Consider the following 72,089-nt stretch of genomic DNA (forward strand, 5'->3'; position numbering starts at 1 on the left):
GCTTATACCCAAAATGCCAAGCAAATTAACGACTGGATAAAAATGTTTTCTTTCTGCCCTTTGCAAGAGCAACAGCAACAGCAACACAGACAAATTTAACACCCAGCTCTAGTGACCAAAACCCCCAGACCGAGCTTGGCACAAGCTCCTGGCAAGTCTGGCAAGAAGCCGATTGCGCATGCTCAGCACTCACCCTCACTCCTCTCTTCTTTCGGTACAAAAGTTCCCACTTTCTCTTCCTACCCACCATCATTATCCCCCCAGTCGTCCGAGCCGAGTTCCTCTGCGGCTGTGTCTCATTACACTCACTGTATCACACCCCTTTCCCAAGGCCTAGAGCCCTAGCGCCGCCGCAGCGTTAGTACATAGAGGACGTGACAGCAAGAAGCGATTTAATATCAGTCAGACACAGTTGTTATTAAAAGCCAGTGACATCACATTAAGAATCCCCCACATTAACCCCCATTTATGCTCCCCTTTTCCTGTCATAGTGATTCCCTGTAGCAGAATGTTCTGTATCCATTTCTCTACCCCCCATCGCCATGGATCATTAGTTAGAGAATGTTAGCCAATAAGGGAACACTTACCAGTGCTGCCTCTCTCTCTCTCTCTCTCTCTCTCTCTGTATCTCTCCCTCTCTCTCTTTCTCTCTCTCTCTCTTCCTCTCTCTCCCCCTCTCTCTGTCTGATCCGGGGATGCTGCTTGGTGCTTCAAGAAAACATTATACAAAATAAATAAATAAATTGAAAAAAAAAAAAAATCAAGGTGGGGACAAAAAGGCAAAGCGATGATCTGCTGCTACAGCTCGGAACTCTGGGGAAAGAAAATAATAATAAGGGAAAAAGGTATTTCTGAGCCGGCGCTCCTTTATTCTGTGCCTTCTCCAAACGGAACGCAGAGCCTTTGCCCCCAGGGGTGGAACAGGGGGAGGCGGCCAGAGAGGTGCAGTCAATTCATTATTTCCAAAATGCCTTGAGCAGCCCAGAGTTCCACAAGGCGAGGGAAAAGAAAAATAGCTAGAATTTCAGATATATCGATATGTGCATAAACACAGGTAGGACCGAGCCCCTCACACTGGCACCGGGCGGACTGTTATAGGAAGGAGCACCGCGAAATAGTCATAAGAGAGAAAGCACAATAAAAAGTTCATGTTCACGGAGAGTCCACATGACTTCCTGTGGCCAATCCAACTTGTGATTCAGTCGTAAACTTTTATTGCCCAGCTGTAAATTTTCTGCAAACAACCAAGAATGCGCTGCATTTGTGTGGCGTGTGCAAATGGCTTTCCCTGACGCCATATTTATCCATTTTTTTATTATTGGCTTTTTTTTTACATACATTTTTTATTTATATGTATCTCCTTCCCCTTTATTATACGCCGCACAAATGAATCCTCTGAGTGCTCTGTGGCTGAGAATAAAGACAAAGGAGGAACAGCCTTTATCTTTATATGTTTAGGAATGAAGCTAATTTCAGTCAGATGAAGGCCTCCCTTACATGCCGAATCTTCCCCAGCCTGCCTGCCATGTATCACAACCTAAACTGGGATCGGGGCAATCAAATCGGCAAATAACATGTATCCAAGGTCACAGAAGCTGCAGCTCAAGGGGAAGAATAAAGTGTAATACTGGAATAATACAATGTGAAAAAAAATATATATATACACTACTGTGTATCACTTCCTGTGCTGCCACACACAAATACAAGCAAACACACAAATACTATATATATATATATATATATATATATATATATATATATATATATATATATATATATATATATATATATATATAGTATTTGAGTGAGTTTTCCTATTACTAAAACATGCAGGGATTTTTCTTTGTAGGATTCTCTTTTTGGTTAAGTTATATAAGTGAATTGCGAAAAAATAGACTATTCTATCTTAAATCAGAGCACATCCCTTTATATTTTATACACATAATTTTTACATATAAGTGTAAAATTATTACTAACAGAAAATAGAGGTAGAGGGCACACACAAATAGACCTAAAAAGGCGAAAATACACACACTCACGGACATACACACACTCACTCGCTCATACTCACTCACACACACTCACTCACAAACACATACACCCAAACTCATAAACCTGCACACATATACTAAGGCACAGAAACATATGACAATATTAGCAAGTAAATGAAAATAAAATACATCTTAAATACTTAACTGAAACTATATATAGAATTATAAATATAGTATTTTAACAGTATTGCCTAACAATCACTTTTTCCTAAGGGCATATAGGTTTACACCTCGCTGTTTTACAGTAACTATAAAGGCATTTTAAAAAAAATCAAAAATAGGTTCATATCTTCTTTTATGGGTCTTTGTTTTCCTTTAGGCCCTATCACTTCTTATATAAAAAAAAAAAAGCAACTGTCGCTATTGTGGTAATGCCTATTAATTGAAAGTACCTGTTACTATGCAATTTGTCAATAGTGTTTTTATTAACTATAACTAAAAAGAGATTCAGATTTTTTTAATGTAAAGTTTATTTTTAAATATAATCTAAGATGATAGCAAAGAAAAGTAAAAAGGAAAAAGCTATAAAAAGTAAAACTAAATAATACGATAGTGAATAGTGAATACGATAGTCAATTCTTTCCAATATTATAATTTGTTTTTAATTCTTGCTTCCACAAACATGTCAAACTTAAAAAACTATATATATACTATATTATATTATATATTCCTCCTTCATAATCAATTTAAATAGCGCCAACAAGATACACAGCGCTTTACATTAATGTATTCATTTATAACAAACAGTGGTCTTATAAACATTTATCAAACAAGGGTTAGAGATAAAAAAAAATAGTATGAGAGGGCCCTACTCGCAAGAGCTTACATACACAAGGGAGTTGGATATATATAAGATAATTTTCCCAATTGTCGTGACAATTGGTGACTTCTGGTACCCCAAGATTTCATACTATAATTATTTTGGCTTTTCCGTTTCAATAAAACAAGTAATTGAATACTGCTCGTATATCATCCATATATATAATTTATTATTCCGTTAGATTTCGCTTGTTAATTTTTTAGTCAAGTAGTGTAATACAAAAAATGCTTATACTTCCTACGAAAAAGATACAAAATTAATATTAAGAAACACCGATTTGTTTGCTTCTCTTTTTTGCATACAACTTTATTTGAGAAAAAAGAAAAACAGTCCCCGAAAGGGCACTCGTTCCACAATATAGTTGTTCTGTTATTCCATTTAATAACCGTCAAGTAATACAATAGCGAAAAGTGCGTTATTACCCAGTAAAATAAAAGTTTTCCCCGCTTATCTGACACACTACAATGGCAATGCTGTATTACAACCGGATGGAAGGAAGTTACTTTTATCTTCTACACAAACCACCAATAAAATTTATAACAGGTAGTTAAAAGTAACGAGGAGGGGAAGGCTACTTAAAAGGACAGCTTTCATGTTGGGAAGCATGCTTCTCTTCTCTGGCAGGCACAATAACAAAGACTCCCAAATTTCTAAACCAGCGGTATTTTTACCCACATCAACACCAGGGAACTTACTAACAAATTTTAGGCAGAATACGGACTTTTCTGCGGATGATATTGATTTATAGATACGAATATGGACGTTAGTTATTTCGTTAATATACGGTGTGAGACAGTGTAACCATAATGTAGAAAGGAAAGGGCCAAACACACTGGCAGAAATCATGCTTGCCAGGTTGCCCCTTGGTTTATTTTCATTTGGAAGAAATCGATTTCGTGATTGGAGGGTTCTCCATACAGTTCTGCCTGTCACTTTCCAATCTATAGAGATTTTTCTTTATGTACAAATAAGCATTTATTTTGAAACACTCTCTGGGGCACAGGCAAATGACAAACGTGTGCATAGAAAAGCAATAGATTACTGAGTGTGCACCACAGAGGTTACCTCATATCCAATCCTTTCTTCATAGAATTTCTGCTATTGTGGGGAGTGTATTTCTGCGGCTTCTCTTGGCTCTTATTTGCTCCAATAATCCTTCCAGCTTCTCTGTTTCTCCGCAGTGTTTCTCACGTGTCTTTTGTAATCTCATTTTGCTCTATTTTTAATGGGTACATTATCGTGTTGCTGTTGTCTTGATTAGAATACCACATTCAATTAAAATAAGCAATATGTTCTTGTTCAGCTTTCCGATGAATTATAGTCCCCCTTTTCTTAAATGAGTCTTGAAAGAAATTTTGATTGGCTAATAAAATAAAGTGTTGATAGAAACGGTATAGTTTCCTTCAGGCGTGTCAATGGGTCCATTCCAAGTCACATACAGACAGCGATGATCATTTGCAAAGGCCTCTCCGAGAAGCAAAATCGTCCCCAAATTACTTTTTTTCTTACCCTGTAAGAGCAATTTCTCCCCATAACACATTCGAGATGATATAATGATTTAATCACATAAAAACGGAATCTTGTATTCATCTGAAGATGGAAGTTTGGGGCTGTTGACTTCAGCATAAACACGAAGTGGAATCAGCAATAAAGTTCTCATCTTTTATTATATCAAAAAACGATCTGGCACTGTGCCACAATGTAACAGAGGAGATATGGTTTCATTCATCTGGATTCGGGTTCAGAATAGTCTGCATCCAACAACTACACATCAGCACAAACAAGCGATTCGGATACATACAGAAATAGATTATATACCATTTAAGATAATGTTTGTGTGTAGTGCGTCTACTAACATCTTAGTGTTCATAGTGTGTGTCACTGAGTATAAGGACAACTCCTCACACACAGGCCTGGGTGTATGTTCCACATGGGTGTGTAAAACTACAAACAGAAACAAACTACAAACAATAATCAATAATCACCAGTTACAGGACTTTCTTGAGAAATTAAATAATATATCGAATTAAATGTAATACCAACCTTTGAGTCTGATCAATCGCCTTTCATAAAAAGAGTTGTAGTATTATCTATTTATCTACCCACCTATTATCTATCTATCTATCTATCTATCTATCTATCTATCATCTATCTATCTATCTATCTATCTATCTATCTATCTATCTATCTATCTATCTATCTATCGCTGCTTATGAAAGTCTTTATACATATACAGAGAAACCTTACTAAAACTGTCTCGGTGGTGCGTTAAAACGCCATATAACTAAGGCGCACCCCTAGAGTTAACTAAAAGAAAGTTTTGGGGTCCCATACAGTCACCCCCATCCTATCTAGTGTGCAACTAACGGAACAACTTGTGGCCCCTCATTCACGTAGATGTTGCAGTCTGTCCCTGCGCTTCTGTGTGTAGCCTGAGAGAGGGGGAAGCTGTGGGGGCAATACATGGGACCCTCTATAGATTTTCTCACAAATGTGCGCCTTTGGATGCGAAGTCACCGGAATTAGTATTTTGAAAGTAACTCTGGTAGCGAAAATGTGTTCATTTTACACTCATTTGGAGGTGTAAATCGTGTGTCACCTAAAGGCAAAGTGAGGAAACAAGTGTTTGGGAAAGTCGCAGAGCAATGCAGGCTGCACCGCCTTTCATGTGTCCCTGTGCCCTGCAGAGGCCAGGAAATGACTCCAGCTTCCCTTCACATTTGCTGCAAATTTCAGGAGCTATTTTTATGGTTTTATTATGGTTTTTATGGTTTTATTTTCTGGCTATTATTGCTTTACCACATGGGGCTTGTGTGGGACAGATTCCTGGAGGAAGGAAGGAGTGTCCATCTGCCCAAGGATCCTGCACAATGTTTCACTACAAAAATACAATAAAAATAAAAGGAGAAAGTGCAAAGCCAGTTACCCCACCCCAGGCAGCGGCAGCTGTGGGCAGTTTAGCTGATATTCTGATAGTGGTGCCACTGCCAAAATAGTCTTTATTTCCCAGTAAAACCTGAGCTTTGCCAGAGCTGGAGAATTTCTGCATTTGAGCAATTTAGAGCAGATGGGCAAGTCCAGAATAGGGCCAAATTGGCTAAAATTCCAGACTTGCCAGAAGTCGCTAAAATTGCTCCTTTTAGCAGGAAGGGATAGAAGTCTAACAGAAAGCTCAGAAAGCAGGTATCGGGCAGATTGACTGCAGGTCCCACTTCCACATGTCGGGAAAATGCACAAACAACGAGCAACCAAAGGAAAGGGGGCGATTTCCAGCCTCCAATATTTCCAGAGCTTCCTTTAAATCTTAGTGCTAATAGCCTATAATAACTGTAATGATTATTGCAAGCAATTAGCACTAGGGTTTAAAATAAGGGGTGTCTGCAATGCATTGTGGGGAGATAATGTTATAAGGAGAAAAATTAGTTTTATAAATAGGGCTGATGAGACTCTTACCATTGACAAATGTACTTATCTCTCTCTCTTCATATTTATATATATATACATACAGGCACAGGCAGTGATAGCTCCCTCTTTGTTTATTAAAGCTCATTTTCCATGTATAATGCTGATTTCCCCTTACCTTTTATTGTTAATGAATATCCTCTTTTATTAGACCTCATTTTAACATTTCTTCAAAATTCACCAATTCAGTAAAGTAAAATATCCCAATTGACAGTATTTTCTCCCCAAGTGTGAAAAACACCAGCAAATATTCATATGGTTCATACCAGGTGTAATCCTCCCAGATATCTCATTCAGCCAGACTCCCTAAAGGTCAGTATTTCCTAATTGTCATGTTGAAATGTTTAGCATTTATTAAAGAGTGGGAAATTGTAGCCTGCGATGCTGTGTGAGAGAAACAGCGCAATGTGGAGACCAAAATGCCAAAAACCCAAGGTAAAACCACTAACAGCAGTGCCATCCCAGTGCTCAGAGGCACATAAGTTCAGCTCTATATATTACTGGCATGTAAGCCTAATGAATAAGATGATCCAAGGGACATTAACACCATGTTTTGTGCATTGAGAATTGTTATCCTAGATATAAATAAGCAGTGCTTTTACCCACTTTGTCCTGAATCTTTGCAATTAAGGCAATTCTATTAGGAAGTTTTATCGCTGCTTAGTATATGTGGGCCTTGGAATTATGAATTATAACAACAACCATTTTGGTGATACCAACAAAGTAAAGCAAGGCCTGACCTGGCTTTATACACTATGGTGACTTTTATTAGCATTTTCATGTTCTGTACCCATAATGCAGTGCAGCTCCCAACCTACCTTCTAAATTGATACAACTCTATTTACTAAACATGTACAACTGGTGTAAGATCAGACATGGCCTTATACTGCTTATACTCATATACTCACACACATATATATATATCTATATATATATACCTACACTGTATGCACCTCTGCTAAAAGCTGGGCAGCTGTTTTTAGCCCTTTGTTAAATGATACAAGTTTGTATCCACATTGTGTGCTCCTTCCCTGCATTGCCATCCTCCTAAATTGATCTCTTGCCATATTATTTTTTTGTTTTTGTTTCTTCATCCCACAAACAGGATCTGTGCCTATTGGCCCCAACTGATACTGCCTTTGTGTATGTACATATGTATATTTGTGTGTTTGTGTTTATCTCTCATGATTTCTCTCTTCCCATCATAGGCTTTACCTTGCTCTCTCAGTCACATGATTCACTTCTATCTAATAAACGTTTGGTATTTTTTCCACCTTTATTAGATGATCTCTCATTTCTGTTTCTCAGTTTTTCACCCGCTCTTGATCTCTCTCTTTCTCCAATTACATTTTCTTTGCTTTGTGATTTCTTTCCTTTCCTCGTCTCCATCACAGGCTTTCTTCTTTCCCCATAATACCATACCCTTTGTCTTTACTCTTTTCATTGCATTCTGTATCTTCTTCTATCTCCATCACATGCTCTATCTCACATTTATATCCCATTCTTAACTCTGTATTTTATGACATAATAATCACCTATTGCCCTTTCCTCCATCCCATTCTCTATCTCTCTCCCTCATCTGCTTTCTCTTTTTTTATTTATCACATTCCTAGTCTTTTTAGTATTCTCTCTCTTCATCTCTGAATTGGTTTTGGTTACACACCTTTATTTTTCTTTCTCCATGTTCTTGTTTCTCTCTATCATATACTTTACCATATTGCAATACTGCCAGTGGAGCTTTAGGGCACAGGTGAGCTCAGAGGAACAGATACTATTGGTGGGCCCAGCAGCTACACCATTCACCTCAACAAATATTGGGGCAGTCTGCATAACCTGACTAGACACACACACATAGGCATATTGGGGCAGTCTGCATAACCTGACTTTACACACACACATAGGCATATTGGGGCAGTCTGCATAACCTGACTAGACACACACACATAGGCATATTGGGGCAGTCTGCATAACCTGACTTTACACACACACATAGGCATATTGGGGCAGTCTGCATAACCTGACTTTACACACACACATTGGCATATTGGGGCAGTCTGCATAACCTGACTTTACACATACACATATTGGGGCAGTCTGCATAACCTGACTTTACACATACACATATTGGGGCAGTCTGCATAACCTGACTTTACACACACACATAGGCATATTGGGGCAGTCTGCATAACCTGACTTTACACATACACATATTGGGGCAGTCTGCATAACCTGACTTTACACATACACATATTGGGGCAGTCTGCATAACCTGACTTTACACATACACATATTGGGGCAGTCTGCATAACCTGACTTTACACACACACATAGGCATATTGGGGCAGTCTGCATAACCTGACTTTACACATACACATATTGGGCCAGTCTGCATAACCTGACTTTACACACACACATAGGCATATTGGGGCAGTCTGCATAACCTGACTTTACACACACACATATTGGGGCAGTCTGCATAACCTGACTTTACACATACACATATTGGGGCAGTCTGCATAACCTGACTTTACACATACACATATTGGGGCAGTCTGCATAACCTGACTTTACACACACACATATTGGGGCAGTCTGCATAACCTGACTTTACACACACACATATTGGGGCAGTCTGCATAACCTGACTTTACACACACATAGGCATATTGGGGCAGTCTGCATAACCTGACTTTACACATACACATATTGTGGGAGTCTGAATAACCTGACTTCACACACACACATAGGCATATTGTGGGAGTCTGCATAACCTGACTAATGGAACCTCCACAGTTGCTGTGTTTAGTATATTTGTTATTGTTATTTGCTAATGGGCCCCAGCCACAGTGCAAGTACATGTTTGGTGGAGAGAAGAGCAAATGCTTAATAAAGTAAAGTCAAAGGAAATCACATTGCAGTGGATCCTTCCATTCTGTGCCTTCCCTGTGCATTTTGTAGTGCTAAGAATGTAATAACCTGCTCAAGGTGAAGAGGACTTCATTTCAATTTTCTTAAAGAAGGAGAAGACAAGAAAGGTCACACAAAAGGTTAATGCAGTAGCCAAGGGTTTTCTTGCCCAATTAAAGGTCTGCTGTTTCTGTGGAAGCTTTATTTAAAAGTTATTGCAGATGATATGGTTGATAATGGGCCCCATGTACTGGCGGATTCTGGACAAATCTCCCCTTTGCCAATTTATTAAAGCTTATAGCATATGGTATGCTGCATATTGTATCTCTCTCCATCTCCAAACCTTGTCATATACTCTCTCTCTCTTTGTCCTTTTTCCACTCTTATTCCCATAATCTCTTTTTGAATTAAGTGCTTCCCAATCCAGCAATGCATGTTAACCCTTTCTTTCTCTTCTCTGAATGCTTTGTCTCTTTCTCTCACTCCATCACATGCTTTTCTGTCTCCATCACTTTCTTTTTCTCTGTATCACTTATTTCTCTCTCTCTGCCAACTGGATGGGTATTTCTCTCTGTCTATGTTCAAGCCATGTGCTGTCTCATTTCTCTGTCTCACACTTTGTGTCTATCCCTATATTTCCCTTCTCTCCCCATCACATTGTTCCTTGTTTCACCATCTTTGTTTCCTTTTCTGTCTTTTTCATAGTCCGACCCCGTTTATTTTCTCTCCATCAGTGCATTCCCTGTATATTGTAGGCTCTGTCTCTCCCTATTTCTGGTTCCTCACCTCATGTTTCTCTCTGCCTCCATCACCTGCTTTACCTTTTCCAGTTATTGTGTTGTGCTTCTCCATCACATTACTCTCTTTATACTTCTATATCTCTCTGTCACATGCAAAATATCTCTTTCTATTATATTTTCCCGCTTGTATTCTCTATCACACCTGTTAGCTGTCTCTCCATGCCTTACCCTGTCTCCCCCATAACCTTAACTCTCTCTCTGGGTGCACTGCTCATGTTTATTCTCCCTGTCTCTCTCCCTGTGATATCCCTCTCATTCAATCCAAATATTTCCTGTTTTATCTCTATCATCCTCTTTATTACATGTTTAAGTCTCCATCACATGCATTATGCCCCTATTACGTTTTTACACCCCCCCCACGCACACACTTTTTCTGTTTTGTAGCAGGTTTTTGCCTTTTCATTTTTTTGCCTATTCTCTCTCTCGCACGATTTTAGTTTATTTTCACTCTCTCACCATCTTATGCCTTATTATACCTTTCAATTACATTTATTTCTATCTCTCTCTCCGAATCATATGGTCTCTCTATCACATGGTCTTTCTCTCCATCACATGCTTTACTGTCTCTCACCATAGCACACTTTCATTCTATTTTGTTCCTATAATGTTCCTCTCTATAACTTATTCTAGCTATCTTCTGCATTTATCATATTTGTTGGGTTTTTTTTGTCTTCACTTTTTTCATATATACAGTAGAACCCCCATTTTACGTTTTTCAGAAGACCAGAAAAAAATCGTTCAAAATCCGAGAAAATGTAAAATCAGGAAAGTTTATTATGTGTTTTATATTAGTAAAACAATGATGTAAAATGCAGGAAAACTGAAAATCAGGGAATGTAAAATGGAGGTTTCACTGTATATATTTTATATGTGTTTACGCCCATTATTTTCCTTATACAATCCCCCCCCACACACACACACCATTTAAGACAAATTTTAGACGTATGCGCAAGATACGTGCACAAGTTACAGCCAGTGCAAAGTGTTTATTTTATATAAATATATATTAGTTCATTATTTATAAAGTAACCAGGACAGTGTTGATATCAGCATATATGTAGTAACGACTTTGCACTAGAATTATTCCAGCTACACCTCTGTGCATTTCACCCATAGTTAGTCTGTAAGGGAAAATATTTAATAAGGGAGACATGAATGGTTGAAAATATTATTTGTTTTTCTTCGTTATTTTCAAACTTTTTAAAACTTTGGAATACATATATCTAAATACATGTTACCGAGCAGAACACCTATTATAACAAGTAATACCCTATAATAGTAGTTGCCTGCCACTAGATATAACCTAACAGACCTACGTGTCTAGGGGTTCCCCAGGTGATCACCATTACGTCCTTAGTTTAAGAGGTTCCATAACAGTCACACAATTTAAATAACTGACATTGCAAGTTTTGCTTTAAAATCATTTATTAATATTATTAATAATATTATCATAATTATTTAATTGGTTCACTTATACAATACAAATGTTATTGTATCCAGAAAGGAATCTCTGGAAACAGCTGCTACATTCGTAGTTTGGACACGTTTAACTTTGTTGATATGAAGGGAAAAAAACAAAAACCAAAAACAAAGACCATTTTTTCTTTTTTTTTTCTTTTTTTTTTTACTTTTTTTAATATCTCAAGCTCTTGCATTAACAGATAAGATCAAGACAATAGATAACTTTACATTCAGTGCAATTTAGTTCTAAGCTACCTTATAAGCACAATAAAAGTGACACAAAAATGTGCGTCCAACTAGGCAGTTTTAGTTGTTGGGCAAAAAAGCAGCGACAGACAACGAAAAACGCGTTACAAATACTTCCCAAAAGCATATCTCCTTCTATAGGTAGTGATAAGGTAGATTATAAGCCTCGGTTCGTATGTACAGCTACTCGGTAGCTTACACATGGCTAAAGCATGGACACCGAAAAAAGCCTGACCGAGTAGTAGTAGGATCTATAAATCCTGTAGTTGTTATTAGTAAAATGATTATTGCCTGATCCCTTTAGGTAGTAGGTGGAGGATTTAAGTGCTCACACAACATTATGAAACTCGTAAGTAACTGGGCGCAGGGACATAAAATGCCATTGACACCTGGGATGATTGGGCCTGTCACAAAGATTGTGGAAATGTTAATTATTTTACCTAAGTTAACTGCCCCATGTTCAGAGAAGTGCACGAAATGCTCCCTGCTGATAAGTTCAACTCGACAGTTTCAAATGTACAGTGAGCCGTATAACAACGATACTTAATGAGGACATAAAGAAAATAAAACAAAATGAAAATAACTCTGGTAAATACTGGCCCCTCCCCCCGCATACATGAATACACACGTCTAAATAAAACACATACTACAATTCTGAGGCCACAAAATCGTGTCCCTCCAAAAGTGAATAGGTAGTTTAAATTTCACATAAAAGGAATTAATACTATTCTGGCTGTAGAGAAATGACAGTCTGTCGGAAACCATACTAAAGTCACAGTATGATCTCTTTGTGTTTAAGTTACTAGCCTAAGTCTCAGGACCTGGAGGACATAAATAAGGAGTTAATGCAAATGTCCCTTTATCACACAACAAAATGCAAAGTGGAGTCCTGACCAGAGAGAAAGGCTGGAGTTTGTGACAGGTAGTTACTGTTGTGTTTCCCCGTTCTATACTCTATAAAAGCAAATGAGAGTCATAAACGTCTTGGTTTTACATCTACCATAAAACGAGATTTCCGGGAGGAAAGTGACATTCACTCAAACACACACAATGCCCTCACACTCAGCTTATTCCTTGCTCTCCTTGCTCTCCTCTTCTTCTTTCTCCTCTTCCTCGTTGCCTTCCTCCTCTGTTTTCTCTTCATCCCGGGCCCCCGGTAGCTTATCCTTGTTATTCTCTTTTTTCCATTTCATCCTCCTGTTTTGAAACCAAATCTTCACCTGCCTCTCAGTCAGTCCCAGGGCATGGGAGACCTCGATCCGGCGCTTCCGAGTCAAGTAAGGATTGAAGAGAAATTCCTTCTCCAGCTCCAGGGTTTGGTACCGGCTGTACGTCTGCCTGCCGCTTCTCCTTCCGGGGGCTGTAGGGCAAACACAGCAGTACGTTATCCCATGCCTACTGGCAATGCCACCCATCACACATACGGGCAGCCTTGCCCACTCACCAGTGGCATCAGTGGCATCAGTGGCAGGCTTCCCCATTAAACTAAACTCATTGGAATTGCATTTCTAATGGACACTTCTGTTCTGTTGCCTTTAGGAGTGTTTTGATCTCCAGGCCGGCCTGGCTCATGAGATTTTATTGCCTGAACCCCATGCAGCTGTACCATAGCTCAAAGCTGTATCTGTGCATCTATCTATCTATCTATCTATCTATCTATCTATCTATCTAGCTATCATCTATCTATCTATCTATCTATCTATCATCTATCTATCTATCTATCTATCTATCTATCTATCTATCTATCTATCTATCTATATCGACTATTTCAATTTAAACAGAGAGAGAGGCATAGTAGAAAACACCTAAGACACACGGAGCTACTAGTAGCAGCTACTCACCCTGGCTACTAAAATAGACAATGCTGATCTTTTTACTGATAATTGTCTCTACGTGTGTTTTAGCAGTATTCTCAGCATTGAGCAGGGTATTTTTATGGAGCTTAGTAGCTGTAAAAAAAAAAAAAGTAGCAGTTCCTAGGGTGTCTTCACACTAAATAAAATCCATAATCTAAATAGTTATGGGGAAAGTGATTCTGCACTCAGCGGGTCTTTAAAAAAATACACAGAGGTGCCACCTACTCCAGGGACTGTATATATAGTCTATATATATTGAATTATGTATATCAAAAATGTAAGTAGTAAAAAAAAGCAAAGCAAGACAGACAATAGGGGGTGATTGCCCTGCGCCTGCTGCTGTAGGCTCTATAAATCAAAGAGCTAAGGGCGGTAACTTTAAAACACTTTTACGATCCTATTTTAGGAGCAGTGGATGAAATTTTGTGCTGCTTCATATTTTTGCTGCTAAAATGCCTTCCCAGTATTGGGTATACAGGCAGTTGTGCCTAGCTGCCCCAAACAAACATGTGTGAGTTTACTTTGAAATCAGATCAAGTTATTAAAACTGCTCCAGTCGGTAAAGTTAGCAGCCAGCACTTTATACTTGGTTTCATGTTCGTGTTTTATACAGGGATCTACAGAACCGAAGTTCAGGGAACTTATAGGGTTTCTGTGCAAAGAGCAGGCTTTGTTAAATACAGTTGTATTTTCCTTTTAACTCCTCAGTCATTAAGATAAACTATATGGCGTTAGGATGGGCTCTGTGCTGGCAGCCAGCAAATAACCTAGTGGGAGCTGCTCTCCTCAAGGCAAGCCATAAAAATAACTTAGTTCATTGTGAGTTCAAAAGATCTGCACTTTAAAAACACCTTGATCCTTTCTATTTTCTAAAACTCGCTGCTGATTTGTGGAATTACAGGAAAATCCGTCTCCTTCGCCAAATAAGTGGAATTGCAGCTCTCCCCTCACTAAATTTACACTGTGGCTGTGCCATTGTTTTATTCTGTAAAGGAGAGGGAGAGAGGGGCATAATAGGAAACAAAACATTAAAAGCACAACATTGAGAATAAAAAGAAAATATCCTAACCGTGAGGTCTCATCCATGGGAACATGAGGCTGGGAGACGAATTTTGATTTAAATGGCCTTGTCCTTCGCTAGTGTTAGTGTTGGAGGACGATTTACAGTCGGGGTACTGCACCACGCTTGCCTCTTGCTGGGCACCATAAAGGGACTGCCTGGGCAGCGCTTCGTACCCATAGAATTTGGAGGCGTCTCCGTGGCAGGTCAGGGCGCAGGGGTTCTGCTGGAATCCGGAATTGGAGAGGCTGGAGCTGCCATGGTGGAAGAACTCCTGCACATGGTGAGAGGGGTGCTGGAAGCCTGGAGCCGTGGCACTCGGACCGTACACCAATGCGTGGCTCCGGCTGACACTTTGTGGGAAGCGACAGTCGTAGTAAGTTGGTTCCAAGGACTCGCCGCCTTTGTACTTGGAGAAGAGAGGGTTTACAAAATAGGAGCTCATGGTTCTTGCATGTAAGGCAGAAAGCGACACCCCCTCCTTACTAATGCGGAATAGATGAGAGCAGAAAGGCAAAAGCGGGCAAAATCGCGCAGATCGGGGGAACCGAGTCCCCTGGGTTTGGGTTTGTTTGGGGGATTTTGTGGGATCAGATCGGGGAGGGGGGGCTGTTTGGTGGCTCTCACAGACGTGTCATGGTGCCTGAGTGTGAGGCTGCTCAAGTCTCTGGGCTGCTTGCTTTCCGATCAGTCGGTAGGTAGAGCTCTATCGCAATTTCTCTCTCCTTTACTGCTCCTTCCCTTAACACCACAGGCAAATTCCTTAAAATCCCGCTGGTGAAGCTTTCACACGCGATTTGTATCCATCAATCCTCTCCGGCAGGACAGGCTAGAGAGAAATGACAAGGATTTGGGGGGATCGGATGAGGGGGACGTGGAAAACCAGCCTTCAGAAAAAAAATATCAAATGAATGAGGGAGGGTTATGAAAGGTGCGCATTAATATCTTTAGGTGCTCCTTGTTTCCAAGCCAGCCTCTTCACTGATGTGGGAAAATACATGCGCCGTGGGGTCACCCTAGGTAACCTCAACAGGTGAAGTGTTTGGGGTGCTGCTGCCCAGGGTGGCCACTACCATGACCACATAAGGAGAGGGGCTTTATGGCTTGTTGGAAAAGGGAATATTTGGCGTTATTACGGGCGATACAGACAACTAGCCCAGTGTTACGTCACTTGCCTCCAAGCTCCCCCTTGGAAATGTCTCATACGCTTCTATAAGCACTTGGCGTCCTATTGGAATTAAGAAAACACTTTAATCCCCTCAGAACCCACGTTTAGATAAACCCAAAATGCTGAAAGGGAAGGAGAGGCGGAACGTAGCGCCCAAGGAGAGCGCAATGGAAGTGCCATATCCAACTAGAAGATTATATGTGAACTTGGCAGCATACAGGCATCTTGCAGCAATCAGCCGGGATCTCTACAACTATATCTGATAGAGAAGCAAAATGCCTGCCTAATTCTCTCCTTGTACTGCTCTTCTACACAACCTGACATCATGACAAAGAGAATGTACAATTAAAGGGCTTTAATTGAAATCTCATTGCATCTGGTGGGTTGGGGGAAGCAGCTCACATGCCATTAAAAGCAAAGTTATACCAGAAAGTATCTTCCTCCCATCTGCTGGGGTAACGCTTTTCTACTAAAAGCTCCATTTTAGGACAGGGTTTTACAGTTTAAGGGCTACACGTTTCCAACCATAGAGAATCTGCTATAGAAAAGTCTGGTTTTATAGCAGCACTAAAACTACACAGGGAGATCCAACAACAAAAGCCTGACATCCGCTCCTTGCAAACTCACACTCCCAAACTGGGATCTCTGGGGATTATAGTCACTTACTATTGCTTATTCTAGTCTATATGGGCACATTCACTAACACTGCCACGTATATAGGTAGGTAGATCCTATGTGCCAAGAGGTGTAAATAAATAAATACAAGTTTTTGTCAATGTGCAAATAAAAGGACCATAATATATGGTTGCTCAGTTTGTTAACAGATAACTTGATCCCTGATGAATAATAAAGATTTTCTCATTCCGAGCTACATTTCGAAATTGAATCAGAAAATTCAGCTTAAACATACAGATATTATTTAGGTTTGAAGTGTAACCTAGAACTGTAATTCCAGCTGCACCCTTATATACATGTGAAATTAATATAAATAAATCAGTATATAAATATGTGTGTATATATATATTTAAACCATATGAGGACATTGTGACATTCAAGTGTTGTCAGCTTAAAGGTCACTGTGTAACTAAGTCCTTACTTGTTTCACTCTATAGTTGCACCTCCAGTTACAATGCGAATTATTATAAATTACAGCGAGTATAATAAACTAAATTTGATCATCAAAGTGCCCAACACTGACAAACAGAGCTAAAATACGGCGGTTAATACCTTTCTAATTGGGTGTGATTACAATTTCGTGGTTGCTGTCTCACAGTGCTTTGTATCAATGGCAGTTTTAACCTGGAATCCCAGTTATCATCACAGTGACCTGCTTGTAATTTGTGGGCGATCCTATACACATTACATGCTAATTCACCATTCCTGGTTGAAGGATGTTGTGCATATTTGTTTTGATTTGTTTTCTAACAACCTTTTAGGGGCCCAAAGGTGTAATGGGATGCAATGCAACTTTAATTGGTAGAAACTCTCTAAACTTTGAGCAATGGTGCCACCATGTGTCGAATATTTGCAAAACACCCGAACACACCCTAGCCATATATTCCATATACCTGGAATAAAACAATTGTAATATTATTGCCCCAGTCTATAACCCTATGTTACTTCCACTACTGACTAAGGAAGAAACAATCCCCTATCCCTAAGTAAATAAACTAGGACAGAAAAATGCCTATGTACCTCCACTAAAGCTGTGTATTTTTAATGAAGGTGTACATTCAGTGTACATATAAATGCATTGACTTTACATGTTTAGCATTGTGTGTGTGTTTGTGTGTGTGTTTGTGTGTGTGTGTGTGTTTGTGTGTGTTTGTGTGTGTTTGTTTGTGTGTGTGTGTGTGTGTGTTTTGATGCCACTGCATGTAATAAATTACTTTCAATATAAAAGATAAACTCATTTGTTATTTTATTGATGACTATGTTCATTGTTGGCTTTATTCCTCACCCAGTGTACTATTTACTACTGTTGTTGTCATTGGTCGCAGTAATAATAATAATAATAATAATAATGGCCACACCATTAGTAGTAATGCAGTGTAGTATGGCACATAAAAGAATAAAAATGTACGCATAAAAATATGCATACTAAGATATGTGTATATATATATGTCAGATATGCGAGTGTGGGGGGTGTGATTGTGTATATATATATATATATATATATATAGCAAGAACAAACGGAGCACACCCTATTGAAATTCAAATGCCCAGGGTGCTGGCTAAAAAATATAAAGCAAGAAAAAAGAGCTGCACTCACCAGGACTTGGCAAAAATATAGTAAGTTTATTTAAGCAAAGAGATCCAACGTTTCGAGCACCAACTGTGCTCTTCCTCAGGGAAAAAACCCTGAGGAAGAGCACAGTTGGTGCTCGAAACGTTGGATCTCTTTGCTTAAATAAACTTACTATATTTTTGCCAAGTCCTGGTGAGTGCAGCTCTTTTTTCTTGCTTTATATATATATATATATAGGGTCTTGAAAAAGGTCCCAGGGAGGACCGAAACGTCACATTGGCTGTATATGAACATTTATATATACTTTTTTGATATGCAGAGAAATACCAGTGTTGTTGGTCTTTTTGGATGGTGTGTGTTTATGTGTGTATATATATATATATATATATATATATATATATATATACATTTTATATTTTATGTATTGATATAACTTCTGGAGTAACATTCCTTTTAGAAGATTTAGAAGACCCCCAACCCCTGTGTTATTTGGGGGGAATTTTTTTTTTACGGTTTATTGCACAAGTTATTTACATATAAAAGTGGAGATAACCAATTACTGGGAAATTGGAGAGATTTCTGTGCCTGTTCGTTTGTATGTAAAAATGTCTAGGTAAAACACACTGAAGCACACACCCACACAAAAACACCCACAAACACGCGCACTCACTGCTCCTTGTGGTAGGATTTATCGGTGCCATACATTATTACAGTTAGCATGGGCCTGTTGTTTGTTGCTTGCAGACCAAACATTCCAATAATTCCGTTTCAAAGAGCAGAGTATGCACCTTATTTAAACCATAAAACAATTAAAGCCAGACGTCTAGCCAGTCCTATGGTCTTGTTTTGTTCACATCCATTCAAAGACACACACATGAGTGAGACAAACTGGGCTGTAAAAGATGGCATTTCTCTGGGAGGAAGTGTATCTCCTGGCAGCCCTAATGCGGCCATATCCTGTCTTTTTATCTGGGTTACACAGATGCTCAGATTTCAGTTTTATTCTAAAGTGAGAAAATCGTGTTATTATATGACACCAAATAAACTCTAACTGCATTTTTTTTTTTTTTTTGCCAATAGGAGCAGTGAAAAAAAATCAGCATTAGATTAAACGCATTTCTAGATGTACTTGATCTCCCTTGCCTTTGTGCCCGCTATCTCTTTCTCTCTGTGAGTCTTTCTCCTTTTGAAAGATAAACTTCCCCTCATGGGACATTAAACTGATTGATCAATTGTCCCCGATCTGCCAAACTGACAATGACATCTCGAATCTCATCTTTCAACTAAGACTTGGCATGTGGAAAGTCTATTGCAGAATTTTTTGTGTGTGTGTCTTGGAATATGATGCATAAAGTTTGCAGAATGCATGCAGGGGGCATTATATCTTCTTTAGCCAATGTTGCCTTTTGATCGCTGGCTCATTTTTATATTCTGGTTCCACGAAAGAAAAGGGGGGAAAGCGTTGTAACCGTTAGGCATCCTTAGGTTTCCCAAAATCACTAAATCTTTTCTTGACATCGCGTATATTTGAATGATAATAATAGAGTTAGGGGCCTTTCTGTGCTGTTCGGGGGAAGACGGCTCAAGCAGCAAGAACATTTCCAAAATAAAATGTTGTATAAATGAAATCAAACCTGGATCTCTTACTAGAGCATTTATATTTTATTAATATAATTATAAATTGAACAATTAAAAAAAATCCCCTGTGGTTACAAAATAAATAATGGAAGTAATAATAAAGCCGCCTGCACTGTACTGCACTGCTGTTTAACTTAAAAAGGGCAGGAAATGTAAGTCACAGTGTATTTAAGTAGAGCACTAGGTGACATATTGCAAAGGCATAATTAAATCATACAGCATGGTGGATCTGAAGTTAATTCCCCGACTGCAGTTGCTACTATGGTTGGCAAACAGACATGAGATGGACCATGCAATCACTGTATCTATATTCTACCTGCATATACAACATTAAGCCCTTATTAGCCACATATCCCAAATTAAACTGGTCAGTTGCAGAGAGCACCGACAGAGCTCTTTACTATCAATGTGGTTGAAGACAGACGGTTTGTTACATTGTACTTGGCTTTACCTGTTTTCCCAGTCTCAAAAATGAATTCCTTAATTACTGGTCTATAAACTTAAACATACACTAGTAGTGAGGTCTCCCCCATATCTGGTAGAAAAGCAAATAGGGAATCTTTCCTCTTCCTAACCAACTGGAAATTGTGTTGCACACCGTTGGCATTTTGGTCAATTTGTATAAAAAACAAGCAATAAGGAACATGTTCAAAGTAAAATATCTCTTAGGTCTTGAAAGTTACTAAGATCTGCGTTTTTCAAGAGGCACTTGCAGGAAGCAACTTAAATTAGGAATGTTGCTCTCCCTTATTGTCCGAACCTGACACTTCTCTAGACTTTCTCTGGCCATAAATAACACGGCCATTTATTGTAACTTGGAAAGTAGATGCAAATTACCCATAGACAGCCAGCTCTAAAATCATCTTTTGACTACTGCTCTGAACAGGAATGTCCTGAGAAGGTTTCACATACTATTACACAAATATATATTTGTAACTAAATAACTGTGCTTTTGTGAGACAAGAATCGACTGGGATTGTCATGTAAGTGGATCTTGTTAGCAGTGGATCTTGAAGCCTCCTGAAAAAATCGTAAGTAGATAAAATAATTATATATACATATATATATATGTATATATATATATCCGTGTTTATTAGTGAGGTATATTTTAATTACTTTGTTTCATGAGGGGGGAAAACAGCCACAACAAAGGCAAAGAATTGTAGTGTTCTTTTCTATATTTACAGAGAGCTGTTCTACAAGCATAACATAACAATACAGAAAGGATTTCTGTGACAAGAATAAAATACACAAATATGTACAATCCAACGGACTTTCAGAGACTATAACAAAACATATTGTATTCCGATTTGTTTTATACAAAATATGCACTGACAAACTCTTAAAATAAAAATTAACACTGGATAAGTATAAGTTACAAAATAAAATTCTAAAAAAAAAAAAAAAATATTCAAGTACTTTCTTAGTTTTAAAGACAGGGAAGGAAACATTTTTAATTGCATTTTATAAAAGCCTGTGCTTCCAAAAATGCGCCTGTGTTTATCTATTCTAAACACTGATCTCCACATTCATAGTCAGGAAAGTTTTTTTATTTTCTCTCTTTTTAGCTATGTATTGAGCCAAAATGTTTTCTTCACATATTTGTCATATTGAGGTTATACATATTAGTATTTGTGTTAGTCTTTTACGACTGCTCCTTATCGGGTTTCTCCTTGTTCATCTTCTTCATTTTCATTCTTCTGTTCTGAAACCAGATTTTAACTTGGCGCTCAGTGAGATTTAACACCCTTGCCACTTCATACCGCCGGTCCCTGGTTAGATACATGTTAAATAAAAATTCCTTTTCGAGTTCCAAAGTCTGATACTTGGTATATGGGCAGCGTTTCTTCCTCGTAGAACGAGCGTGGATCCAATTCGCTACAGGGTTATCTAAGGCAGGAGAAGAGAAAACGTTGGTAAAATTACGAAAATGAATAGCGATGATAGCATGATATTTTGGCCCCATAGGTAGGTGACAGGGCAGCCAGCACGATCGGAATCTCAGCACCATGAATAGAACAACAGACCCAAAAAATCGAGCATTTTGTATTTTATCATTTATTGGGGAGCTGAATGGTTACTTGTATTTATTGCGTTCCACATCCTGAAGGATTTTATTGACAACATGAGGAACAGAAGCCATTGTAAAGGAATCATAAACAAACCCTTTCCCCCCACAAGGCCATAAAAGGTTGTTAACAGCCAGAGTTTCCCGGGCGCTGCACCAGCCCACCCAATTTATTTATTTCGCTTAACGTATTTGATATATTTTTATCCGGCTGCCAAGGGATACTATGGCTCACTGCTTTAAAAGGAGCCACGACAAAGATGTGCCATTAGCAAGTGGCTGAGTGAATAGAAGCAGATAGTGTGGCTTCTCTGCAGTTGGGAGCACTGGGGAAATGTGGCGTTTGCTGACAATAAACAATTCCATTGTAGGATCGCAGTAAAACGTCAAAAAAATATCGAGATTATTTCCTAAACTATCTTATTTATTTCTCACTTGCATTTCTATACATCTCTCCCCATCCTAACTGCAGCCACTGAGCAACGGTACCGCCTTCGCATAATATGTGCTTTATTGTTTATATTAATCAGATGCCAGGCTGCCAGGTGCCTCTCACTGTCACTGGTACAGGTGTCTATAAAACATCTCGCAAATGGAATATGGAGGCGACTTAAGCTTGAAGATTGCCCAATTACGGCGGCCCTCCTCCAGGACTGCCTGTGTAAATCTGATATACTGTTCTCATAATCATAAAACCAAAACAACGTGTTCCCCTAAACGCCCTACTAGTCCCCACTCTGATGCTATGGGAGAGCATTCCCGGCTCTGCTGTTTCTCTGCTATTTGTAATGTATGCATGTATGTATATATCTTTATATATATATATATATATATAGCAAGACAGTGAGCTGCACACACCAGGACTTGGCAAAAAAATGATAAGTTTATTTAAGCAAAGAAATCCAATATATATCCATATATATATATGTGTGTGTGTGTGTATATACATATATATATATTGCTAATGGGAGGACAGGGCTACACAGGTTGAGGCTTATGTGCCTGGATATGGTGCTCTCTGTATGCTATGGCTTCTGATTGTGCAGCATTGCCTCCTATTGCTCCTTGCCTTTGCACTCATTTAGCTATGTAGCTGCATTGCTGATTCGGTGCTACAGGCAGCAGTGCTGCACCCTATATAGAGGGGGGTTGTTATTATACACAATATAGAGATATGAGTTGCAGGCATAATACCCAATGCACCCCTGCACGTACAGCCATTTAAAGCCCCTTTCCCAGCTTGTTCCTTTCTGCCTCGCCTTCCTGCAGAGCCTGGGCTTTAGGGCTGGGCCCTAGTAAGGAGGTCATTTGATTTTATGGAGGATTCAGACACTGGCTATAATTCCTCCTCCCCCTCTCCGCTTGTAAACAGCAATGAGTGTAACTTACTCGGGTCCAATTCCGACTTGTCCTCTTTGTGTTTGCTGGAAAGGATGGCCTCTGACTCCGGGGAAGGGATGGTGTGCAATGGTGGCCTGTCTCTGAGGTCTCCGGGGGATCCGTACATATAATCCGGGTAGCTGCGGCCATCAGTGGGGCCACACTCTCTCCTGGTGGGGAAGGCGTCAGGCTTGAGCCCATAGTGCCTGCTGCTGGCTGCAAAGCCTGGGAAAGAGACGGTCCCTGAGATGGGCTCCAGCCAAGTGCGCATATATCTTGCGTCTGTTCCCAAGTGCGCCTGGTGGTGGCTGTATGGGTGGTAGACCACTGAAGACTGGGAGTGCACAGGACCCCAGGAGGTGGTAAAAACTGCAGGTTTCGGGGCAAAACTGCAGGAAGGAAAATCTCCACAGTCCGGGACTAATCCTGAAGGTCTGGCAGTAGCTGGGTGAGATCCTGTGGTGGGGAACCTGGAAGCCAAGAGGTCTTCACTCTCATGGCTGATCAGAGAGTCCACATAATAGTTGCTGATGGGACCAGACGCAGACATTGTTCCCCCTTCTTTTACATTCATAAGATTATTGTATGAACTGTATGTGTACTTTTTATCTGCTCATAGAACAATCAGGGCAGGTAATTATTTTTTCAGCCTTTCACGCTTGTCATTGGCTCTCGCGTCCCACGTGATTGTATTTACCCAAAAAAAAAAAATACAGTGTAGATCAATGCGCAGGTCCTTTCCCCTTTCTCCTTAAGGAAAGCTGAGCGGTCTGGTTTTAATAAAACTGATTAAATGAGGCGCAAACCAAAGCAGGGTCCATCTGGGCTCTGCCTGTGCACCCATGACTTTCTTACTTTAAAGGAGAGGGTGTAGAATCAGGGGAAGCAGTGAATGAAAGGGAGTTAAGAATGTGAGAAGGGGACTATTTCTTGACGCAATCCATCTATGTCTCTTCTTCTATTGCTGCCAGTTTCCAAGCATGGATATATAGTGCAGAGGGAGACATAGCTTTTCATTACAAATGTATTATGATTCCTACATTTCGTTTATAATCATCAAGACAGAGGCAGCATATTGCTATTTATGCCACTCACAGTTCCTTAGAATTAAAAGAAAAATAGATGTTTTCCAGGCTCTCTGCACTGCAATGCCTTTCCCTGAGCCTTTCTGCTCCTTAGCTAGCCAGCAGGTAGTGAGAAGCAAGCCACTAAAGTTTGAGAGGGGGCAATAGAAAACAAGGAGAGACATTTACACAGAATAAAAAGTGTTAAGCTACTCCCATCTTTCAATGAGTGTCTGTATTCGTCTGCTGAGGGCTGGATGTTTTTATGTTCTTCAATAAAAAATTTACGAGGATCATTCGATTGTTCATAAACGTGTCGTTCATTAAACAAAACTGCAGAGTTAGATTTCAACTGTAAAAGCTGCGGCTCCCCATTTTCTGGGTGGAAGCAGAGCTGGGCAACGTTTCCATGAGAATTATGCACTAAAACAACTTGTAATGTCCCTACTGTCTGCATTTGCTCTTGTCAATAAATTCCTGCTAACTGTGGAGGCAAATGCCCTTACATTGGAAAAGTACTCGTGTCATGGGCCAGCTGTTATTACACACACATATATATATATGATTTCGCTGGAAACGTGGCTGTTGATAGATGCAACACAGAAATCACACATCATCTTTAGGGTCTTTGTTAAGTGTAAACCATTTATACAATTATATACATTTCTGTGCATTTTATCGGCCAATATACTGGCAGACTGCGCTGCTTGTAATAAAATGCATGCTGTGAAATAATCAGTTGCAATAAGGAAAGCATTGCTGTCGGTAGATATTTACATGTACGAGCAGAAAGCCCCTTTAAAGCAGTGGAATCAGTAGTTCCACTCTGTACTCTCCTTGGGCACCAAGTGTGAGGAGATCATTGGGCACCCAGTTCATTCCATCAGAGACAATTGATATAAAACACAAGCGATATAATAATAACGAAACACATAACATTTCACAGGGAAAATAAAGAACCACAATTACATGAATATTAACCAAGTGTCTGTTTTGGTGCCACAACTACCGTTCCCATTATACATGTCCACAAACTGTTATTGTACACCCAGTGCTACTCACTCCTATTATACTTGTCTGTCATTGTGCCTCGAAATAATCACTGTCTGGAAGCTCTGTCACTGCATTTATTATTTTGGGCTAGTTAACTGGTACATAGCCAGATATTATCTGCTAGCAATTTAAAACCTGATATTACTCAGCCTCCTAACTGCTTGCTACCACATCTCCTTTATTCATCTGACAGCCTTTGCTCCAGGGGCTGTAATATTCTCCCCATGACATTTCTCACCAATAAAAGGTATTTTTGTCTGCCAACAACATTGTCTTTATTCAGCAGCTGATCCATGCTTCTTTCCCCCTGCTTGTGTTTGCTATATTGCAGCACCTAAAATAACAGGTTTATACACAGAGCCGGGCTCTGGAGCAACATCACAGCGTTGCCATTGTAGACATACACACTATTTATATGTACATAGCTGAAATCCTGCATGACAGACTTAACATTCCTATTGTATTGATACATGCACAAATCTGTTCACACTACAACAGCACAAGATACACTGAGCATTTCACAAACAGCGTACAGAATTATAATGTGGATTTATTTTTGCCAGAATATTTCAATACGTTTTGTATTTCACTACAAATTTCCCAAGCAGTTGCTACTCTCAGCTATCAAACAACAGCAATGGACTGGGCTAAATATATATCCTGAAAATTCCAGTTATATGTAAAGCAACTCAAGCACTAATTAGGAATGGGAGGCATCACATATTAACACCATAATTAGAATTCTGAATAATATGCACAGGCAAAGCTCAGCGCCACGGTCATCTCTTTCCCCTAAAGCATTTCCATTTTAGCTGTATAGAAAATAAACCAAATTTTGTCACTTTACCTTGTATTCTGCTTCCAGCTGCTTTTGGTTGGTCCTGTAGTTGAGGAAAATCGCCTTTAAACGCCAAGAGTCTCCGCTGATTGGCACATAAACATATCCAAAACTGTGTTGTCTTGCAGGCCTCTAATGATCTCCAAGATGTCCAGCAATTGTCTCCTACCTGCATCAGGTCCCATCCTTCTACACAACACAGGGCTCCTGCACAGCAGCTAACATTTGCTTTGAAAATATGAAGACTCCCTCTCCATCTGGGCTCCCCTGTGCATTTTATTGCAACTTGCCTTGCTTGGATTATTCATGTACATGATGAGGTATAAAATGCTACTGTCATGTTGTAAGGAATGCTTACTCATTCTCTTCTCTACCTTCCTCTATAAATATCCCAGGCAGCTTTTCTATTTCCTTTGCAAATCTGCCTTATATTGCTATATTTGCCACTAATAAAAAGGAGCTGCAATCAGGCCAGGCGAGTTTAAAAAGAAACACAGGGGAGAGGGTGGGAGGAAACTATCATCTTGGGCAGTTAAAAAAAAAAATCCAAGACGGTCTTGAAGTCCCAGGCCTGGAGGAATAAAAGGAAAGCCATTCAAGTGAAGAGCTTTTTTTCCTCCCCACTTTTATGAGTTTACACTGGGACGCTCTAAAATTTCGGACGGGGTGGGGAGGGAGAAGAGTCACCTCAGTACAATATCCTGTTAATAGGAGCTCCAGCACCCTTTGTCCCCGGATTTCCAAAGGACTGGAAGTGGTCTGGTTTATCCATCATGAGCTGGGAGACTGAAGGAAGCAGACGCATTCACGCCATACTTGACAGACAGACAAATGCGGTCTCCAACCATCCATTTTGTGGCTTGACTGTGCTCATGGTTTGGTTCAATAAACACCGTCAAGTTCGGTATAAAAGAAAAAAATAAAGCCCCAATGTGCTGTATTTTAACATTATGTAATTTGGGGGCAGTTATATATATGCATTACATTTCCCAATCAGATTTACATTTTCTGGACTTATAATTTTCGCTGAACCCTACAAGGTAAATAAACAACTACTTAAATATTTTGCGTTCGGGCGACTTTGCTTTTCAGTTTTCTGTTCACCAGTTACTCTGTCCCTCAGTAATCCTGCCTCCCAGTTACACAAGGTTTCCTATGTGTCTATTAAATAGCCTTGTTTAGAGCTGCATATAGCTGGGGCTTTGTTACAGTCAAGCTGGATTGCTAGTCACTGCATTGTAATTGTGTCTGCCCTCTGAGCTTTGCATGGTGCCCTCCAACATTTTACTGTTGTATCAATTCTACTATGGTTTCATTAGGATATTGAGTGTGTCAAGACGTTAAAGCTGATGTTGTGTGGGTGTTGTGTCTGTGTTTGGACAAGCAGCAGTAAAACCATTGCAGATACTAGCCTGAATATGTGCCTATATAAATTATACATATCCGATATACATTACCTAACAACATGGAGAGAAATGCAAGTGACTGGCTGATCAGCTCTACTCCCGGCAGCTTTGTCTCTACTATAGGTACCTGACACTGCTCAGGGTGTCCTATCTCAAACAACTGCTGGCAAAGACTCGTCGCCTAACTACCTTGACAGTATAATGACGATAATATTAATTACACAATTACTATTAATTATAATGTACAATAGGCTGGCACAGTTATTTGTTTTCACAAGTACAGAACCACAATGATGTCTTCCTATGAGTAAATAGTAGCCAAGACTGCTCGCCCTGTGGCAGCCAAGAGATGACCTGCTTGTAGGAAATATGCGCTGCCCAAGACGCACACAATCAAAGAAAGCGACCAAAGAAGTCAACAAGGTAATTTTCCTGCCATAAACAGGCTGTGTCTCCCAGGGGCTCTACCTGCCCCAGCAACGGGCTGAGGTCTCCTTCAGGGAATTTCCATGTGAAATGACTTTGGATTCCAGACCAATTGTAGTGTTGTTAAAGAAGTGTACTAAAAATTCCAAAGTGCAATTACTGCCTGAAGCCCCTTTTGGCAGTCGCTCACTAAGATGGCATTCTTGTAACCCATGCACAAACTGCTATCGCCTCTAATTCCGGTTATAGACACCGTAAAGATGCTCAGATATGGCCCATACCAGTTACTTATTCATACCAAACCCCACGCCTTTTACCTCCTTTTTGTTTTTAATGACCCAATTTAAAGTTGAAAAAAAAATCTGTTAAACAGAAAACAAAATTCAGAATTGAAATGCGTGTTTTACTTAATTTCTTTATTTCCTTTAGTTATCTATTTCTTAGATTTGTTTTTCAGATTAAATAATCAGCACAAAAAACATTGAGTGAGCAACATGGCCGCCTCTTTTCCCTAATACTGCAAATAGGAGAGGTAAGCTGAAACAGACCCAGGGATAAAGTATGGCAGCTAGTTTTGTGTCTATACAGAATTCTAGATAAATAAGCAACTCTCTTAATTTCTGCCTCGATATATAAGTATATATGCATGTTTATATGTTTCTGTGTCCTAGTAAAGTTATTTGCAGACCAATTGTTTAATAGTCCTCAACAAAACACAGGACTGCATTCAGCAATTTGTGTGTAAAATAATTGAGTCTGTGTTATGTATTTATGATTCAATTTATTTTGCTAGAACAGGAACGATTTTAAAGAGAAGCAAAAAAAAAAAATCGACCATGGCAAATTAGAAAAAAGAAAAACTGCTTGAATATTTTAGATCAAGTAATAAGATAAATAGTTTCGTAGAGAGATATATACACATGGATGGACACACACACATGATGGATAGTCAGACAGACCGACAGACAGAAGGGCATAATATTGACAGGCATACAAAAGAGAGAGAAAGATAGTGAGACAGAGAGAGAGAGAGAGGGAGAGAGAGAGAGATAGATAAATAGATAGATAGATAGATAGATAGATAGATAGATAGTAGATAGATAGTAGATAGATAGAGAGATTGGTAGATAGACACAAAGATAGACGGGCAGACAAGATAGACAGGCAGACAGATTGATCTCTGTCACGGACATCATATCCCAGATTATTTATTGGTTTGCCATTTCATTTTTTTCAAGATGCAGAATACAATCTGTGCATTCTGTTGGTGTCAGTTATTCAGCCATAAAAGAACAAAGAAAGCAGTAGTAGGTCTTTAACTTGAATGCAATTCTTTTTCTCCCTGTTTGTAAAAAAATATTTAATGAATTTCCCAAGCCAGACAAAGCAGTACACAACATGCCTAGGGAGGTAGTTTTGCAAACTGTGAAGAATGCTAATAGCCCGTCCTGTAGGCAACAGGCCCCAAGACCTTTCACACATTTCAGCTTGTATGATGACGAATAGCCGACTCAAGCAACAAATATCAGAAATATGGAAGAAATGTAACCTATTTCAATCCATGGAAACACATATTCTCTGTGTAGCTGCTTAAGAGCTGCATGCATTCAGAATTCAGAAGGAATTTGTTTACGTTAATCAGAGAATGCAAATATGTGGGTATTTTGCAGAGAGGACAGAACTAATCACCAGCATGCTTTTAATGCTGCTATAATATTTTCCTTACATAAGGGCGAAAAAAATCTCGGCATAACAAAATTAAGCAAAAAAAAATCCAAATAGAATTGCAAATTTAAATCTATCTTTGCGGTATATATATATATAAAAAAATAAAAATAGCTATATTTGGTATATAAAAATGATATAAAGAACGCAAAGACATTGGGACTGAGACCCAAAATATTGAAATAAATCGGTTGTTAAATCTCATTCGTTATTGGGATATAATTAGATATAATCAGACTCTGTCTAATGAGGCATGTGTGGGAAAAATATGTCGAGGCAGCAGTCTGCATCTTTATTAGTCAGATGAATGGAGAGTATTAGTTTGTTGCCAATGCATTGTTGCATGTTTGTGCATTAATATACCACAATCAGGAGTACAGACCTAATCTGGGAAACAAATTGTACATATGATCGAAGAATGAGACTTTTCGCTCGCAAACAATAATTTTCCTTTATGTTGAGAATATTTGGGCCCTTTAAGATTCGTTGCCATGTTTATCTATTCATTTTCAATTTTAGCATAGTGCAAATGGCATATTTTTTACATAATATTATCCAGTAAATACAGCATTCACGCTATGACTTCTTTCTGGATATATCTACCTTTTTTTAATAGATATATAAAAATAGATATATACATATTTATTATATGTGCTACTATGTATATATATATATATATATATATATGTGCATTTTTTATATTTCCTGTAAAGAAAGTGATATGCTGAAAATAAAAAGTATAAGATTACACAGTGGAACGAAATATTTAGGAAATAAATTGCCCTAATATAACAATTGCAGTCAGGCACCCCAGACTGCTCTGGCTACGCAGTTAAAAGTGCCATAAAATCACTTTCAACTGGTGCGTTATACTGCAGTGTGTCACTTCTAAAACCTGAGCCATGTTCACAAATGGGGGGTGTAGATGGATTTGTACAGACGCAGCTCCTATTGCAACAACATAACAACAGTCTACCCCATTTCATTTCGATATAAAATGCCACACAGTCTGCAGGAATGCTGGAATGACATTAAATAACAAGGATACATTTGCGATTTAAGTATACCTCTCGATCACAATCTAATATAAAAGTTTTGGGGAAAATACATGTTTTCTGCAGGCATTGACAGCATAAACCTCCATAAAAGAGAAACACAAAGTTGCAATATTTCCCTTAGCTAAGGGTAACTGATACTGCAGCATACAGTGTCCTAAAATAAGTATTCTCCAACTCCAGCTGAAGGTGCACCGAAAACCTAATGTCATTGCCCCACATAATAAAAGCTTGTCTGGTGCGAAAACTAATATTTATCCATACTCCCCATTTCCTGAGACATTCAGGCAAGCAAAGACAAGGAGTAATTTAAAAGCTATTGCTAAATAATTCCCTCTGATCTCTGTGCCAGTAAACAAGGCAGTCTCTTTGTTGAGCTTTCCGGTTTAGGGGCTAGAACTAAATAATTTTATAGGAGTTCTGAAGGAGGGCTTCTTTTGTCTGCCCAATATTCTGAGAAGCCTCCTTCTGGCCAGAGACAATAGCAAGGAGAGGCACTAAAAGTGGCTGTGGAAGAATGGCACCCAGATGTGAGGAAGCCCTTGTCCCCCTGGCCGGGATGCTGCCATGTTGCCTCTCACTTGCTGGGGAGCCCCTTGCAGAACCTGCTGGGTTTAACGGAAATCGTTGCACTTGATGAAGACGAACTGACGTAATTAAGGCAGTTTCTTGTTGCCGCGTTAAGAAAAAGCAATCCCAACAACATGAAACTACCTAAACCACAGATCAGCTGGATACAAAGATGCAACATCCACAATTCCTTGTCAGATACAGAAGAGAAGGAAAGCGAGCAAAAAAGAGGGGAAACAACAATAATGCACAGAATGCGCCACCAACGTCCTCCTATGAGCCTATGGAGCCTATGAGCCTATGGAGCCTATGAGCCTATGGAGCCTATGGAGCCATATGGGAGCTCCAGCCCCTGTGCCAGCTGCACCACACTGGGGGATACCTCCCTGCTCCTACAGCCTCTGCACAGCGCCTCTCAATCACTACAGATTTTCATCTCTTTCACTTAGAAATCCTGATTAAGGAGATGGGATGTGCTCATGCCCAAAACTCCCCTCCCCAATTCTCACATATTCAACACATTTAAACTAGGTGCTTCCATCACATCCTCATCTGATTCTTATCAAGATACGTCTCAGCCATACACACTGTCTGACTGCAAGGCATGGTCCTTCCCAAGCCTCCGTAACAAATGCATTTAACCTGTAAGTGCTGGGCTGCCATTGCTCTCCCAGCACCCAGCTGCACACAGACGCAGGCGTTTATAACTAGGGGGAGATCTGTTTTAGCAGCCAGACAAGGTGTCCTGAAATCCAGTGATTCATTTGAAAATGAGACACTCCATGGTCACATACACAGAGGCAAAATCAGTAAATAATGGGAGATCGAGTTGCATGGTGAGTGGGCTCTGCAGCCGGGCACCCCCCTGGCACATGAGTACGAAAAAGCAAAACACAATTTAAAAAAATGCTCTAAATTCCAGTTAACCAAACGCACAGCTTCCAACTGCCAGCCCAAACACTGCGCTCTAAGCACCCAAACCAGCTGGCAGTTTGCCTTGGTCAGGAAAGGAAAATACACAATATAACAGTTAATGTTCCTTAGAAATAGCAAGAAATGGCATTGAGTCTTACCTTTCTGCAGCTGGAGATGTCCTTCCTTCCCTCCATGTGGTGCTAGGAATTCGCCCATATTCCTTTGTCAGTGCCTGGCTGCTCCTTGGCACATGCACTGCTTATTTCTCTTAAAACAGAAAAGCCAAAGCCAAAAGTAGTGTGTATCCAAGGATTGCCACTTAAGCTGTGAGTCCGTTCCCTCTTCTGGAGTCACCTTTAAATGCATCTTTTACTGCTGCGGCACATTATATTTGCAGATCATAAAATCCACCTCCAGCGCTTACCAAGACTGTCCTGACATTACTGTTTTATGACCTTGACTTATTGTGGTCACCTGGATAATATTTAAATCAACGTTATGGTCTCTCACTTATATTAAAGCAGCCAAGGTAGCCTACAGAAAGCCTTACAAGGATGATAAAAATAATAAGAATGAGATCGAAAAAATAAAAAAAATAAAAAAAACCCAAACTTAAAATAAATAAATAAATGCTAACACTGAAAGATGTCTGTCTGAGAAAGGGCTTCATTATAATGCAGAGAAACAATAAGTCGGCTCAGCACAGTTCTATCAAATTTATTTTTCTCCACAAAGGAAAATACATGCAAAACTTACACATACATGATGATTATTTTTTTAATTTTTTTTTTTTTTTTTTTTAAATAACGGTCACAAGAAATGTATTTTAAAGGAGTAGCAATACTGTTCTTTTCCCCTTACTTAAATATGCAGTCGCCCAGTTAGAGGAGCTGCATAAGATATATATTTAAGTGTATTTTTTCTATATATATTTATATATATGTAATGTCCATAACCTCACTTCAGCTGCTCATTTACAAACATTTAAAATCAGTTTGTCATTCTGCTTTGCGATACAATATACAGGTTACACTGATGGAGCAAACTTTAAACGCATTTGGGATCCTCTATAAGGTTATTTGCCAAAAGAAAAGTAATAAAAATGTCTCTCAGTTTGTGCTGGAAGTAAATAACTTAAGATACCATTTCAGTAGCTGGCTTTGTACATAGGAACAGGGATGCAATATATGATCATGCTTTATATCGATGTAGCTTTATCTACAGACTGGAATAGCCAAAATAACAGCAGGGCTACCTAACGGTATACTTACAAGTTGCTTTTATATGCTTTTCAATAACGACTTAGAAAATGTTATTCGAATTGACTATTTTTTGTTTAAAATTTCTTTTTAGGGGTGGGGTAGGGGAGTTGCCATTTCTGTCTTGGGTTCTTTGTTGTTGGCTTTTTTTTTTTTTTTTTTTTGCGTTTTTTCCTCTTTCTTATTACTCTTTTTTTTTGAAGCTCAAGTAAAATTAAAATTGGAAGTCAGTTCCCGAATTCGGTTCTCCCTGTTCATCTTCTTTAATTTCATCCTGCGGTTCTGAAACCAGATTTTCACTTGTCTGTCTGTTAAGTTGATACTCTTACTAATCTCTAGGCGGCGCTCACGGGTCAAGTACATATTAAACAAGAACTCCTTTTCCAGTTCCAGCGTCTGGTGCTTAGTATAAGGACACCTTTTCTTTCTTCCGCTCTTAGCTGTCAGCCAATTTCCTGCAGCGTTTTCTGCCTTTATATCCTCTGTTAAAAATAACATTTAAATATAAGTACCCTGAATTTTTGGTGGGGGAAGTATTGTACTTTTTTATGTCATATTACGTCAGTGGTAACATTAGGCAATAATAAATACACTAGCAATTTCACTTGCATTTCACTTTACTACAATATACTATAATATATATTATTATTATTATTATTATATGATTCGCAGTATTCATAGGGAGTGGAGGCAGACAGGTAGTAAAATAATCCCGCCATCTCCATATGACATAGCACAAAATCCATACAAGAGAAAGCTGAACAATGTCATCATGGTCAACTGTCTGCCATGACCTAACTAACTAACTAACTAACTAACTAACTAACTAACTGACTAACTGAACCCACTGTGTGCAATAGACATCCAATCATAACTGAGTGTTTAGCAGTGTATAACTTATATCTTTATTAGATCAAATCATTCATTTCTTTTATATCTCATACATACACGTATATATATATATATATATATAGAGTTACACTTTAAAAACATATACTTTCATTCATATTACATTTCTGTACTCACACATGCACACAAGTAAAGTCCTTGCACTTTCATGATGAGCAAATATATATATTTATATATACACACACACAGATATGTTTTAAAACTCTATTGCCAGGGTATTTCTACGTCGTGGGGATAGCATTAGAAATATTCTATACATATATATGTGTGTATATATATATATTATATCTATATATAAAACACTGTAAACCACTGTGCCAGCCCAAATCTCGCTTGTAGTCCTATAGTGACCTATTTTGCATGAGTACATTGCGCTGATGGTTGGTTGCTACATTCGACATTTTAAATCGATTGGTCTCTGTTTGATCTATAAAATCATTGGTTTGTGATTGCCTAAAAAATATATTTTTGTTGTATTCTTTTTCAGCAGAATGAACAAAAACAGCAGTTGCTCGTTATTACAGCGGACTGGCTGGCAAAATAGTTGCAGTGAAAAGTTCTAAGAAACATTGCAATAAACAGAAAATCCGGGGCTCTATCAGATTATAACAGACAGCGACTGGCTTCAAGCAACAGGATAAACAATGCACAATAAAATAAAATCAAGTCTGCACTCAACTGGAAGATACCACAAAAGACAATTTGTTTCTGAAGAATATACCCATATAATTCCAAATATACCTGTATATTAAAAACTGATGGACGGGGATAGTATAACTTATCTCATTTCATAAACTTGGCATTGTTTTACACAGACAGACAGACAATTACTTAGCAACAGACGATGTCACTGTAATTAGAAATATAAAGAGTTTTTTGTATTTGTTTTAATGTTTTCTTTTACTTAATATATCAGCCAGCTAAATATTTTGTTTTTCTAGTTTTATTTTATTTTATTCAACACATGAGACACAATCAAAATGAATGTATGCGTTTGTTTTGTCTCTTGAACCAAAACAATAGCCGCACAAGTAAATGCCCTTTTATGGTCAAATAAGGATTATTTCCGAATTATAGCTGTCTTTTCAATATTTAAAAAATGTTATATGCAGATTTGTGCGCTTCATCACAGTGAATCGATCTCTTTCTATATATATTCCAAAACACACACTTACACACACATATAATATAAATATATATATATTTATATATATAAATATATATATATATATATATATATATATATATATATATATATATATATATACTCCAAAACACAAACACAGTTAACAGTTACACACACGCACACTCTATACATCTTTATATATATATACATACTATATATATATATATATACACACACACACCACATACATACATACCACTGTCTCACTATTAACAGAAAGGGGATACAACATAAACAGACATTTTAGCTTATGCAAAAGCTTTGTCTTATGAGCTGAATATAAACACACATGTAGCAGTCTGCCAAAAGCCTAAAATAGAGACAGTGGATCACAACAAAGGGTAAAACACGAATTCCCTGCTCCACTTGTAAAATCTAATCTGAACACAGTAAATATAGCTCATGCTTAGGACAGTAGAAATATTTTAGAAACATCTGTTTTAGCTACAGACTTATAACGAAATACAACATTCTTGATCTATTTTTTCGGATTCGAAGATATAAACTAACTCCTGTAACACACAAACAGGCATTTTTACTATAGGGTAAGGAGACAACAAGGCACACCATGATGTATATATATATATAAATATATATTATTATTTTTTTTACCAATAACGAATTTCACTTTTCAGGTTTCGGGCTATTTGTAGAATAACTGAATTGTTTACTATATAACAAAGGAGATATATGAATATGATATATATTTAATATATATGTATATAGCTTGAACAGCTCTGGGGTGATCAATGTGCTGGCAGGCAGGCAGGAAGCCATTGCACACCGCAGAGTGCTAATTACAGCAATGTTGCAAGGAAGTTTGCCCAGCCAGCCTGCTACACTGCTGCACATTGTCAATGACCCAAGCTGAATGTCTCCTTACCTTTTGCTTCAGCGTCAGAATTGTCGGTGCTGGTGTCTGTGTTCTTGCTCGGCTCCTTGTCCCCTTCGGAGGGTGGCAGTTTGGGGGCTGGGAGACTTTTCTCTGTCTTTATATCACTGGCGGTGGCAGAGCTGGTAGTAAGGTTGGTGGCCAGGGACTGGTTGTCCGTCTTGGTGTTTTCGGGGAACCCCCCCTTCCCCCCAGCTTGTTGTTGTTCCAAGATCTCACTTCTTGCGCTAACACTCGTCCTATTCTCAAAAGTTGTCTCAAAGTCGCCAGTGGTGTGACAGCTTGGGGTCTTCTCCATTGAGTAACCTTGACTGGCTCGGTAGTAACTGGGGACAGGAACTTCATGGTCACTTGAGCGCGTCTCTGGCATCTGGTTTGGGTAGAGGGCAGCCTCGGTGGCATTTTTCGCTCTTTTATCCGTACTGTACATGCAACAAACATTCTCCTCCTTGACATTGGTTGGGAAAGAGCAGGATGAGAGCTGCCTTGCAACAGGTTGTTCAATCCTGTAAGTATTTTTGGGTTCGCACCAACTGTCCAGTTGAGAGAGGTAAGATGGATAGGTGTTGAGAGACAAGCCAGGGTTATTCACATCGTCCCTTTTTGAAAGAGACGGGACAATTCCACAGTTTCTCATCATCCCACAGCTGAAATCGCTCCCAGTCTGCATATACATCCCTTGGTTGGTGGAATAAGTCTCTCCTCTGCAGCTACCGGCCAAAGAGTCCATCAAAAACGAGTTAGGAGTCACATTGTTGGGACATGACATTTTCAGACAGGGTTTTTAAAGAGGAATACTACAGCCAGTGGCTGACATCTTTTTTTTAGGGAAAAATATCAGCACCATAATTATCCACGCATTGGCCCCACCACGTGACTCCCAAGCCAATGAGGATTGAAAATGGCCTTGGTGATTCAGACGCAGGTGACGTCACAGGGGTCAAGTTGTCGAAAGGAGGAAAATGAACGTGGAGTAAGAGCGCCATCTATCTGACTTTGTGAGGTATAGACCCAAGGACCTTAAAGTTGAACAAAGGATGTAGTTCAGTTTGTTTACCAGTGATTCAACGCAGGTCCAGGGAGGAGAGGGCATTGCCAAAGGTAAAGCTCACTAACAGGCAAGTAACATTGCAAGGAGAATGGGGTTCGTCTTTAGAAAGCTTTTTGAATTTGCCCCTGCAAATTATTTTCGTTTTTTGCGTCCTTGAAAACACCGAAGAGAAACAAAAAACTTTCATGTGACCCTCATGTAGCCCCTTCTCTTTGGGCAACTAAACAATTGCTCAGTAATTCTGATAAACAAATGCAATTAACTAACGCCGTGTGCCCGTGTGTCCCTTGCGTAATGTACATTAAATTGATACAGAATGCATAACCCTACACTATGTTTTACTATTAACACTATCAGTATTTGTATATTGTATATGTGTATGTATGTGTGTGTCCATATATGTAAAGATATAGATGTATAGCTATAGATACAGATATAGATATATACACTGTTTAGGTTAAGGAAGGCTTTGTGACTTAAATGTAAAAACAAATACCTGGATGCACATGTTTAATTCGAGTTTAATTGAATGTAATGTGTATGTTTGTGTGTAGAGAAATGGAACAAAGAAAAGCTTGCTCAATGTAGTCTAATTTACATGCAAACATATTTTTATTTGTTGAAGGTAAAACGCTAAAACACCAAATACTCTCTCAAATAGAGTTTTTGTTAATATTTTGGTAAGTAAACATTGTGCGTGCGTGACTGTGTGTATATGATATAAAAAAAAAAAGTATATTTGTTTCCATGTCTTCATTTGCAGACATTTAATGTATTTATATTTCTCAGCTTATATATATATATATATATATATACGCCACTAGAGAAAAGTATAATTTTAAAGAAACCTCTAGGATCTGTGAATGCAAGGCCATTAATTCGCTCCACCTTCATAAAATGATCTTTTGTTTCGATTACAGTTGTGCATTTTTTATTGCGTGTGATGACTTAATATTTGTGTTTAAAGTCATGCTTAGGCAATGAAGGGAATATAGTGGCGGGGGTGCATAGAGCAGAACCGTTTCCTACGAGTAGCACAGAAGAATAAACAATAACAGCAGCACACAGTTCAGTATCAAGGACACAGCTATATCAACGCCAAGTTGACAAATAAAGATTTCAATATGTAAAACTAGAGCAGTATTTTGTACAAGGCTCCCTGATTATTGGGTGCTGTCACGTACACTGGGAGAGATCTTGGGACACAATCCTTTTAGTTGCACTATTGGTGTAAACTTTTTTTCCTTTTACGATTCTGTTTTCTTACAAAGGCACATTTCCGCTGGTTTAGACCCTAAACTGTATATGGCATGTTCATTCCACCTATAGACCACAGTAAAACCTTCTCTTTTAAACGCCATTTGGTTTCCAGGGAAAGCTATTGCAGTCTTTATTGCCTTTATTTGTGTTAGTTTCCTTTCCAAAACAGTCTGGGAGAAAATAGTTCGATTTTACGAGATCCAAAGAAAATTCCACATTATATTTATACGCTAGGGATAAAGCCTACTATGGCTACCAATATATTTTAATTTATAGGCGATGAAATGGAAGACCACGAAATATATTTTATTATATCACTCTTCCAATTTTCTTTATACATGAGACATTTAATACTTTGCTTTCCTTGTAACATGGCACCTTTATTTATTTAATTACAGTACAATTTGCTGAATGTAAATGGCAATCATTTTAATACCTGGAGCCATTTTATTATGTGCAAGTAGCGTGGATTCACTGACCACTGCTTTGCAGGTGAGAGCCCTATGGACACAGCCAACGCAAACACTTTTATGTTTTATTTTAAAAGACTCAACATTTATTCTTGTCATTTCTTCTACAGATTTGACGTGCGACATCACAGTTCGAAAACGATGGTCTTTCTTTTCCAAACACCCAAAAATAGTTGGCTGCACTGGATTGTTGTTATACTGAAATGCGTTACAACGCATAATTACATAGTATTTCTTAAGTTGCAATTTGTTAAATTAAAGAGATGAAACTGTTAACATTTCAAAACTTTATTTTGTATAATATTCATAAATGAATGAGAAACATAGTAAGAGAAGTATCACTAAGGTAGACACATAGTAGCAATCAAATCTCACAAAACTAAAATGATATGTGGCCCCACACTGAAGTCACACAGATGCAGAAACACAGAAAAATAAATAAATAAAAATGAAATAAAGAGAGAAAGATATTTGACTTTGAGGTATGGAACACTACATGGACTGATGATAGATAGATAGATAGATGATAGATAGATAGATAGATAGATAGATAGATGATAGATAGATAGATGATACATAGATAGATAGATAGATAGATAGATAGATAGATAGATAGATAGATAGATAGATAGATGATAGATAGATTATTTCCAGTGTGGCTTCTAAGATTAACATCTAAGATCCAGAATTACATTAACAAAACATCCCATTTCTCAGTTTATTATTTTCTTGATAGTAAGGGCCATTAAAACCCAAGTATTGTCTCCAGGAGACCGGATATTGTTTAAAGTTAAAAATAATTAGAATTATGATAAACATGGGTCATTAAAGAGGGAAGATATAAAATTCATCAGCCTAAGTAGAACCCCCATTGGGACAACTGCTTTCCTCTAATTACAGAAAATAAATACGAACAAAAGCCATAAAAATCCAGAGGGTTAGGAATGTGTTTCTTTTCCCTCCAGAAAGAGTGCCTTGTGCTGACTAACTCACCACTTTCTTGGGCAAATGAAGGGCTCTGATTTAAATATTAATAGCTTTACCAGAGATTGGGGGGAAAAGCAGATGCAGCTCTGGAAATCCGACACCACTAAGTCGTTGGAAATGTGCAGCTCAATCCCACGTTCAATACTACTCTAGGTTTGTGTCTGCTGCAACCTACTGATGTCTCCCCACTGTCATTAGCTTCATTGTCACGGCAAACCAAATCACACGAAATAAAGATGTCTGAAATACTTACCTATCCCAACAGCAGTCCGAAAATTTATTTGGGGGGATTAAGATATGAAATTTCCCCTTTTGATCTCAGTTCCTATAAGCTTAAATGGCACTGGGGATGCTATTAGCTTTAGTGCAGCCCCACTACCCACAATAGAGGTGAAGGTACATTTCCGGCCAGTTCTCGCCCATATTGCTGCATAAATGTGATTTATTGCCATCTCCATAGCAGAACCATATCAGGGATTCAGAAGAAATATGATTACAAAACAATTTTAGTAAAACCTACACCTTAAGACGTTGTGGTAGAAACTGAAAACTGCCTTCTCAAAAAAAAGCCTAGTTGCTTTAAAGGTATTTATTTCCTGCTTTCTTTTTTCTTGGTAATTTAAATCTCAGAAAATAAATCTAAAAAAAATACCTTTATTCCCTTTTATTTACCGTGCAGAATGCCATACTATGCTACTGCGCCAAGATCAAAATATATTATGGAAATTTACAAACACAGAATCACTCACATATACTCATACATACAAGAGACAGGAACAGGGAGTACAAAACATAAAATTGCCAAATAGCCAGTAAATAGGAGGTAAATCCCTGGCTCATATAGCTCCTCCCTATTTGTGTATATTTGTGTGCATACTGCGTCTCCAATAGCACTCTGCCTCTGATTCAGGTAGATTACAAAATCTACACAGACATACACCCCTCCCAAATGTGCATAAGCATCTATCATTAATCTATGGATCTAACTATCCATCTATCTGTGGTCTGCATATCTGTCTATCTATCATCTATCTATCTATCTATCTATCTATCTATCTATCTATCATCTATCTATCTATCTATCTATCTATCTATCTATCATCTATCTATCTATCTATCTATCTATCATCTATCTATCTATCTGTCTATCTATCTATCTATCTATCTATCTATCATCTATCTATCTATCTATCTACTATCATCTTTATTTATTAATCATGCATTTACTCAGTCACATTAGTTAATGGTTTTAATGTAAAAAAAGGCAAAGTAAAACAACCATTATGGAATAAATAAACAAATTCTAAAATTAATGAAAAAAATAACTCCCCCTCTCTCTCTCGCTTTCTGTATATATACATATATATATATTTTTATATATATATATATACACACACAAACACACATATATGTATATAGTTTATTTATCTTATAGCGGCGGAAAAGCGTAATTGCAAATTAAAATCGTCTCTGCAGGCTTTGATAAAGAAATTCTAAGTTAAAATAAAAATATGTCTTAAAGTTTTAGATAAACAATTAAAAAGCACTACGTGTCATAGTTTTATTACGCATGATTTTGAGCTACCTGCAATACTACAATACTAGGAAATATATTGTTTTTGAATTCGGAATATTGTGGGTAAAATTGTTGTGAACATGAACTTATTTTTTTTAAGATTCCTTGTCCATGTTTTAAATCAGGCGCAGATATGACTAAATATAATATATTTCCGTTTACATATCTATCTATATCTATCTATCTATCTTGTTGGCAATATACAGTGATTAATACTTTACTTGCACACATCGGGGGCTCCATTAAATCTGGATAATTTTGATAAGACAAGGACTAGATATTTTCATGCGTCACTAAGCAAACTCCTTTAATCGAAAGCCACACATTAAATGCGGTTAGAAATCCTCAAACCACCAAATTAAGACCATGCCTACAGAGAAACTAATATTGCTTGCGGTTTTTATGAAAATATTATACGTAATTTTCTTTCTTTTAACTTGCTGCATGTATTGGTGTGTGTGTGTATAGCTGGTGGGGAACCATACTTGTGAAACACACCGAAGATTAAGCTGAGAAAACCCATCTATGAAATAATTACAATAATAGAAATATTCCCTGCCTCCTAAAGTGTTAACATGAGATTCCTATGCGTTAAATCGTTTGGATTATTTCAAAACCGCAACATTTTGCTTTTATACTTAAATTTGCGCAAATCTAGAGACCCTAATGTACATGAAATACAAAATTCTGTTTTGAATTAGGACCTTTCTATGCTAATAAGCTTCAGCCAACCTACAGGGCACTGAAAACTGAGAAAAGCTAAGAATAGTGCTCATATTATAAGAGTTAAACCAGTAAGGCAGAAAGCTTTTTGCTGACTTGCACTTGGGCAGTTGTATTTATAAACACACACACGTATTTGCACAGATATATACACGTCGAATAAGCAAAACAAGGATTGAGACGAGCATTCACATAAAATATCTGTATTTACTTACATATAAGTACAAATGGGATATATCTGATAGCACTGGTATCCTGTATGTAATAATTAGCACACATCTTACAACTACAGCGCTTGTCTACTTAACCTTGTCTATGAAACACACACAATATAAGTGAGGCAGGCCAAAGCCTCTGTGGAAGTTCAAGTTGCTGAGGAGAATGAGAGAAAGAAGGAGAGAAGAATGAGCACCTGAGTGCCTACTACCGGCGGCAGGAAAGTATGGAGCCTGTGCGCTTCATGTACAAACGCATACTTAACCCACCAGTGTCCACATGTAACAGAATGTATGAGACCCTGTGTGCAGGGAGTTAAGGTGGGATGCAACCTTGCAGAAGAAACTACACAAACGAAAGAAGAGGCGTTATTTAGCGCCAGGCTGGAAAGCTGAGCTCCTCACAACACACAGATTCATTCAAATTACACACAAGGCATTGGGAGCAAGGGATTCTCTGTGCCAGTTCTTTTAAAGAGCCCAGTCGTGAACAGACTCCTGCAGTCCCAACCGAGTGCAGAGGATCCCCAAGAGCTGCTGCTGCTCCCATTACGCACATTTCCCTCTTCAAGTCCATTTGCCAAAGCCACAGCCTCTGTTCCAGCAGGATTGCTACTTCCAGTCTGGTTTCCAAACAAACCTCAAGTGCTGCTTGTTATCTGCACTCACAGCTAGTCCCGGAGAGCCTAGTGTTTAGCCCAGGGTGGTGGAACAGCCCGACTGCAGCAACAGAGACAACTAAAGGCGCAGAGAGAGAACTAAAGGCGAGACAGCCAAGCTTACACCTCACAACCCCACTGTAGTAATGAGCGACCAACTGAATGACTGTCTGTTTGAGAGAGAGAGAGAGTGTGTGTGTGTGTGTGTGTGTGTGTGTGTCTTTGTGTCCGTGAGGCAACAGACTAACATAACTTTTGCCCAGACTGCTCGCTTTTGCCAAATTGCAGAAATCAGCAGAATACAAAGCACAAAGCCTGTGCCAGAGCCAAATAATAGAGTTGTGTGAAGGATCTGGGCAATTTACTAAGTCTTTATGGAACAAGACAATTAAAGATTGTCCCTCAAAAACTGCAGAGTGAGTGGGACGGCTGCTGGGGATCACGGGAAGGAGTAGGTGTCCGTTTGTGCATGAGCTGCGTTTTGCGTCACAAAGGGAGAAATCGCAAATAACTGCAGCGCATTGCTTGCGCCTCAACCTCCATCCCTAACCCCTTGCCTAAATTAACAGGAATTATTTCTACTTTGCACATGCAATGACATTGAATTGTAAGAGGCTTTCGTTTCTGATCACAAGAGACACAGCATATTTTCACGTTAAACTTATATAATTGTGCACATTTCGACATATATATATGTGTAAATAAAATCACAACAATAAACAATATGTGTTTATAATCCAGTTCCTTGGCTTCCCCGGCCCGCCTGGCCAACCTAGCGTCCCATTCAAGCCAGCCCAATATTAATGTTCTATAAACACCACCCCTGCCTTGAAATTGCATATTGAAATAGTCCCCCGGTTAGTTTGGCATGCTCACTTGGCGGGCCTTTATATCCCGCTTTATTACAACGGGTGTGGGCAATGGCCTTGACTCTACTGAAGTTCAAAGACATCTAAAATTCAGATTTTTTTGGATGGATTATATAGGTACCGATGGCTAATACGAATTTTACCTAACACAATGAAAGTTCCTTAAACTTTTTGTATCGTTCCTTTTTATTGGTGCTGCACATCTATTATGGGAAAGGACACAAGCATAGACAGATCCCTCTCCCAAGTAACCATTAATACAGACATATAAAATAAAAGTACTCACATGAATGCCCCCACCTTCCTTCCGGCCTGTGGTTTATTCACTTGCCCCAAACAAGTGTAACCTCATCTGTGCCCGTTTGGATTTGGTATCAGCTTATTGCCTTCTAAGATAAGCCACGATAGAAAGGGTTAAACGCCTTTTTGGCTCTGCTACCTACTAGTGCTTTAAACTCCCACATGGTCCATAAACTTGAGTTTTACAACTAACATTCCATTTTACCTCTAGGAAACTTTGAACTAGTCCACCAGATTCTTTGTAACTTCGGCTGAAGATATAAGAATGGGAAGAAAGAGAATGGCAAAGGATAAAATTGTGTGTGTTGGGGGGGGGGGGGGTGAGATCTCCCTCCTATTTCCCTTACAGACACTTTCCTACATGTTTACTGTTTACAGCGGAAGCCTGTGTATATGGCCCTGCAGAGTCATTGAGACAAAATTAGCTGTTTTTGTGCAGATTTTATGACATTGTCTAGACTGCTCTCTTTTGTCCAAGTATCCTCAGCTGTTACGGGAATTAGCCCTTGTACATTTGGGCTCTTTTAACGACATTTTAGTATTTTCTTTACACATATAACTTCATTTTCTATTATTGTTCAAAACTAAACTATTGCCAACACGCATTTATATACACACGCCGTATACAAACTTGCAGATTAATATCAAGAACCCTAAGTGCGTTTTTGCATTTTAGCTTTCATTTTGCATTTGCACACAAGCGTTTTTCTTTTTGCTGTTTTTCTATCTATCTATCTATCTATCTATCTATCTATCTATCTATCTATCTATCATCTATCTATCTATCATCTATCTAATCATCACAAATAATATGAATTGTTACACAGGCTATTGATACAGTGAATGGCATCTTAATTTAAAGACACAGCTGAGTCTGATGTGCGACTTGTAATGCAGAACTCTATCCATGCATCTTCTTGCTAATCCACGTTGTAAGCAAATAAACTGCAACAGCTGCTCAAATCCTCACTTGTTTGCGATTTGTTTTATGAGAAACAAGCCCCTATAATATCTTTGTATACATTTACGTAATGGCCTAGTGATCATGCTACTTGCTTTACTAGCTGCATTAATGAGAACTTTGTGGTTCTGCCATTTTCCTTAGATCTAACATCTCCCGCCATGCTACACCACAACTCCTATATTTTAGTATGGGCACAGGAATGAAAAACAGCAGAGCAACAATTTCAGACTTCGCCTACATACACGCAAAAGGGCTTCCTGTAGCACAGAATAGCTGAAATTATGATATAAAATCACAAAGTGTAATTAAATTGTAACAGAAACAATAATAAAGAGGGCTTGTTTATTTATTAATACAGAAAGATACATGCATGAAACGTTGCTGATATGTGGAAGTCTTTATTCATTAACAGTTTGATCTATGGGAGGATTCGGATCTATAATTTATCTAAATGGTTATTATCCTATCATAAACGAATTAATTGTGCTTATGTGTATAACATTGCCGGGATTCTAATGAAATGCTAAACAAAATGGCTTTACAAGTCAAAACTATTCTCAAACAACAGAAACAAAAATAGTATTAATATCTTTGTATAATTATTTTGTTGTTGCCCCATAAAGATGAAATATGACGAATTACAGCCAGTAAAAATGGCATGAGGATACAAAGTACAGTAGCATTCTTTGGGCCAAACAAAATTAGGTAAGAGCAGAATGGCAGCTTGTCAGTTACTATTCCCACTGTATTGCACTCTTTCATCCACCGGGCTCGCCCTGCTTTGTCTTTTGATTAAATGGGGATATTTACAGATCTCGAAGCACCTCCCATAACACTGGGACCCCGATGAGCCATTGAAAGGAGATTGCAAATAACAAAACTATAAAAATTAAACATCGTGTTAAAGGGGAAGTAAATGTAAAACATATTACAACTCACATACCAATGCAATATAAAAAGACATAAATACACATGCATACGCGCACACAGATTGTGTTTGTATATATATATATATATATATATATATATATATATATACACACACACACACACACATGAGCTTATGCTTGATGTGTTTACTTTAAACACCCAACTATAACAGCACCCTTATCACACATATAGCTGCACTTTGTACATATAAAATATACATAGCATTGATATTAAATAGATGAACGTGTGTGGATGCTGAGTACCAAAGGCAACGTATACAGTGACAGAGAGAAAACGCAATTTACAAATGTGCACACTCACACTCACACTCACACACGCAGACACAAACACTCCCAAACAGGATTCACTGATTAATCATAGAAACTTTGGCCATTATCTTCATAGTGACTAGCGCGTCCTTTTTAGCTCTAAAAACAGTGGCATGATAGCTTTGTTTTCACAGCTGTAGATTTTAATTGGATGATCTAGCTCTGCAGAAATCCACTTCTTCAACATTAAATAGAAAAAAAGAAGTCTCAATATCTGTCTGTAAATTGTTTCAATTACACCAAGTGCTCCTGGCAAAAGGTACCTCAGTTACCTGGTAATGTTCATATAGAAACATGGAAGAGAGAAAGCTCAGACTCTGAGCATGATTGAGGACTCAGAGGACAAGCCATGCTGTAAGATCCACTCTCCACAAGTACAGTGCATGATTTTTACACCAAAAAAAAAAAAAAATTAAGTTCACAGCAATGGGTTCCCGGAAAAGTACTGCAGTCGGTCCCTGCTAAGTTTTTTTTCTTTCATTCTTCTGTTCTGAAACCAAATTTTAACCTGGCGGTCAGTGAGATTCAGCATTCTGGACAACTGAAGCCTCTTCTCTTTGTTAATATACACATTGAAGAAAAACTCCCTCTCCAATTCTCGGATCTGGAACTTAGAGTAGGGACACCTCTTCTTTCTTGTACGAGGAGCACCTTGAAATGATAAAAACAGAGCTTAAATTCTAAAACTGCATTACGTTTCGGCTTCCTGATACATGCCCTGTGTATTTATTATCTGGCTAAGATTCTGAAGGGCATATAGTACCTACTAAAATGTACAGAAGCAGATGTTTTGAGGCATAATGTATGCCTCTCATTGAAAATCTGTGTAATTAAATATAGTCAAAAACCTTGTATTTTACTCCATTCACTCGCACGACAGTGTATGACAATATCAGTGAATATTGAGCATGTCAGTAGTCTAGCTATCCATCTCTTTGTCTACTATCTGTCTGTCTAAATCTCATTTTGTCTTTATACTATACTCAAATATATCCAAATGCACAATAGCATTTGGATATTTATGGACATCCCTCTTTCATTGGGCACAGTTTCACCCCTATGAGGCTTTAATTTTGCAAATATACACAAGGAGTGAGTGCATTTGCCTTTATCCCTATGCAGAAATTGCATCACAACACGTGTGTAAGCCTCCATGTACTTTACTGCAAGCACAGAATATATTAAGGACCAAACAGGGCAAAATCCGTAAAGGGGTAAAAAAATTGTTTTTAAGATCATGCAGACCAATAGAGGCAAATAACATTGTGTTTGCATCGTGCATAAATATTGGCTCTCGAAAGAAATGAATGAAATCACAAGATAAACATGTTTTGATGAAGAATACAAGAGTACAAATGACATTCACAATGCGGGTATGTTTGTTTCCCTTGCCAATTTAAACACATGCAATTACACACACCACATATAAACATACACACGTATATATATATATATATATATATATTTCCCAGTGTGTTTTAAAAGCCTATTAAACCCCGAATAAAAATGATCTGCATGACTTTGTTTTGAAAGAAAAAGCAAGAAGCAGCACATTAAATTGCATGAACAAGAAGCCAAGGTTATGTTCTATCCAAGTGCCTTTCACTTCCACAGCCCAGAAGCAAAAACCCCGTTAAAATGCCCCTAGAAGTTCATGATCAAAGTGAATATTTGCCATGGGGGCTGCCATCTGCAACCCCCTCCCCCTAAAAAAGAAAGAAAGAAAGAAGAGCAAGGATTTGAATGAAATCTCCTTGTTTGTTTGTGACTCCACTGACTCTCAGTGCTTCCCTCTTCTCCTCCAAAGAGCTTTCCCATCGTAAAACGTCTCTCGTTGGAATAAAGAGCTTTTGTAGGTTTAATAAAATCCTTTGAATGCTTATAAAACTCCACATAAAACGTGACCGACAAAACACCGCACTAGCCCCCTAACCTCCCCCATGCACTGCTGCTGCCTGGGATACTGGGCAAAGCTCTATACCTACTGGAATTGCTGCTCTTGCTCCCTTCCTTATTGGTGACAGAAGAGGATGAGGCTGACGAGCCCGGGTTTGTATTTTCCTCTTCGTCTTCCGGGTCTAGTCCCTGCTCAGCTCCGGATGACAGAGCGCTGGTTTGGGGGTCACTGTCCATCTTGGCATCGCTCTTGGGCACACAGTCCTCTCCCTGGCTCTCTGTCCCACAGTAAGCATTGTCAAAGAAGCGATCAAATCCTTGGGGCAGCACACTGTTTTTGCTCATACTGGAGTAGAAGCCCGTTGAGGGGTGGTTGGAGGTGGGATGGTGGTGATGGTGGTGGTGGTGGTGATGGCTGTACACGCTTTCGTTTTTCATTAGCATTTCGGTCATGCTAGAAGAAGGAGGGAGGCACTCTCTGTGCATCAGATCCTCAGCTGCAGGGTAGCAGGAGGCGTAGTTGCTCCTAGGGTGCCATTTACTGGAGGGGTCTAGCCCATAGGATACCTCCCGCACTGGCTGGGAAAGGTTGGTGGAATAAGGGTAGGAGATCTGCCGAGAAGGGGCCTGGGGCAGGAAAGAGGAGACAGTAGAGAATTCAGGGACATAGTAGGTGCAGCTGGGGAGGTACAGGTTGGAAGCGCAGCCTGTCCGGTCTCCAAATTCAGCACTCCTCTCTTTGCGCGATTGCGAACAAAAGTTGCTCAGGTTAACCGAGTTAAACATCTTTCTCCCTTTCTGGCTCTATAGATAGATGTTTTGGAGGCGATCTGCAGAGGGGGAAAAATTTGGGATGGCTGGATGACGCGCTGTCCGTCTTAGTCTCTCCCCAGGAACACGTGATGCCCCAGTAGATATTGCCATATATCAGTCCGGAGCACTTAGATGCGTAGGAGGGTTCACTTAGGTAAGATCTGAGAGAGGTTCAAAAACGATTGGTTTTCAAACACCGCAGAAACATTATGAAAATCAATTGCAGATTTGTATTCATTTTTTTCTCTCTTTTAGGCACTCCCCTTGTGAGCATTGAGAAGAAAAAGCAGTGTAAGGATCATTTCAAGGGGTGGCTGGGAGGGAGTAAGGGGGTGGGGGGGGGCTTTTGAAGTTTGCAATTTGGTCTCTGCTTTCTAGATTTCACCCCCCCTGTCAGGGGGATTTGCACTCACTAGAAATAAGTTGACTCTCATTTTCCCACCTAATGCGTCAACTTTGAGGGGCACACACTGCAAATCTTTACTGGAGAGATCAAATACAATTGCTAGGGGCAATGCAGGTTTTGGGGTCACTAAGTCTTCAAACATTTGTAAAATCCAGCTTAAGTATAGAGCCATTACATCTGTGTACTATTCATGCTACGTACAGGGGGACATTCTTAGAAAGAAAGTAATTAACAGACTCCTTGCAATAACTAATTGCCTTCTTGTAGATATTTTTTATGTCAGCCCTGAAATAAATCAAGTTCAACGCCGTGGAGGTATGGACCTTAAGATAAGCCAGGCTTAACATGACAAAATCAAGGCTTCAGACTTCAGAAGGCACCTAAGATGAAACTAGATCTGCTTCTCTTATTTCTATTACCCATATTTTTATAATCACAGCAAGAGAACAACCAAGGGTCCCGGAAAACTATTTTACATGAGAAATGTTAAAAATCTCACATCAAGTATAAGTCGGGAATGGGAATGTAAATATATTTCCACCGTTGCACTTATTCATTTTGGCATGGAATCCTGCTTAGCAGAATTATTTTATTCCATCAATTGTATATGATTCTTGTTCAACGTCCGCACTGGAACTCTGTACTTATAATGCTTTACAATATGCATGGCTCCTATGTATAAGGTACCTGGTAATCCGTAAAAATGCAGTTTGGAGTAATGTTCTGTTCTAATTTACATTGTCCTGTGGCACTTTCATATTAGGACCCTTTGATCCATACACGAACTCATAACGGACCATCTTCTTTGTTTCCATAGTCCATTTAGTGAAATAAAGAACATTTCCGCCATATACTTTGCTACGGTATACAATTCTCAGTTACCAACTACGATCGCCTGATTAGCACTATATGTGTCTAGGTGACAGATAGATAGATGATAGATAGATAGATAGATAGATAGATAGATAGATAGATAGATAGATAGATAGATAGATAGATACAGACACTCACATACCATATAGATGCGCTGGAGAGTAAGCCACACAGGCCCAAATTCTATAAAGACAGTAAGCACAAATGGACTTTTTATCACAAAACAATCATTATTGGGGTGCCCAGTGCAATACACTGTTAAGTGAGATTTTAAGTGACTGATATTTATCAACATTGTGTGTTCTAATATTATACAAAGCGCCAAGTTACAAAAATGTACCCATTTGACGTGACATTTAATAGATGCATAAAGCTTTTTGTTTTGTGAAAGAGTAAATATACTAAATACTTCAGTCAACTGCAATCTGTAAATTTAATGCGTTACAAAAAAGTGTAACAAAGGGACACACACAATGCCACAATTAGAGACTGAAATACTTATTTTTCTTTCGTAATTTCTGAAAACTGAAAGCGTTTATCTCTATTTGTTCTTTTCTAATACTGAGAAAGACCTTCTTACCTAGGCACTTGTTACAGGAGAAAACATATTAAGTCTTTAGAAAGGTTTAATTTAAATGAATGACTCACATTGCTTTGTGAGTTCCTGGGCGCTGATCCAGAGTATTACAAATAATAAAAAATTGCTTTCGCTCTTCAGGTGCGGGACCAGCGTATTAAAAAGTAAAATGTATGTAAAATGTGTGTGATTTTTTTTCCTTACGAATATATATATATATATGAATATGGGTAGCATCTATGATACAGAGAGCTGCACTACCTTCCTTTAGAAAACATTCTCATACACGCAGTGGTACTGTTCTTGCTTGCCTGTGTGTTTATCACCTGAAGAGCGACAGCAAATGTTATTATTTGTAATACTCAGGTTAAGATTACCCGCACTCACAAAGCAATATGTGTCATTCATAATAACACAAATAACACACACAACACAAACATATATATGTGTATATCTGTGGGTTATTCCTATATACAAATTTCTATTTAATAGTTTTATATATGAACTATCGCCTGGAGCTCACAAGTTTTAATTAAAGTGTCACTTGTGTTACAGTTTGGCATCTGATAGAACTGATACAAACTAATAACCTTAAGCTATGGTTTATGGCAGTCGTTAGATCCTGCAGTCTCTCATCCATTACAAACCAGACAGCAACAATATCGAACATGAGAAAAAGAGCTTAACATATCAACTTGCATTGTTGTAGTGGTGCATCTGGATATAAAACAAACAAAATAAACCATTAAAAGTATGTTGGCAGAATGCATATTACAAAAGTTCTACAGCACCTATAACTGAGTGCAAAAGCCGCTCTTGAAATATCTCATAAGTCTGCTCCTTCAATTGTTTTGAGAGCAAGTTAAAATAAAGGATTCGCTTGCTGACTGCAACGTTTGGCACTGAGACAGCTGGAGAGTCAGAGCACTTGAATTTGACCAATGTCAATTTCCTGACCACCATAAAACTCTGAATGGCGCAGCAGTCTGGGATTTTCCCCAGCCCCCAAAATGGAGCAGGACAGCTAAACTTTTATATAAGAGAAAAGCAAAGCTGCCACATACTAACAAATGCTGAAATATAATCGTCAAACAAGACCACAATTTAAACATTCACTTAGATAATTAAAACTAAATACACAAGGGAAATTGGACACATTAGACACAAAGTTTGAGCATACAACTGTTAAAAAATGCATTGCGAAGAACACGAAATCTAACCAATAACCAAAAACAGCTAGGCAGACAATGAAACGGAAAAAATTATTTCGAATAGGCTGGATTTATCAAATAAATGTTTTTGTAAGCAATTAATATCACATTTCCATATATATAAATACCAGGTAACTATATCGCATTCATTTATTTCTGATTTATTAAAGTAACTGTTCGCTTGCGGATTTCAGGGATGTCATTTGTTTTGCCAGTTTGTCTACCTCTCTGTCTGTCAGCTCAGTGCACCCATGAACACATTCTCTATTTCTCCCTCTACCCAACGCGCAGTCTCTCTCTCTCTCTCTCTCTCTCTCTCTCTCTCTCTCTCTCTCTCTCTCTCTCTCTCTCTCTCTCTCTCTCTATCTCTTTCTTCAATTCTTTAATACACAAAAGAGAAATAGACGCTGGATAACCTGAAACTTCCTCAGATTATATTAGCCAGCACTATGGCTATGGCCGATATATCGGTTTTCTTTATCTGTGGGCCATTATCTAGTACAATTTGGCTTGCAGGGTGGGATTTATGTACATAGACCAAGCAATGCAAAAGCTGCTTTTTGATCTACTCTCAGTTCACAATTTTTCCACTGGCAGGTCAGTTTTCTTGCCTCACTTACACAGGTTGGAGGTTGTATATTTGTGCCAGTTATGGCGGATGTGCACACGGCTATCCTTTACCACAGATGTCATTTACTGCCATGTCTTAAAGGAATACTGTCATGGGAAAACATTTTTTTTCAAAACACATCAGTTAATAGAGCTTCACTAGCAGAATCCTGTATTGAAATCTGTTTTTCAAAAACACAGATTGTTTTATATTTAATTTCAGAAATTTCACATGAGGCTAGCCATGTTCTTCATTTCCCAGGGTGCCACAGCCATGTGACCTGTGCTCTGATAAACTTCAGTCACACTTTACTGCTGAGCTGCAAGTTGGAGTGATATCACCCCGCCCCCAGCAGCCGATCAGCAGAACAATGGAAGGGAGCAAGATAGCAGCTCCCAGTAGCACTCAATAATAAGAAATCCAAGTCTGGCTTGGGACTCCTCCAGTTACATGGGAGTAGGAGAAACAATAGGTTACCTGAAAGCAGTTCTAATGTGTAGTGCTGGCTCCTTCTGAAAGCTCAGACTCAGGCACAATGCACTGAGATGGCGCCTACACACCAATATTACAGCTAAAAGAATACATTTGTTGGTCTAAGAATACATTTTTAAATAGTAGAGTGAATTATTTGCTATGTAAACAGTGTAATTTAGGAATAAAAAAGTACACCATAAAAATCTTGACAGAAATCCTTTAAAAGCCTGGAAAGAAACAACTGCAGTGTATCTCTGAGGACACAAGGAAATGTGCAGGAATAAGGCGGTTTGGCCGCTAACATCATGCTCATGGGTGCTGCCAAACTGTCTCTGTCCGCCATATCCAAACTCCTCTGCCAGACAGGTATTCTGCATATTGCAGTCAAAAAGCCAGTTTGGGAATATGTGTGATTATATTCTATTCAACAACGCTGGAATTACTACATTCTTGCGTTTTATGGCTTTCAATGTGATGCTTTTAAGTAGCTTCCACTCTCCCCCACTCCTACACTGTAATTACTTCCTAAGCATGGGTCTAGGGGCCATCGAAATAGCTACAGCCTGCAGCCATAAACAAAGATTAGTAAATTACGCCTAAGTGTAAAGGAAAACTGGTATTGCAGCAAAATAGCCACTAGTGGCATGGCGTGGAAAATAATAATGCTACCATATGGGAGAGTTATATTTAATTGGATCAAGCCATGCAACTAAACTGACAGTGCAAGCTGTGAACAATTCAAACGATAAAAAAGAATAGTTTCTCTGCAGACCTGTGCTTCAAGTCTAAATTCATATGGAATCAATAAAGATAAAAGTAGGTAGGATGTGGTCCGAAGCCACACGCAGACACCACTGCATTCAAGGTGGCAATGTCAGAAACAAACGGAATTCTTACCTTTAACCTGACAAGAACTCTGTCCCTGCTGAAATAATTTAAAGGTATTTAATTGTACATCGCTGAAATGCTCGACCACTTGTTAACTAGTCAATTTGTGATAAGTTTAAACGATGGCAAAACGAAATAAAACAACTCTCACTGTGTTTTGCCCATATCTATCTATCTATCTATCTATCTATCTATCTATCTATCATCTATCTATCTATCTATCTATCTATCTATCTATCTATCTATCTATCTATCATCTATCTATCGATACTTCAAATGTGCTTCTTGCCTGGAAGCAAACATGTAAAACTCTATGACACAAAGGTAAGTTACTAAATAAAACCATTTACGAATACTTGTAAAAACCGGTTGTGTGCAGCTGTTTTCTGTTTGGGACACTTAACACAACCCTAAGGCTAAGGCCTACGGCATACGGCTGTTGTGTCACTGTGCAAAAAAAACAGCAGCGAAAACACCAGAAATCGCCAAGCAGTTCCCAGAAGTGCTACCTGCTACATTTCTTTCTTTCTCATCTAGCCAGCTACTGTCTGTATAGTCAGTTCTTATCTGTTGTTGCTAAAATGTTATGTACATGATACAATGTATGGACACAGGCACACAATCCATGTATCTGGCAGTCTAGCTCTGCCATCTGTAAGCTGGATTTGCTGGTATAAAATTAAGTTTACTGTTTCTTAAAAACAAGGATTCACAGGCAATTTTTTGCAGCTGGTTCCTAACACATCAAGTGGTAATAATGCCTTTAATAAGCATTACTGCCATTGGGATTTAAAGGTACAGGTGCCTTTCAGTACGTTATGGGTGAAAGCAATCCATTGTTGGTAGATCTGTCCCCTTTTAATAACAACCGTTACTTTTAGGTGTTATAGTTAAAAATACAGTTTTTTAAGCTTGATGATTAGATTGTTATTATCATTTTGGCTGTAATTGCTCCCAACTAACTAATATTGGTCCAGATTCATAAAAAGTTATCTCATGGTTTATTACATGAAAACTTATGGGCCTGATTCAATTCGAGGAGAAAAAAACTTTTCTCTTAATTTAATTCCAGTTTTTTTTCCCATAGACTGTAAAAGAGTTTTCACATGATAAACAGTGAGATAGTTTTTTTCTGAATTAAATGCATCTCAAATTGAATAATTTCCATGAGTTTTTACATGAGGAACCTTTTTCTCACTGAATTGAATCTGGCTCACGCCAAATCCAGTTCGGTAATTTATTGTTTTTTAATATTGTAAATAACAAATGACTGTTCCCAGTAACTTCCAGAGCTGCCAGGCAATGATAGACCCATGGCCATCTATGAAATATCATCAACTCCAATAAACATGCATTTTCCATAATCATCACAACTACAGACTACATTCATGAAGAAGCCACTCGGATGAACCGTGAAACTTTTCAAGAAAACGGAAAAAGTGCAGTTATTTTAGATTTAATTGCCCCATTACTTCTGTTTAATTCCAGCAAAAACCTTATGCAATCAGTAGTTAATACAAACTTTGGGCTACACAGAGATTGGCGCATCACTGTTCCACAAAAAAACAATATCTCTGTTGGCAAACTCTTCACTAAATCCCAAGGGCTTTTGATTGGCTTAACATCAAACGTGGGCATTGATATTGATCGCATAAGATAATAAGTCGAAAAGTTGTCAGACCCAGTACAGATTGCAACGTCAAATAATATATTGTATTTGTTGAAATAAAACGCATTTCGACTTTCTGGCACTATGGAGCTCTTACTTTGCCTACACTTGGTTGGACCACCTTCTAAACATTTTTATAACACAAATATGACAAAATTACTTCTAGCCATATCAGGGTATAGATGATGAAATACGTGTATATGTGTGCGTTTGGCAGACAATTATCTGGTGGGATATCAGTCACCTAAATAGAGACAAAACCTATGGAATAGGCAGCGACCTGTTATACGAGTCTCAACTAATAAACTGTATTTGCATTTGGATCTATTCAGTCAAATGAACACACGGTGGGAACACGATTCACACAATGCGATATTGCACAGAATGGGGACTATTAGGCAAAAGCTGAAGAAGAACATCTGGCAGCAGTCGAAATATTCAGGCACATATTGTACAGATTAAAAGCAACTTTTAGAAACGGTCCTACCAGATCTGCTCAATAGTGCCCAGCTCAAGTGGCATACCAAAGGCTTTTTAACAATGGACTTATTTTAGCGCAATACATTACAAACCTAAACGTCTGAAATGTAATCAAGAAGGCAGGAAACTCTCGGAGACTAGTGCCTGTTCTACTTAGCAAGGAGCTTTCAGCCCCTATGTAATCAGATTAGTAAAGGGTATATGAGCCATTGATTCAGTGATACTGTACAGTGCCGCCGCCTATGTGGAAAGCCATTTTCAAAAGCTGCAACAGCTCAATTTCTAATAGATACCAGACATTTGAATCCAGGGAAGGGTCATGTACTTTGCACACATAATTGCATGTACCGAGTGTCATTACTTGGACTTTGCAGCTTCCCATACATGTAACCATAATTACTAAGGCATGTAATGACAGGCGCACACATACATATGCACAGACACACAGGCCTTGTCAGGGGGAAACTACTCATATAAATCGTTGTGGCACTGGTGAGACACTTGTATAATGCAAATGCTGTAAGGGCGGGGGTCGCTGTATCTTATATTAACAAGGACAGTATCCACCTTTAGAAGGGGAGATATCTCTCTGCCAAGTAAAATACACATATTGGGGGGGATGGGGGTTTGCATGTTACTCTGCCAGCCTGCCGTCTCTTACGTTTATTGGAACAGAAAGAGAAGAATATTGTGCGCATTGTTAGCCTTACCGATTGCTCTGCAATGCTTTCTGCAAAGGAAAGGGACATGTTCGGACATTAAGTCTATATGGGCCCTTTTCTCTTTATGACTGGCAACATCCTCTCCATGCCTGGCGGGTTGGCTGCAGATTGCTCGGGGAGAATATCTTTGGAAACAGCAACTATCCATGAGAGAGAGGGGGGATCTCCCCATTCCATAGCCCTTTGCCTCTTCCAACTTCCCTCCATCCTTACGGCTTCTTGTGCAGAAAATTAAGCTGCAGCGGGAGAAAACTATAACTGTGTTTACCAGACTTAAGAAGCAATTCCCCTTTAGCCCTGTTGTGACAAAGGGGTGAAAATGGAGGACCATCGCATGCCATTTAAGGCAGGATGCTAACTTGACCTTCACTTTCCAATTGTGCTCCTCCCACCCAGACAGACAGTTGTAAACACAAGCAGACAGCAGGCTGACTAGATTAGCTGTGCCTGGGAAATCCACATCAATAACCTATTCCTTTAAAGAGGAAAACAAGAGCAATCTTGTTATTGTAGGAAACTCTACTTTTTGCCAAATAAATTTGGGGAATAGACAGGCAATGGACTTTTTTTTTTTGTAGGATGGGGAGTACAGGGGAGAAATGGCAAGCAAGGAGAGCTAATGTATCCCAGATCTCAAGGGGTGGGCTGATCTGCCACATCCGGAATACTTTGCAGAGGGGAAAATGGGAGTGGAATTTGTAGCCAGGGATAAAGAAAAATAAAACAATAATCCCTTCTTCCCAGCCAGTCATTTCATGTGTCTGCACCATGAAAACGGCTTCTTCTCCTACAAAGAAGCTTTTTGTTGCGGCGTAATCCCAGTTTAGATTTATTTGCAAATAGGTTATTGCAAAACTTGTCAAAAGAAAACATAGTTATAAATATATTGACCAATCTCAAGAAGAAACCCAATTTTCTCACGTCTCGGTACCTTCCTACCATTCCTAATACTCTACCGAAACGAACTCGGCATCAACATTAATAGATGTTCCTTTTTTTAAACAATAAACGCAATTGTTTAATGATTTTACTTAAGGTTTCAGCGTGTATATGTGCACGTTTGGTAACACCAATATATATATTTTATGTGGAAAGTGACGCCCCTTTGTGAGCAATATCTAAAGAAGTGAGAAAAGATTAACAGGAAAGCTTTGATATGAATAATAAAAGATTGTAGGAGGGAAGACCACACACACTAGCCACTAGGTTTATGTGCGGAGCAGCTTTTCCTAACTATTTAGAGATGCAAAACACATTACAACCAGGGTTTTGCTCCATATCTTCTCAATCCAAGAGCTCGCCTGTTACCTTCTCCTGATAAACGTGTCAAATTGCAACAATGTCCTGTTCTTTTGTAGTTATATATTTCTCTGTAACTAGGTATTCATTTGCGCCCACTCATAAGGAAAAAAGCGTATAAAGTTGCAATACATACATATCCGTATGTAACTCGCTACAGCATTTACAGTCCAGAGGACACTGATTATTAACAGTATTGGCATCAATTTATTTACTTAGCTTACTCATATTTTAAAGAAGAGAATGTCAGTATCAGTTGTAAAGGCAATAACTGGGCAGAACGGGCTGGATTCACTAAAGGTCTGTAAGTCCACGTTTTTAAACGGCAATTTTACCATTCTTTATAAACAATGTTCATGCATAATTTTTTTTTTGTTGTTGCATACTGAAAAACACATAAAAGCCACTTACCAAATATATAGTGTTTAAAAAATGTTTGTGTATATTAAATCGCAATTGAATGCAGTATCTGTCTGTCCTTTACTATTGTGTACTCAATTTGCATACTACAGAAACAATGTATGAGAAATCAACTCTCCCCCAGCCAAGACTCCAGTTCCCACAATGCCTTGCACATTTCTATTATTCCCCTTTCTTTGCAGGTTTGTTAAAGAGGCAATAGAACGGAGCTTGTGCTGAACACACATTTTCCTTTTTTAAACACAAGAAAATCTAAGTTTTTATTTAAATCTATATTTGGTCCTCACCAATTCATCAAAACATTGTTTATTTCATTAAAACAGTAGGCAAAAAGTATGATTAACAAAAGTCCTCATATTAAAAAAGAATATAATGTTTCTTTTATTACAGAACAAGAAGGACATTGTCGAAATTGGAGTTTTGACTGGCAGGGAGCTGACTATCCATATAAAACTGACAAAATGCAGTTAGTTATGCAGTTAGTTATTGAAAATTAAAAAAAATAGAAAAAATCAACTGATACAAAGCAGTCACTGGTAATTGTTATAGGTGCAAGTTTTTCCAGTGTTAGTAATCTCCTATAATAAGGTAATAAATGGGCAGCACAGCAGTGTAATGTGGGGCACTCACATAGTACCGGAACTAGGAACTGGCACTTATATTTCACCCAATGTAACCAGCAGCAATAATTACCCTCCTATTAGTGTCTGTAAGTTTCCCTCCCATTTAGATTGTAAGTTCTACGGGGCAGGGACCTCCGCATTTTACATTACAACACACATAATGTATGTATGTATGTATGTATATTTTTATTTATAGAGCACTGCTTATCTCTGCAGAGTTGTATAGCAAAACAGTACTTTAATAGAATAGAATAAAATAACAAATACAAATAAAAAATGCAAAATTTACTCTCCCTACATGATGCCAGGCGTTACTACTTTTAATTTTTAGTGCTTAAAAATACTTTTTTTTAGCCTATAGCACATTTCTGTGTTATGACCACGACTATGCTAAGGCAAAGTGGTCAGTCTGTTACCATCTCCCACAGAGTTATTATAGGGAACCTTGTTACCTAAAGCAGTTGTGACAATGACAGGGAGCTAATCTGACCATGTTAGCCTGGCACCATGTTTCCCCTATAATCCCTAGAAGTACTAGGCAGATAGAGGCATTATAATTAATGCTGTTGTCGCTTGAGCTTGGGGTTGGAAAGAAAGCCACCTAGTGCCAAGAATATTATAGGTGTGATTAGTTAACAAAATGTAACATCATTACTCCAAACTTATACAACACAACCAAGGTTTAAAACAGACACGTAGGGTTAATTTACAAACGTGTGTAAGGTCTGAGCAGGGCCCTTACTTTATTGTCCCTTAACAATATGCAATTGTAACTGTGAAAGTCACCAAAACAACTATCCTGGGCTTAACTGGGCCACCTGAGTGTTAGTCTAAACCAGGCATGATTCTATTGTTGGCCCTAGAGCCAAGGATTGGATCCTCCTTCCATGCACTTGAAAGTAAGCTTTTTTTATATGTTGTAGTTGACTGATTAAAACTAATTGAGAGACTTGTTGCTATTGGCAATAGCTTTAGTGCAATTCAGCATATAAATGCTGTAAACCCTTTGTCAGTCCATGTGTTATGAGTGCTTTTAAGTGGGGAGGTGTTAAATCTTATTGTACCTAAAAAGGTCCTTTTGCGTTTAGGCATTTACAGTACTTACAGGCGAATAAATGGACCAATAATACCCCTATTTTAAGAAGACATTTAATTTATTTTAACCCACTGTATTATCAGCTATATGCACTCCATAAAGTATTTAAGGTAGCTATTATCAACCTTCGGAGGAACTTACACTTGTGTATTTCAGAAGAGATTTTTATGGAATAGGCCTATATTTCCAGATTTTTAAGAAAAAGGTAAAATTCCTTCTTTAATATTGACTGCTAATAAACCGAGACCTATGGGCCTGAATTAACACACAATATAGTGAGTTATTATCTGTCATATAGTTAAAACATGTTATGAAGAGATATTGAACCAGGTCAGACCATGCATTATACCACACATCTGTGCCAGTGCAATACAAAATGACTAATTGAATTACTCCCCCCAAACCATTCACATGTCATGTTTTCCCTAGAGTACCCACAGCGCATCCTTTTGTACCCAAAAAAAGCAAATTACAAACCGCAATTTTAAAGTTAATGTAATGACATGTATAACAAGCATTGTTAAAGCTGGATACAGCACCAGTGGCAGATAAGAACTGCCCATGATTTCAGTGAATCAGTGGACCAGTACAACAAAGTCTAGGATAAAAAATATACCCCCAATTCAATGAATGGGGCTCTGTGTTACCTTGCAAGCTCTCTCATATCAGATTGTGCCATGTAGCAGCCAGAGGAAGAATCTCTACAAAGTACATGTTACTCAGCGTATGGCAAATATAACGCCACCTTTGTCTATGTTTATTTGCGATCATTTATCCACCGATTTATCCTCTTACCCTATCCACTGGTCCATGGATCGCAAATGAAAATAATTACTCGTTTATAACATGCATATACAATGTCCTTTCCAATCAAGTGAGCTGCTAAGGGAGGGCGATGGTTATAATAAACACTATACACTTCCATACAAGAGTGTGGCATAGCACAAGGATCTGTGATTGCCAACACCCATTTCTCCCACTAGGAGTCATTGTTTGCAGCTAAGTGATCTGTGTGCTGCTCAGCCAGCAGTCGCTTATACGGTTAAAGCATCTCATACAGAATTGCAAACGTTAATAACAATTTATCAGGTTTATATGTAACAAATCCCGAGTTTCATTTCTTCAGCTGATATTTATAAAAAAATCTCCAAATGATTTTCCTGCCTGCACTTTCCCCGCTGACACAAAAAACACTGGTCTGTATATAACATTTCAGTGTGCAAGATGCACACACTGGCACAGAATGATGTGCATATACAAGTTTAACTCTGCCCAGACAGTGGCTGTTAGTTTCTATGTAGATGGCTATTAGGGACGGTGTGATATAGGACTAGTTCAAGTTGAGCTGTTTGGTCCTGGAATTTGGACATGCTTTGTTTCGCTGGGGCCTGCATTCCAGTGAGGAATCCAGCTATTACCAATGGCATTTGCTCGCACAAAAGGAAATTATCAGCAAAAGGCTAGGCACATGATCTAGTAAAAGGAAGGCAGCCTACAAAGTATCCATGAGTCAAGACTGGATTTAACACTATAATATAAGCACATGTACACAACACAAATATGTATGTATTATAAGGGGCTACATGTACCTGCCAGTCCCGACATATCTGACAATAGCTAGTTCCAATAATAATATGCAATGGATTGTGGAGGGCGAAAATAATAAATTCTTACATTAAATGTAGAGGTGTTTGTACCAAATTTGAATAAAGTATTATGTGCATGGGTAGAGGGGAGAGGGACGTTGTAAAGTTAAAATGGAGCACATCAATAAAGCGCAAAGCAGTCCTGCCTCTCCCTAAAGTGAAGTAGGGTGCTCTGAGCATAAAAAGATAACAAATTTGGGAAAGATAGCCTAGAATTCCATAAACATTATGGTCATTGGCATGAGTGGAATTTTACTAAGTAAAAATGAGATGCTCATTTTGATTTTGTGTTGTAAATGTGTGCGTGTGGAGAACAATGAAGCCCCCAATGAAGTCCCCACCCCTATAATACAATCAGCTCTAGATATAATGTATGGTCTCGCCTTTCATTATTCTTCATGCAGCTGTCACTTAAATTTATGCATGTAAGATAGATGAATAAAGTGAAAAGAGCTACTAATATCAGTTTGGAGGTAAACACCAAAGCCTAGATGCACTACAACGGGGGTGTCTAGTTGGACACAAGGGATAGTGCCCCTCAGTGTCTGCCCTTAGTGGCAGTTTAAGGGTTGCGCAGACTTTTCCATATGACAATATAATTTAAACATAATCCAAGCCGCAGCAATGCACTAAAACATAGTGTCAGTTGTCAATTGACATAACTCAAAGTTCACTCTAAAATGTTGGTGATATGATAATATCGCCAAGAATTCATACATTCTCTTGTAAATCGTATTTATAAAGCAAAATTTGTGATTAATGATGCTTAAGGCCCAGTGAAAGTGAAAAAAGTAATTGGTGAGCAATGAAGGGGGGGGGGGGCTATATTGCTGCTGTCTAAGGCTGCTTCTGTCTGTGCCATAAAAAGGCTTGTCCTGCACAACCAATTACCCAGATCAATTCAATGCATTTTCTCTGTAAGAAGAAATTGGTTCCCGTTTCTTAGTCCGCAAATTACAGGAGGAGCATTTCCCTAACCTTATTTGATTTCAGTTTTACCTATTCATGGTAATGGAATACAATAACCAATCTGACTGAACCTCTCTGTTGGGGCTGATGCCCCTCAAGCTTACTGAGATAAATAGATTTCTCTGTACAGTCACCAGAGGATCTAATAAATTGCTCACTGTCACAGAAAATAATTTCTTCCACGAACTGCTGCTTTGGAAAGTTTTCAGAAGATACTCAGATGAAAGTGGTGGCCTTTTTATGGCCGTTACCTTGGCAATGTAAAATGAAGATGTGACGTGATTTCTAATATTAATAACATTTTGTTTCTTGTAAATATGGTAATCTTATATTACATTATTGGCATATACATATTTATATGGACTTTCTCTCTATAAAAGCAATCATTAGCATATATCTTAATAAGTCTATTTTGCACGATTTTCTTGCTGAGCATTACTGTGAATAATATTACTTCTACCACAGCACCAAATGTCATATTTAAAAAAACAATTTCAAAATATTTTCCACCGTTCTATATTCACTAGTTTTCTCTAAAGTCTATTTCTTATGATCATTGCTGGAAAGCAATAGTACTCAAGGGGTATAATTAAGAGCAATTTTAATGTGGTTTGACCCAGGCCCCGACTGGCAAATACGAGGATTGTTGTAAGATGTCATAGACAGCCGCTATTTATCGGGTGTGGGGGGGGGCTTGTTTGCCTCTGTGTAAGGGGGGCCTGAAATGCAATTAAATCTTAGTTTGGACCTGGTTTGAGCCATTTATCCATGTACCATACAAATGGAATGAGTCAATATCTAAAAAAGGCACCAAAATTCAGTTTTTGGGATATCCACTGTCTAAAATCCCTTGATACACGATCTCATTTTATATTTTTTTTTCACGTAACAAATCTAGAAGATTTTTACTAATGATTAAAAGATGTTCGGTTAAGAAGTAATATAGTCTTCGATTAATTATATCCCCCAAACCGGTTTATTTGCTGTGATGTCCACTAAATTGTAATGGGAAATGATTCATGTTTGTTGCATATTTATAAGCAGCGGTTTCCCACCCATCAACTGATCCATACTCAATGTGCCGGCCGTAAATATTCCTGCAGAAGAAGCAATTTAATTTCAAGCAAAGGTTTCCCGTAACAGCACATCAAAAAGGGATCTGTTCACCAGGCCACTGTTTCAATATTTTAGCTTGAAATCTGTACGTTATAATGGAATTGTGCATTATTTTGAAATCAATATTTGACTGTATAGGTAAAAAAAACATTTTATAATTCAATAATTAAAGACTTCCTTGAATTTATGCAATTATAGCAAATGCTTAGCGCCGTGTGGAACTGCCCTGCACAATTTTCCCAGAAGTCCATACATTAAAAAATAAAGTGAATATAAAACCTCACAAATTTGACAAATTCATTTATTGTCTCAAATCACATTAAGTACATAACGTTTAATACAACTTGTTTAGTATTCTTTATATGATTTAGGGATAATCGTGCCATATGATTCATGTCTCTACCAGATAACTGAGGTAAGAAACGTGTCACCAATATTTCAGACTATTGGCTTAAAATAGATGCATTTAATAGCAAGACTACAAGCCAATGAGCACCAATGTGTTCCGTCTATGTATCTCAGTAAAATTCAAAGCAACGTATATTTTATATGTTTTGTCCCATGGTATGAGATGTATGGGTTCTGATTTAAATCGTAATACAGCTGTGATAGCGACCAAAACAGGGTGTAGAGAATGTAGAACCGAGAGTCCAGTACCAGTTTATTATGTAGAAAGTTGCTTAGAAAATGAGGGTTATCTGTAGAAAAGGTGCTCATCTAATGGTCTATCGTTGCACTGCAACAACAGCCAAACAAAATCCTCTTTATGTATAATTTTCCCATCCTGCGTTTATTTGTACCTACATATAGAATAAGTATATTGAATTGTGCTCATAATACCCGAACCTTCTGATCGTGTACTATACAACTGCAATGAAATGTAACAATGTGCGGGCAAAATCAAGACCAGAATGCGATCCGTGTGGCCTAACTAAAACACTTGATGAAAAGCAGCCACGATTCAAGGGGATTTTTCTTGGGATCGACTCCATCCTTTACAGGTCGTAAATAAGAAGTTCTTTAGGCAGTGCTCCTTTTGCCATGACCGTGAACGTAAAGAGAAGCACGTGGAGGTAATTTAAACATCCCAGAAATTGCTGCTTTGCAATAAAATTAATCCCTTTGAAATAAAACGAACTGGGCAATGCTGGTAGAGGAGAAATATCTCCATTGTGCTATCTTCCCCCTTAACCTTTCGATCATTCTGATTCTATCACATGCACACACATATGTCTTTTGTGTAAATATATATATAGGTATAAACATACATATACATACATGCACAAAACACACATATACACACACACACGCCTACACAAAAGAACATATAGATGGCTTCTCCATAACTAACATCCCTCACGCAATTTGCATTCTTTTTAGCCCAGGGAATTCAATAAACATTTTATGACACATACACCTGACAGTTATTACTAAGCTAATGGTTATTTTCTGCTCACACACAGGAAAGCAGCCCATAAGGTCTAATTCTCCACTGCAGGCACAGCAAAGCCAAAAGGTTGCATATCATTTTTAAAGAGGAATTAAGTGGTGTCTTAATTGTGTCAATGAAAATCACCAGAACCTCGTTTTAAAAATAATCCTTGTTTTTTCCATACATCATTTAAAAGTAGTTTAGTGGTAATGCTAGTATAAAGATAATTTTATGGATCCAATCCAAGTTTTAAGGGAATTCGTAACATTTTTTTTTTGTTTTTATGCCTGTCAATTTAATGAACTGATTCTTTCTAAATATAGATCAAAATAAAAGTATTAATGGCTAACAAAACCTCATTCATTACTAATATGGGGGCTGTAGAAAGTTCGTATTCGCTTTAATGGACTAACGCATGTATAAGATAAAATAAATATATATTTGTGTTTGTACATATATAGACAGAAAATAAAAAAGAAAGCCTTTGAAATAGGCGTAGGCAGGCAATTACCCCACTTGCTGCAGATGTCTGCTCCAGATTGGCGATTATATATATATATATATATATATATATATATATATATATATATATATATATATATATATATATACATATAATGCTTTCTATAAAATGCAACATTATTTTTATACTTTGGTTAAATACCCTTCTTCACAATTAGAAATTACAAAGAGAAAGGAAAGGAAACCTTCTCAGTTACATGCTTGGTATCCTGCACTCTGAGCTTTTACAGATTCTACCCATATTTGCAGCACTAAGGGCAAGTAGGCAAGTTAATGACCATTCTTGATGCTATAATAATAAAGAAATTTGTCAGCCAAAGACTCACTGAAAACATAATACTATTACTATCAAGCTTCCTTACTGAACAACGTTTAACTGCGTGTCAAGTTTTGTCTAGGTTTCTGCCAATATCTTGCCAACGGAGACAGACAAATGAGACAAGATATTGCATCTTGAGTATTGTGAGAATAAAAGCCTATTGTGGAAAGAAAAATATTGCATGTGACTGAATGAACAATTGCCCACCCACTCACAACTAAGCAGAGGGTTCATTTAGGGTGAAATGCACTGCCACCTTATTTTGAGGACAACACTGACCCGTTTAGTTGGCAACAGAACTGGATCTGAAATAAGTACAAAGCCAGAGATGACGCAAGAGCATGCAGAGTCTATGCACAAGCAACCCTAGGACTTGCAGAGAGGAACAGCTGTTTGGAAAGGAATGTTTTTGCAATTCTGTACCCAAACATCACAAAATGTCCATCGTGATTTTGCCTCTCTCTCTAGGCTCTGAATCTCGTCACTTTATTCTGTTTCCAGTACTGAAATGGGTCATGGAGTGTACAAGCTGGTGAGTGACACAAAGAAACCATGATATGACTTTAACAGGCACTACACAGTTCTCATCAAGATATCGGTGGCCAGTTATTCCCGCACCCCACGCAGGGTTTAAAAGAATGACAGTGCTTGCTCTCTCATTAGAAGTCTTTTCTTCTTCATTCGACGATTCTGGAACCAAATCTTCACCTGTTGGTCACTGAGGCTCAACCGGTCAGACAGTTCTCTCCTCCGTTGTCGGGTGATAAATTCATTTACCATAAATTCCCCTTCCAGCTCAGCCAGTTGTATCTTAGAATAGGGCTTTCTTTTCTTTCTGGACCTTGTGTGTATCGGGTACCAAGGAGCCCCTAGGCAGAAACATTCACCAATACAATTAACACAAAGGCCAATATCCACACCCCAAATAGTACTGCCTTACATGAACTATCCTCTCTAACGAACAACCTTATTACTGAAGTGCATTGATTTTATGTAGGAAGAAGATAAAACATTTAATATTGTACGTGCATGTCTGATCCAAGTGACACAACTGTGAGCCAGTTGGCCGGATTGCTGTTGCACTACTCCTGCTATAGAACAAAGGACAAGTGCTTGGATCTCCCTGTACAACACTGATGCCCTGGCAGTTACCGAGATGGTAGAAGGGTTCCCAATTGATGGGATATTTCCATGTTTATATGTTTATAGCCCCCTCCCCTTTCTATCTCCCTGTTTTAGAGCTGGTTTCGCCCAGTAAAACATGAAAGTCTCTTAGTGCTACCCCTAGCGGTGTATGTCGGACAAATCCCTTAATCCCACACAAAATCCCACTATAAAAATCGACTCGGTCAAGTCACTGTTAAGCGATGAATCGGTGCCCTATCTGGTCCTTACCACTTGCCGGAAGGCTGTTGCCCGGATTAGAGGGAGAAGCCATTGTGGCTGCTTCGGACACGGCGTTCTTAGTCCCCTCATTGAGCAGAGACGAGCCGGAGTCTGACTCTAAAGACTGACAGGAGGGAGGGTCGTGGGGAACAGAGTCCACAGCCGTGTAGTCGTATTTCTGGAAAGTGCTGTTCATGGCGCTATGGATCCCGCTCTCCAGGGGCAGCAGCACATTCTCCCTTTTCAGGCTGGGGGTGTCGGGGTTGCACCCCTCCCGGTAATAGCATTTGGTCTCTTCCACTCGGGCCAGATCACAAGCCCTGCTGAAGGAAGGGTTAATGGAGACCGGGCTGCTGAGATAGGGCTGGGGGTATCCGTTGCACGGCTCTGTGGATGCCCATGGCAGAGAACAGACATTTTCCCTTCTTGGATAAGAGAGAGAGGGCAAGCCAGGTAACTGCCCGCCGGGGGTCCTGAAATTGGGGAAATAGAAGGTGTCCCCGGTATGGATATTCACCAGAGGTCCCACAAACCCGGGATTAAGAAGATTATGTTCTCCCATTTCCGCGGGCCTGACCAGGAGCTTCTAGTTTATTGCCATCTGACATTAAACATAGTCAAACCTAGAGCCGCCTGCCATTGGCGGGGGAGGATCACGTGATAGCCACTGTACGCAGCCCTCTCAGCCCGCCCTTTCTTGCCAAATCAGAACAAACCAAAACATGAAGCCCACCCCCTGCCCCTGTCACACTGATTCCAGTAACACCAGTAACAAAGGGCAGTGATCCCTACTTGCTAACTGCTCATACCCACACAGGATTTCTAAAGAACAGTTTGTTATTAGGCATTAGAGCCAATTAATGACATTAACAGCTACTGATTATAGGACTGGCAATTGCCTTCACACTTCTGCACACACAGCACAGGATTGTGTGTCTTCTTCCCCTGCCCCATATATATATATATATATATATATATATATCAGCTGGAGATCCAACACTGGCAGGGAATATTAAACCAAATACACAGTTTAATATGGAACCACAGTGTATGGCATCTGACACATTTAACATGAAATCAGAGTGTGGATATAAGTGTGAGAATTCCCCCCACAATTAAGGCGACCCAAAGGGAGAAATAAAAACATAAGATTACAGCCCAGTTAGGCAATCCCAGGGCATAAGCAAGCACCCAATGGGATCGCAGTTATCCCCCAGGGAATATGAATAGGCGAATATATATTTCTATATGTGCAAAGCTTCTGCGTGTTGGGCTCCATAAGCCAACCTTACAAATAGGTGCTCCAGTTGCTATTTATCCATATAGTATATGTGCTTATTTTGGATTTTCCAGTACATTCAGAAATTGTAACTCCGCTTCTGATTCTTCTAACTAGACATAAAGTGTCAGTTTATTTCTAATTGTACTTAGCATAGAATTTAGTATGCCCTTAATAAAACGCATTAAAATGTAACATTTGGAAGCCAAATATAGTATCTCGTACGGCTAATTATACAATATTATATAATAGGCGATACAAATATTATTTAGCTTATTAAGAACACCCATTCCATTCCTAAAATTAATTAACCTCCTCAAATTTAAAAAACATAATTTTGGCCAGATAAATACATGCAATAGACTTCCTGGCGAATAATGACCATATAAACAGATTATTACATGGTTTTTTTAAATACATTCCCAGTGCCCAGAAAAAAAGTACAAACAAGCACAATGATTACAGACTACTTTAATAACAACCACAACAATAACAATAATACAGGCGAGATTGTAGCAGATCAGTCTCAATAACTAGGTGAATATTTGCCCTGTAATATATATTAAAACGTATATATAAGGTATAAGGTTAATGAGGTTTATAGTGGTTACCCCCAAAACATTATAGCAAATAGGAAACAGATATATTATTTTCATATCTTTTGTTTCCACTCTCTGATGGAAAATGTTGTGTATCTACATACACAACCATATAACTGGGGTTTGATTAATTTATTTTACAGTCATAAATCACTGATAAATAATACCTGGGGTAATGAGAGTTATGTAAATACAAAGGGGATTTAACAGCCTTAATTATCTTTCGTTGTTGTATTTTTGTGTTTGTATAACATTTTCTATTTTTTTCTCTCTTTCAATAGGGTGATCAAAGCAATATATATTAGCCTAATTATGAAACTGGTCACTGGATTGGTGTATGTCTGAAGTTATTATATTAACGACTTTTGGTTTTAAATACATTTGATTAGTATTTTTCCCTATACTTGTAGAATCAGAGGATAGTGCATTTCACTCAAATGAATTCTCTTTCAGACACATCCCATTGCTCCTCAAAAATCCAACTCCTGTCAGAACTGAAAAATGCGCTCTTATTGACACTGGTCAGTACAATTGTCCCTTTTGCCCCCAAACTGGCCAGTCACAATGATTCAGACACTTATAAAGAAACAACAAAGATATTAAATTGTAAAGCCTTAGTTCAAGGTCATTGTCTAGGATGTTAAAGAGAGCTCTTTGTATGAGCCTGAAATTCAGCATCAGCCCTTGAGACAGGGAAGGGGGAGGGGGAGGATTTGGGAAGCTAGGTTGAAAATAGCTTTCAGCAATAAACCTTTATTGATCATGCCTGTCTATGACTTTTTTTTGCATTAAACAAGATTTTTTTTTTTTTCAAATCAGAATGCAGATCAGAAAATTCTAAATGCTTTGATAACTGAAATATCAGCAGCACCAACGATTTAGCTAGATTATGTGTGCCATTAGACTAAATTAGATACCTCACAAAGTTGCTGTTTCATACAATTCTCTGTGCCATAAGAGTATAACATTGCATTATTCAGCCCTAGCACAGGGTGGCTGAGGGACAACTATAAGAAGCAAATTTCCCAGCAAATGTTCAGCTCAGTGTGTATTGTGTGGATGCATTCTGGGATACAGAGGCATTTTGTTTTTCTTTTCCTGGGGTTTTCAAAGAGTAATAATGTCTCACTCAAAACTGGTTACTCTGCAACCCCCACACTCTAAATCAGCCTCTGAAAATTGCCAGGTTATGTGAAATATCAGGGGCATATTAGAAAATCTAAATAATAAGTGTAAGGGTTGCACTGATCGCATTTAGATTAACTGCAATACATGGACAATTAATACAGTCCGGCAACTTGTATTTATAAGAAGTGTTTATGATTTTTCAAAGTGTCTGGAAACCTGCTAAGTCCTACCTACTTACATTAATACGCATTTTCTAATATAAATGCAAAACATTCCCTATGACACACACAAACACAAGACTTCCTTTTTTCAGTCTATTTTTCAGTGCAGATGCCCTTTAAGATTGAGCAATCTAGTTAATTTTGCTTTCCTCTGCAATCAAAGTGTTCCCACAGATAGTTGCATTTCCTTAGAAAGCTGTCCAACAATTTCAGGATCAGGAATCTGCCAAGTTCCACATCATTCAAACAAAAATGTAACAGACTGTATGTTTTCGGTTTGGAATGTTCTCAATGTAAAGCCAAATTTAAGTATAGATGCTTATTAACATCCTTCTCTGAAATGCAAAACATAGAAAATATATACCTTAAAATTGCTATTCGTAGCACCAACTAATCCAAAGAGACATAAAAGTTGCACAACGAGTTAATGCATACGGCAGCTCCACAGCAGCTTTTAAAATAACGTCCCTCTCATCAGATAACCAGCAATACAGGCTACTGAGCATTTTCCTCTAGGCTGCCAGCAGAGGATATCGTCTGCCCGTTAAATTATCACATGAACAGGATTCCCTAAGCCAGCACATATTTCATTTTTATATTCATTTAACAGACAGACCCT

The 72,089-nt window shown here is 38.5% G+C and overlaps 5 protein-coding genes, 3 long non-coding RNA genes and 1 other non-coding gene across 10 annotated transcripts in view; 2 read left to right on the forward strand and 7 right to left on the reverse strand.

The window, feature by feature from the left end:
- Nucleotides 1-11,644: 11,644 nt before the first annotated feature.
- On the reverse strand, nucleotides 11,645-15,483 carry hoxc8 (homeobox C8). Its single transcript, NM_001006786.1, is given in 2 exon segments — nucleotides 11,645-13,107; nucleotides 14,673-15,483. Coding segments are annotated over 2 exon segments (729 nt in total). The 5' UTR covers nucleotides 15,109-15,483; the 3' UTR covers nucleotides 11,645-12,814.
- A 4,094-nt stretch (nucleotides 15,484-19,577) lies between these two features.
- Nucleotides 19,578-27,183, forward strand: LOC116408887. Its single transcript, XR_004221374.1, has 2 exons — nucleotides 19,578-20,748; nucleotides 26,249-27,183. It is a non-coding gene; the product is annotated as an uncharacterized LOC116408887 (long non-coding RNA).
- hoxc9 (homeobox C9) lies at nucleotides 20,881-32,527 on the reverse strand. Its single transcript, NM_001017256.2, has 2 exons — nucleotides 32,376-32,527; nucleotides 20,881-21,607 (listed from the first exon to the last, which is right to left on the reverse strand). Exons 1-2 carry the CDS (start codon nucleotides 32,431-32,433, stop codon nucleotides 21,363-21,365), a joined length of 303 nt encoding a protein of 100 aa, NP_001017256.1. The 5' UTR covers nucleotides 32,434-32,527; the 3' UTR covers nucleotides 20,881-21,362.
- On the reverse strand, nucleotides 31,368-31,473 carry mir196a (microRNA mir-196a). The gene has a single exon (NR_049686.1). It is a non-coding gene; the product is annotated as a microRNA mir-196a (primary transcript).
- A 471-nt stretch (nucleotides 32,528-32,998) lies between the features above and the next one.
- hoxc10 (homeobox C10) lies at nucleotides 32,999-37,256 on the reverse strand. The gene is made up of 2 exons (NM_001271307.2): nucleotides 36,455-37,256; nucleotides 32,999-33,958 (listed from the first exon to the last, which is right to left on the reverse strand). The coding sequence occupies exons 1-2, from the start codon at nucleotides 37,230-37,232 to the stop codon at nucleotides 33,681-33,683; spliced, it is 1,056 nt and encodes a 351-aa protein (NP_001258236.1). The 5' UTR covers nucleotides 37,233-37,256; the 3' UTR covers nucleotides 32,999-33,680.
- A 164-nt stretch (nucleotides 37,257-37,420) lies between these two features.
- LOC105946564 lies at nucleotides 37,421-39,520 on the forward strand. Its single transcript, XR_001170013.3, has 3 exons — nucleotides 37,421-37,564; nucleotides 39,173-39,266; nucleotides 39,355-39,520. It is a non-coding gene; the product is annotated as an uncharacterized LOC105946564 (long non-coding RNA).
- Nucleotides 39,521-45,857: 6,337 nt separating this feature from the next.
- Nucleotides 45,858-49,825, reverse strand: hoxc11 (homeobox C11). Of its 2 annotated transcripts, none has more exons than XM_002936646.5 (2): nucleotides 48,782-49,808; nucleotides 45,858-47,447 (listed from the first exon to the last, which is right to left on the reverse strand). In XM_002936646.5, exons 1-2 carry the CDS (start codon nucleotides 49,476-49,478, stop codon nucleotides 47,215-47,217), a joined length of 930 nt encoding a protein of 309 aa, XP_002936692.1. In that variant the 5' UTR covers nucleotides 49,479-49,808; the 3' UTR covers nucleotides 45,858-47,214. The 2 variants fall into 2 exon arrangements, with proteins under 2 accessions (XP_002936692.1, XP_031753053.1); XM_031897193.1 differs by having other exon boundaries at nucleotides 47,310-47,447; nucleotides 48,778-49,825.
- Nucleotides 49,826-66,941: 17,116 nt separating this feature from the next.
- On the reverse strand, nucleotides 66,942-68,936 carry hoxc12 (homeobox C12). The gene is made up of 2 exons (XM_002936647.5): nucleotides 68,253-68,936; nucleotides 66,942-67,726 (listed from the first exon to the last, which is right to left on the reverse strand). Exons 1-2 carry the CDS (start codon nucleotides 68,803-68,805, stop codon nucleotides 67,488-67,490), a joined length of 792 nt encoding a protein of 263 aa, XP_002936693.1. The 5' UTR covers nucleotides 68,806-68,936; the 3' UTR covers nucleotides 66,942-67,487.
- A 1,962-nt stretch (nucleotides 68,937-70,898) lies between these two features.
- LOC116408886 overlaps nucleotides 70,899-72,089 on the reverse strand; it is a 1,889-nt gene continuing 698 nt past the window's right edge. Inside the window, exon 2 of the long non-coding RNA XR_004221373.1 lies at nucleotides 70,899-71,805. This is a non-coding gene — a long non-coding RNA (uncharacterized LOC116408886). The remainder of the gene's footprint in view (nucleotides 71,806-72,089) is intronic.

The sequence above is a fragment of the Xenopus tropicalis genome, chromosome 2 (assembly GCF_000004195.4).
Source record: "Xenopus tropicalis strain Nigerian chromosome 2, UCB_Xtro_10.0, whole genome shotgun sequence".
NCBI lineage: Eukaryota > Metazoa > Chordata > Amphibia > Anura > Pipidae > Xenopus > Xenopus tropicalis.

Excerpts from the sequence above, each read along its gene's own strand:
- hoxc12 (XM_002936647.5), bottom strand. The coding sequence starts at position 68,805 with ATGGGAGAACATAATCTTCTTAATCCCGGGTTTGTGGGACCTCTGGTG. Across the intron at positions 67,727-68,252 it reads CAACAGCCTTCCGGCAAGTG|GGGCTCCTTGGTACCCGATA; the intron begins GTAAGGACCAGA and ends GTTTCTGCCTAG.
- hoxc10 (NM_001271307.2), bottom strand. The coding sequence starts at position 37,232 with ATGTCATGTCCCAACAATGTGACTCCTAACTCGTTTTTGATGGACTCT. Across the intron at positions 33,959-36,454 it reads TTCTGACGCTGAAGCAAAAG|AGGATATAAAGGCAGAAAAC; the intron begins GTAAGGAGACAT and ends TATTTTTAACAG.
- hoxc9 (NM_001017256.2), bottom strand. The coding sequence starts at position 32,433 with ATGGGCGAATTCCTAGCACCACATGGAGGGAAGGAAGGACATCTCCAG. Across the intron at positions 21,608-32,375 it reads ACATCTCCAGCTGCAGAAAG|ATAACCCTGTAGCGAATTGG; the intron begins GTAAGACTCAAT and ends CTCCTGCCTTAG.
- hoxc11 (XM_002936646.5), bottom strand. The coding sequence starts at position 49,478 with ATGTTTAACTCGGTTAACCTGAGCAACTTTTGTTCGCAATCGCGCAAA. Across the intron at positions 47,448-48,781 it reads GAGCAAGAGCAGCAATTCCA|GTGCTCCTCGTACAAGAAAG; the intron begins GTAGGTATAGAG and ends TATCATTTCAAG.